Source organism: Prenolepis imparis, unplaced genomic scaffold, assembly GCF_030444845.1.
Source record: "Prenolepis imparis isolate NDT839.2.m4 unplaced genomic scaffold, iyPreImpa1.0 SCAF_6, whole genome shotgun sequence".
In the NCBI taxonomy this organism is placed as follows: Eukaryota; Metazoa; Arthropoda; class Insecta; order Hymenoptera; family Formicidae; genus Prenolepis; species Prenolepis imparis.
The window spans coordinates 15,019,597-15,091,685 of record NW_028141164.1 but is presented as its reverse complement, the minus strand read 5'-3'; the positions used below and the strand labels follow the sequence as shown (position 1 = coordinate 15,091,685).

Genomic DNA, 72,089 nt, shown 5'->3' with positions numbered 1-72,089 from the left:
AATAAAAGTTCTACTATTTTCTTTATATAAAATACAAATGTCTCATGTAACGTAGACAATTCTTGCCTCTGTAACAGACATATAATGTCAGAAATATCTATATATATTAAATTTGAAAATATAAAATAATAAATATATATACATATATATAATATATAAATAAATTTGTTAAATATATAATGTATTTGGAGAAAACAGAAATATGAAAATATAAATATAATTTCTTATATTTGTATATTTAAAAATATGATTTATCCGAGATACATTTATTCTATTTATTTAAATCTGAAATTTCCTTTGACTGGATTGTTAATATTAAATTGATTAAATAACATATTGAAAATTAGGCACAATAAAAAGCACTACGTTTTGCTAAATATATTTGCACTTTATTTTTAGAAATACTGCTTATTTTAAAAAATTGAAATATCATATTTTATATAAATATGCTACTTTTAATAATTTAAAATTGTTTATTGTGCACGTTTTACATAAAAAGGAGACATCATTTTATATAATTTATGTAAAAGACTCTAGAAAAAGCTAATATAAAATAATATAAAATTAATTTACGTATTATTTGTAAGCAATGATAATTTTAAAATAAAGAAAAGCCATTGCACTAATTTGCGCGAGAACTCGTAAAGTAATGTTTGAAATTTAATCACATTTGGTGCGTACATAATAAATAGTCTTTCCAATTAAGAAATCTTCAAATAATTTGAAAAAGAAATAAAAAAAATTCTTATATAACAAACCTTAAAACCGTACGTTAATATGAAATACTGTAATATATAAATACTTTTACTGTATAGGAAATGGAAAATAAAGAAACAAAGTAAAATATATAAAAATACTTCTTCTTCTACATTATTGGCTCGGGTTAATCCATTCTATGCGTCCATTGTGAATAATTTTTGCATTAATCGTAATATCGTGCTCTTTTTTGACGAATTTCTCCGCGCAAAAACTTGTTGACGCGCCCGGCCACTGTGGTGTCGGTCGCGTTCACGTTATCGTATTGTAATTCCTCTCGCGGGCGAGCGCAGGTGACATAAAATCCGGTTACGTTTGATCTGAAGTAATTACTGTTTAATTGTTATTCTTTATTCAATCGCTCGATAACGCCTCGCGCGCAATCATCATCGATCCGAGATTTTCGCGATCCGACAAGTCCACCCGGTAATTCGATACCCTTGCGCGATCGCGTGCGCTCAAGCGCTTCGCGCGTGTATAGCTGCTAACCGAACGCCGTTCGCAAAGAAAGAACACGATATTAATAATAATGCACATTAAATAAATGACGTTAGACTAAGATGTTAAAGAATAGCAGATAATAGAAGATAATGATATAAGATGCTAAGAAATTCTCTCAATGAGGAATGGGCTTAAAACAATGGATGTGACGCGTTTGGACACGTCCGAACTCGAGCAAAGCAACGAACTGTAAATATAAAAATAAAAGTTTTTACCTTTGGAACTGCTGTTGAAACTCAATCTCTGATCGTACGAATCGTACGAATTTCCAACAAATGGAATGACTGCAAACTCGTTCTTTGTCTTGAGAGCTTAAAATTTCTTCAATTCACGAATATTAATAAAAAATATCAGTATGGCAAAATACGACACAGGTAAACTTGTATAAGGTAAAATATAAAATCCGACAAGATTTTAGGCTGTAGGAACACTTCGATCCAGAGATTCTGAGCTCTAACTGTACAACGAAGCCGCCGCGCTAATGCCGTCGATGATATGGAAGAGAATAACGCACACAGCGAACCGCGCTATACGCCGCGTATGTGGCGCCTAGCGACAAACTGTTACGTGTACGCTGACCGGCAGGAATGGTGTACGGCGTCAGATGTGTATATACGTGTATGACAACCGAAAGTCACACGCATACATACGTAGCGCGAATATACGTATGCGCTGTCTTTTGGTTGTGTATATATACACGTATATACACACATATAACGCCGGACACCATTCCTGCCGAATACATTGGTCTCGTTGTATATATGCGTTATTATTTTCCTTATATACTTACTTGTGTGTTGCGCGTCTTGAATCTTGAATCTATCAGTCGTGATAGCAGCCAAAGAGTTCATTAAATTGAAATGCTTTTGTTCAAATAAAAGATAAATATCAACGGATCCTTGTTTCTATACTGACAATACTGAAGTCGTTTTAATAAAGTTTCTATTTTTCTTTTCTGAAAGGAACAAAAGATCACATTTTTTCAGGGTTGCATAGTAACTAATTAATTAGTTATAAAATCACAAACTATACATATTTATATATTATACCATATAGTTTTACTTACCGTTCATCATATATGTATTACATTTGCACCAAAATCACTTTTCTTTGATTTAATAACAATAAAATTGCACATCACATTAGTTTCAGAAGAATATTGATTATACCATTTGTACAATGGAATTTTCTAAACATTTATAAATAAAATTTTTTTCATAAATTACAAACGTTTTCAATAAACGTTTTTTCGATTACATAAATATACGATTTTAAGAAATAAAATAGACGTATATTCAGTCTGGAAATTAAATTTTTTTTCGTATACTCGTATACTGTTTTCAACGCATAAAATCCGTTTTGCATTATACAAACGTAATAAAAACCGATAATGGTATACAATTTATGTGTTTAAAACGTTAATTCATTGACGTTCTAAAGACATATAGGTTATACCATTTGTATAATGGTTTTTTTAAACGTTTATAAATAAAATTTTTTTAATAAATTATATACGTTTTCAATAAACGTTTTTTAGATTAAATATATACGATTTTAAGAAATAAAATAGACGTAGATTCAGTCTAGAAAATTAAGGGTTTTTTCGTATACTTGTATTCTGTTTCTCAACGTATAAAATCCGTTTTATATTATATAAACGTAATAAAAACAGATATCATTGTCGTATATTATATGATGGTATACAAACCATAAAAATTTAACCGTTTATCTAATATACCTATACCATTTTTATACTAACTTTACGTTTAATAAACGCTTAATATATCATCATGTGCTTATTGGGACGTCCGCAATTGTGACAACTGTCAATCACACAAGGCGGCACAGAAACCCCCCGCGGGTCTACTACATGCAACCGCAGTAGACCGTCCGTGGACGCAGGCGACAATCGACCTCGTTAGACCGCTACCACGATCGCATCAAGGGCACACCTGGCTTCTTGTAATGCAAGATCGTTTCTCAAAATGGGCGGAATTAGCTCCGCTATGTAAGGCCACCGCTCCTGCCGTCGCGAAAACGGTTACCGAACGCATAATATTACGTCATGGCCAGAATCGATACTCTCCGACAACGGGAGACAATTCACCTCACGTGAATTCAAGGAGCGCCTAACAGCCTTTGGCATACAACATATGCACCCCACTGCAACCCCGTCGAACGGACGAATCGGACCATAAAGATCATGGTCAGCCAGTATATAGACAAAGACCACCGTACTTGGGATGAAAAACTATCCGCAATACAGTTCGCCTACAACACAGCGGTCCACGACGCCACCGGATACACGCCGGCTTTCCTCAACCACGGGCGCGAACTATACGTTCCTCGTCACATGGGGCCCCAAGACGACCCCCCACCGGAACCCGATACGATCAGACGCGCTCTCGAAGAAGCTTACGAACTGACGAGACTTAATATGGCCCGGGCATTTCAACGCTAGGAGCGTTACTATAACCTACGCAGACGACCATGGAGACCCGCCATAGGCGAATGGGTATGGAAGCGTGACCATCCGCTGTCCAACCGCGCCGGAAATTTCAATGCGAAACTCGCGCCAAAATTCATCGGACCACTCGAAGTACGAAGGATAATCTCCTGTAATCGTAGACCTGCGCAGCCGACGCGGAAAATGGTATCGACACGTACACGTACAGGATTTGAAAGCTGCCCATAAAAACCGTCGACAGGCAAACAATAGCGAAAGCAGTGATCAAGAACAAAACACAACAGACGAAGACGAGGGGGACGACGACAACAATAACACCGAAGGTGACACTAATCGCGACCCAAACGCCGAAAGCGGCCTTAAAAGACCGAGCCTCGCACCGATCCGACACAACTCGTCAAAATGTCAAAGCAGACAGCAGACGAAATCCTCGCCGCGATAGACACGATACTTGCGGAGCCCGAGACGGCCATCCGGGTCACCCCGCCTACGGGACCACCGGCTAGGCAACCACCGCCACCACACCGGCCGCCTAGAGTCGGAACGATAATCCAGCGTTCCGACCACGTAAACCGGAAGAAGATGGAGGGGCTCATGGCGACGCCACCAGTGCCGCGGAAGAAGAAGAGCACGCCGGCCCTTACCAACACGGCTCCACCGGAGAGAGAACGACCAGCGTTATTGATGCTCTCAGGATCCCTACCTCCACCACCAATCAGGGTCCAGGTTGAGCCAGGGATCGAATTCGACGTTCCCCACTTCGCGGTACACGTAGGCCACAAATACAAGGTCCGTTCCCCTCAAGCCCGATGGGTCCTCCGGTTCTCGAAAACCGGCGAACTCACCTATCGCCGCCGCATAAGCTAGACCGAAAACGCCGACGACCAGACATGACGACTTCACCGTCCGTCACCTTATGTAGGCCTCAAAGTTCAGGCCTTCTCTAACCGGGGGTGATGTAACGATACCCCCGTTACCCGACCGAACACCGTGCGGAAGGCTGCGCCCGGCAAATACCGGCCGGGCGATGCAGCGGGCGCAATGCGCCATCATTTATTCAATACACACAAATCGGGCCAGTTATTCAAAATCCGTACGGCGTACCGTACCGAAAACCACGACGTCACGAAACGACCCGAGCGCTACCGAAGACGCGCGGAAATTCCCGAACGCGAAGCCGGGACGCTTAAAAAGAGCGATCCAAGGCGAGAAAGATCATTCCGGTCCCGATCCGCTCTCGAGCACACATCCAGAACCGATTCCAGAATAAAACACTAGTAAGCCGCAAATAACGGGGGTCGGGTGTACTCTGCCTCCGATGGGTGTTCTCATCTAGAAAACGCCCTAGTGTCTTCCGTTTTCTCTCTCTGTGAGCGTATGACCAAAGGGGTCGGGTGTGTCCGATCTCTACCGAGAGTTCTCGGTTAGCGGACAAACGCTGACGTCCTTCCGTACCCCGGTTCCGGCAATCACTCACAAGGTACGGAGTTCCCCGCCTTGGACGGGAATTCCCATCGCCGGTCACTATCCTCCGCGCAACTACATCCTTACACGCGGACGCGAATCGCGATCCGCTAAAGAGCCCGCGTATAATCCCGCGCGGCTTCGATATATATCGAACGCTCTCTCGGGTGCGAGAGAGTACGCATAGAAAAACGCGAATTCCGGAGCCACGCGCTCGGCCCCGCCGCGCCCCGCTTCATGCGCCGTCACCGTTCGCCACAATAACATAAACACGCTCGAGCCAGTGGCCCTTTAAAGTATCGCTACCCGAGCCTAGGGGCAATAACCTCGCGATCAAAACCATATGATCGCGAATTTCTGTATTATTATTATATCGCGGATTTGTAAAGTATTTAACCGAAGCATTTATCGCATTGTTTCTTTTAATTGTATTATTATTATATCGCGGATTTATAAAGTATTTAGCCGAAGCGTTTACCGCCTTGTTTCTTTGAAGTGTATTCTTATTATATCGCGGATGATTGTCAAGTATTTAGCCGAAGCGTTACCGCATTGTTTCTTTTAATGGTCTCTTATATGTATGCCAAACGGACAATACCTTAATTTCTTTTGTTTTTTTTGAATAAACGGTTTATTAAGTTGAATAGTAAATCACCGTCTTGTGTTTTCGCCTGAACCGTTTTCCCCGAACCTTGTGATCCCGACTGAGCGAAGTCCGGCCGTATCGGGAAAAAACGGTACGTTACATATGTACATATATACAAGATGTCCTACTTTTAATTTTGCAAACAGAGAAAATCCAATCTTTGGATCTCTTTAAAATAAATAAAATTTAACAAATTAAATATATATTAAGAAATATAAATACATTGGCTATGAGAGACGTACGCGGATGATAGGCACATTATAGCGAAAATTAATTTTTCACTAGAACTTTGATAATGTGCACGAGGCACGAAAATTTCACTTGGTACATTGCCAAGACTAATATTTGGAATTAATTCTCAATTCGAGAATTTCTAATTCCTACATTCCCCAATGGCCCCTCTAAAGAGATATATGCGAGAAAAATATCGGACTGAAGCCGCTAAATCGGGAATTAATTTTCGCTATAACGCCTAACATCCGCGTACGGCTCTCATAACCAATGTATTTATTTCTTAATATATATTTAATATACAAAGAGTCTTTAAATTCTTAGTGTTAACAAATTGCTTGATAAAAGCAATAATGTTGAAATATGTTATAACTGGACTTTATTTATATGCAAAATGTAATTTTATTTTTATTTAAATAATCACCTCTGATAGCAATTGTATTGTAAAAAATATATATGCTCTGTCCTTTTTTAAATCAAATTTAAAATAAGTTTACAATCACAATAAAATACCACAAAGTAATCAATATAATGTGTAATTAGTTATTGATCCGTGTATTTTAAATATATTCAATGTCTAGGATTTCATAATGGATATACGTGCAGATAAGTATATAGTGATTACTTTGGGGACTTTAGATGTATATTGATTACTTTAGGGACTTTAGATGTCTAAAGTCCTCAAAGTAATCGATATATATATCTAAAGTCCCCAAAGTAATCGATATATATATCTAAAGTCCCCAAAGTAATCACTATATACTTATCTGTACCAGAGAGAAGCCTGAGAGAGGCCATACCGGCGATTTTCGTGGGACGCTTTTACTAGGCCGTACAGCAGCGCCGTGCATCCACTTTTAGGAATTGGAACTACGTATCCACATCCACTTTTCGATACCATCGATTATTTGGTTCATGTCCGTGCTAAATACATCCACTTTCATTTCTAGAAGTAAAATCTAAAATCATTTTTTACGCATGTGTGTCCACACATCTTATATCCATAAATTATAGATAAGAAATACATTTCGCGTATATAAATAAATTTAAAAAAAGATATACAGGGTGTCCCAGAACTGGCGAAGAAGCTTTTAATGACAGATTCTTCATGAAATTCTAAGTCGAAAAGTTCTTTACAAAAATGTGATCCAATAAATAGAATTTGAATGGTGAGGCATTGAAGTTGACGTATGGGAGCGCATGAAATTCGCGCGGTCAGGAGCGTAACGGCCAAGCTCGGCACGGGTACAACTTATAACTCGTGTATAACGCGCCGATGCGTGTTTATCGTTACTCTATAATATTCTGTTATTAATAATATGAATTAATTATTCTCATTAATAATAATATTTATCTTTATCAATTAATAATTTTGTGTACTTGACCTACTGGTTGAATATCCTTAAACTATGGGATATGCGAGATATTAATTAGACTAACTTAACAAATGACAAATTTAAAATAAATTAATAAATAACAAATTAATCATAATTTTATCAATTAATTAATTAATTACTCAAATAACTGAAATTAATAAATAATGAGTAAATAATAAATATTGAAAAATAGAAAAAAATAAATAAATAGTTAATGAATAATTAAATAATAGTGTAAATTCAGAGAAGAATATAAAAAATTTCAAATAGTTTAAGGATATTCAACCAGTAGGTCAAGTACACAAAATTATTAATTGATAAAGTTAAATATTATTATTAATGAGAATAATTAATTCATATTATTAATAACAGAATATTATAGAGTAACGATAAACACGCATCGGCGCGATACACGAGTTATAAGTTGTACCCGTGCCGAGCTTGGCCGTTACGCTCCTGACCGCGCGAATTTCATGCGCTCCCATACGTCAACTTCAATGCCTCACCATTCAAATTCTATTCATTGGATCACATTTTTGTAAAGAACTTTTCGACTTAGAATTTCATGAAGAATCTGTCATTAAAAGCTTCTTCGCCAGTTCTGGGACACCCTGTATATATATATATATTTCATATGCGATATTTTACATTTTAACATATACATATATGTATACACTACGTACGCGCACGGATGAATATATATTATATATATGTGCGCATATATGCAATTAAAATAGTAAAAGTAAAATTATATCTTTATAATAAATTTATTTACTGAATTTTTGCAATTAAAAGACATCAAACAAGACTTAAATCGGATAATTTTTGATTATTCATATATATTTATTAATTAAAAATTATCCGATTCATGCGTCATCGTGTGTTTGATGTCGTTCTAATAACTGTAAAAATTTCATTAATCTATTATATATTTCACAAATTCAAAAGGAGGCTATATGGAGCCACGCGTAGGGCGTAGGGTGTAGGTACGCAAATATTAAAAACAAACTTGTTGGAAAAACAAATTTATTGAATCTAAACGTTTCGGTCCTTTCTTTGGACCTTCTTCAGTAAATTTAATACAATAAATAATAATGGGGAATCTACATACTACCGCACGTAGCGCAAAAGCCGTGAGCCCCCCCTATCGATATTTTAATGTCCCATACATACCCAAATGGTCCGAGCGGTTTAGCCATGTGGTCCGTGATCTAGATGTAAAAATGTCCTACACAGGTTTGAATAAGTTACGCTCGTTTATCCGCATGCATAAAGACACACTGCAGAAAGATTGGCATAATAACGTTGTATACAAAATTTCATGTCAAAATTGTAATGCCTCTTATGTCGGTCAGACCAGCAGGCAGTTGAGAACACGCATTAGGGAGCACAGAAATCACATAAAAAGAAACACCGCGCAAAAATCCGTGATCACGGATCACAGGCTGAATAACCACGAATTTGATTGGGATAACGTTGAGATCTTGGATGAGGAACCGTTTCTAAGGAAGAGACTTGTTTCAGAGATGCTGTTTATCAGGCGCCAGATAAATCGCCTAAACCGACAAGAAGACACAGAGTGTCTAAGTCAAGCATATATATCTGTTGTGACAAATATGCCTCAAATTTCTTGAAAGACGGTCTTCGTTTAGTTGTTATCGAATTCCTTTAGAAAGCCATAAATCATTTGTAACATTAATCTCCATACATCGTATGTTTGAGAGAGGGAGATAGAGAAAAGGGGGGGAAGCGAGAGGAAGGGGGGACAGTGATAGAGGGTGAGAGACGGAGGGGGGAAAGGGAGAGAGAGGGGGGAGAGAGAGGGAGAGAGAGAGAGTGGAGAGGGAGAGGGAGAGAGAGAGAGAAGGAGAAATAAATTCCACACATTGTTTGACATTGACTTCGATAACAGGCTATGAGCCGTGGTAGGGCGCCTTATAAATAGCATCAGAACGAATATCTTCTTCACTCGTGCGTCGGGCGCGTCCGCGTACGGTCGTGTGAACGTGCGATGGATGAGTGTGTGAGTAAGAGTGAGCCCCCTTTCGGAAATTCCTCACTATACTCGTCATTATAGTCCACTTTTGAGTACCTCATGACATATTATGTCACTTTGTCTATCTAATGGGATATCGATAGGGGGGGCTCACGGCTTTTGCGCTACGTGTGGTAGTATGTAGATTCCCCATTATTATTTATTGTATTAAATTTACTGAAGAAGGTCCAAAGAAAGGACCGAAACGTTTAGATTCAATAAATTTGTTTTTCCAACAAGTTTGTTTTTAATATTTGCGTACCTACACCCTACGCGTGGCTCCATATAGCCTCCTTTTGAATTTGTAATTTATCAATGCAGGGAGCCTACGTTGTTACTTATTATTATATATTTACTTTCAAAAAGGTAAAATAAAAAAATAAAGGTTTAAGTCCTTATATATTTCATAAGACATTTAAATTCGTAATTATATATTTGTTATTATATATATATATATATATATATATATATAATATCTTAAGAAGATAAAATCTTATACAAATAAATTGCAGAAAGATTTGCATTTCAAGTTTTACTATGAAATTATATACACAGAAAATTTTCTCTTAGAATTTACCCTGAAAATCATGGTAATCGTGAAACAATATAGTATGGCAAGAATTTTATAAGAATTTCTTTGATTAATATTTATCGCAATAAAAATAATAATATCTACATTATTGTACAATAAAATATATAAAATATGTTTGATCAAGAGACACGGTAATGTCTCGCGCCAAGTTTAATAAGCGTAGCTTGGCTTAGCGACCGCGAGGCATGGCGTGTGTATTATACGCGAGTAGGAATACAAGGAGAATTCTAACTCAGGTCCTACGAGGGGGGCGCGGGGCGGGGGGGTTCTACGGGGCGGGGGGATCTTGTCGGCGAGGGGGATGACGTCACGCGGGGCGGGGACGCTTATCGCTGTGCGGGAGACACTTATCGCGTATTGTTTTTCATAAACAAAACAGCGTATTGTATTACTTTGAATTATCTAACATGTTTTATTATAAACAAAACACCGCAAAGTGAGCGCCGATATTCGGCCGCCCTCGCGGTACTTCCCCTCCCTCCCCCATAAGGGACGCGCTTTGGTGGTACTTCCGCCCTTCCCCCCCCCTGCCCAAAGGCTGCCACGTTTCTTCCTCATTGTTTAGGAAGAATTCTTTTGCGATAATTTTGCCGACATTCGGCCACCCACGCGGTACCTCCCCCTCCCCCTCCTCCATCTGAGGGGATCTTGGGAGGTCGCGCTTATCGCAATGAACACGTCGGGACACGTGTTTTTTTCGCGGTAAAAGACCGTGTTGCATTACGCGCCGATATTCGGCAGCCTTTGCGGAACCTTTCCCCTCCCCCTAAGCGGAATTCTTTCTCATTGTTTAGGGAGCGCCGATGTCCGGCCGCTTGAATTTTTATAAACAAAAATGAGCGCCGATGTCCGGCCGCTCTGTGTCAAAAGCGGTAACGTGATGAAGGGAGATCACCTTTCTGATATGTAATTAAACAATCCGTTAATCATGAAGAGGGGAAGAAATGATTAGACGAAATAAGGACTGCTGCCACTTCAAACCATAGTACGTTGTCGCGAATTCATTCGCGAGAATTAGTCGGCGTGATAAATGAGAGAGTCGCGCGGCCCGTCCCGCGCGCCTGTCACTCTCTCCCGCGATTTCGCGCGTTTGTCGTTCTCTCTCTCGCGCTCCCGCGCGCCGGTCGCGCTCTCACTCGCGCTCCCGCGCTCTCGTTTCAGCGCGCTTCGATCAGCTGTGCGCGTTCACGTCACCGCGCTCGTTCAAACACTCGCTCGCCTGGGCAAACAGGCGCGGAAAACAATAAACAGCTTTGTCCCCCGACTTTCGAGACGATCCGTTAATGTATTGTTACAAGACCAAAAATCATTGGTCTCTTAACTGGAGAACCTTCTCGAAGGTCGAAGGGATATAGCCGCCTGCGTTGACTCCGCATTCCTGTTTGCCCACTCGTCTCGAGACCGTTCGCGCTCGCAGATCGCTGTCGATTAGTTTTCTTTTCGCGCCGTCGCCGAACTATTAGCTGCTCACGCGCACGTTGCACTTGCAATTGCCGAACCCGCCGAATTGTAGGCTGAGTTTAAATTGTTTAGAACACTTGTTTGTCATACTGGACACGAAAAATACACTGCAATACGGACACTTTGATTATTGAAGTTTCTCTCCTCTCTGCCTCCGACATTTTCCAATCTCGCTCGTGTACCGCTCTATCTACGCGAATCTCGCGCGCCAATACAACACAACGTAATTTGCAAGCGCACAAATACGTCGGTCGAAAAAAGTATAGCGGGTGTAAGTGCTCTATAGAACGTGATTTTAAAAAGTGTGGAAAAATTGTGCAGTAATGTGTCAAAAATGGAAAATAATAATTTCGAGGCAATATTAGATGAATCGTCTGATGAAGATGTGATTGTCATCGAAAATGGAGAAGAGGTCTTTGAGAATAATGAGGCCATTGAGGAAGATGAAGACATGTATATAGATCGAAGAAGTGGACAATGAAGAAGTTATGAACATAGAAGAATCATCCGATGATGATGATGATAATATAAGAATTTTAGAAGACTCCGATTATGATAGTGAGTGTAGTCCGGACCTTACTGAACAAAAACAAGTGCGAGTTCTAAAACGAGCTGATATCCACGATATTGACGAACTACAAAAAATGTGTTGCATTTCTTTTTATTATGAAGTTAATAATGACAAATTTTGCACAGCATGTTTTTTGCGAGTCAATGACTTATTTTCACGTGCTCGTGCTGTGCGGAAACACGATACTGAAAGATACATTTTACTTTTGGGAGATAGATGCTGCGAATGTCGATTATCAGTGTCTCAAATAGTATCGTGCAGTCTGTGCCCTATTTGCAGACAATAAACTGTTTAAAAAAATTAAAACACAAAGTGAGAACTCTGAAAGTGAAGATGGCGTCTCAGGAAAGATTGAAGAACATTCCAGTGACTTCGATGGTGCATTATTTAAGAAATCGTGAACTTGATGTGCAAAAACCTCAAGCAAGAGATGTGACCCATTTTCTGCAATTTCATGAAAGGAAATTAAAAGGGAACTACCGTATGTAACTGCGTCATATCATCTAAACACAACCGAATCGCGTGTTTTCAGCGTCGATATCAAAAAATATTCCATTTTTTAAGTGGAGAAATGAAAGTTTGTAGGAACCCAATGAATATACCATTGCCACCATGGCCACCATTGCTATTGCCATCCAATCAGATCAAATCAGATGTGTTGTCAGAACATAATATTCCGGATGCGGACCTAGAAAACGATGAGTTGGATGTGAGGGGACCGAGAGTGTGTTGTAAGTATTTCTTTTTAATTTAAAAATTATTAAAATAATTAATAAAAAATTTTTGTCTGTCATAGAAGGAGCATCTACGGCGCAGCCCCCACCATCGCCTGCCGCCCGACCGTCTCACCGCCTCGCAGCTACCGCCGCACCTCCGCTTGCCGCCCCACCGCCCGGCCACCCCACCGCCGTTATCACATCCACTGCCGGGGGTGTCTATTTCATATTATTAATTTTTATCATTTATAATATTAATTCATTTTATTATCTATTACCTTTTTATATATTTTTTAATATTTTAAATTCTATATTCTTTTTTAAATTTTATATTCTTATATTTTAAATTCTATACTCTTTAAATTTTTATATTCTTATATTATTCCTTTTATATTTAATATCAATTATTTGATATATTATTTTTATATATTCAATTTTTTCTTATATTCAGATACACCTGTATTACACGCATATATAATTAAAAATTATTAATATTAAAAGAAAAATATATTTATTCTAGAATAAGACGTCCTTCTCCCTCATCGCGACATTATTTAAATTATTAAAATTTATTATTAAAATATTAGTAGAATTAAATTCTCTCTGCTTCGCGTACGCTTCACGCTCTCCTAAAGCGTTTGCTCTCTGGCGGTCCCTAGCGTCGCGCTATCTTTCTCTTTCATGTACCTCGCCGAGCCATCTCTTTCTTCTCTCGCGCGTCATCTCTCGCGCTCTTCGCCGCTACATCTCTCTCTCGCGGGCTATCTCTAGTAAACGCTTCACGCTCTCCTAAAGCGTTTGCTCTCTCGCGGTCCCTAGCGTCGCGCTATCTTTCTCTTTCATGTACCTCGCCGAGCCATCTTTTTCTTCTCTCGCGCGTCATCTCTCGCGCTCTTCGCCGCTACATCTCTCTCTCTCGCGCTATCTCTAGTAAACGCTTCACGCTCTCTCTCTTCTAAGCGCTCTCGTGGTCCTTTTCGAGGGTATAAACAAAACAGTATGACAGTGAGCGCAGGCAGCTCGAATTTATAAACAGATATTTATCACTATGGTATTCCTTTGTGGAAAGTTTGAGATGGAGCTGAAGCTTATGGAGAGAGTCTGTCTCCACATCAAAAAGTCTCGAACAGTCGCCGAGCGAAGTGCCAGTATAAGTGCTAGAATAAAGTGTTGTGAATAAAAGTGAAAAATGCCGTTTGAATTAGGAGGCATATTGGACTCCAACTTTTTAGAGACCCTAATAACAGAATTAATTGGAAATATGCCCTTCTTAGGGCTGCAAAGAGTATTAGATTACAGGAAACCAAAATCATGGAAGGTCTCATTTATTGTCAGCATCATAAGGGCTCTGTTTTTAACGTGTGCGTTGTCGGTAAGTTTTTTATTATTTGATTATATTATTCAATTTTTATCTAATGAATCTAATAAATTTGTTAATTTTAGAACATGAGAGAGGAATTCCCAGGCGACGACGAGTCGATAAATGGATTCATCGAAATCCATGGCTTTATAAATGTGTCGAAAATGAAAAAAGTTCGAATGTTGCGGCGACGGAATCGCCAAAACTTGGATGAATTGTGGGGAGATAGGGAGGAGGACCGCGAATGGGCGTATCTAAATGAGGTGTGGTGGACGGATATTTTCCGACTTCGAGAATTTTTTGAGGAGATCGAGATTATATGTAAGTATCTATTTTATAATAAAAAAATGAAAAATATATATATTTGTCATGTATAATTAAGAAAATACTAATAAAAAATGATTTTTCTGTTATGCAGGAGTCCCGCCTCGCAGCAGTCCCACGGCCGTCGCCTTGCCACCCCCACCATCGTCGACACAGCCGCCCGGCCGCCTCACCGCCTTGCATCAATCCGCCGCCGCTCCACCATCGTCGGTTCCACCGTAGCCACCTCCACCACCGACAATTTTTATATATATATTATAATATTCATTTATATTCTTATCTTTATATTCTTATCATTATATTCTTATCTTTATATTCATTTATATTTTATATCCATTTTATATCCATTTTATATTCACATTTATATATTGACATTTATATTCACATTTATATACATTTATATACATTTATATCCATTTATATCCATTTATATTCTTTTAAACACACACACACAAACACACACACACAAATGTATAATACACATTTATTCATAATTAAAAATAATTGATATTAAATTAATATATTCATTTTAAAAATTCCTGTTCTTTTCCCTCACTGCGTCATCTCTCGCGTGCGCCTCTCGCTCTCTTTCTCTCGCGTTCACCTCGCGCTCTCTCTTTCTCTCGCGTTCACCTCGCGCTCTCTCTTTCTCTCCTAAGCGCTATCTCTCTAGCAGTCCCTAACCTCGCGCTATCTCTCTCTCTTTCATGTTTCTCGCTGCGACACCTCTCTTGCGGTCCCTAGTCTCCTCTAAGCGCTATCTCTCGCGATCCCTAGCCTCGCAGTCCCTAGCCTCTCGGTCCCTAGCCTCTCAGTCTCTAGCGTCACGTTCCCCCTTCCCCGCATGACGTCATCCCCGCAAGGACCAAACAACTATTGGGGAACTATACGTATAAGAGCTGGGACTGCTTACGGGTGGAAGAAAGATGGAGATTGGAAATGCGTGCAAAGAAATTACATCATAATTTAAACTTAAAAACTCTTTTATTCTTTTACATATTTTTTTCTTGCATATTTTTTTCCTACATATTATGAACTAAAAACTAAAGCTGCCAGCTCACAATCGATGAGCTGATGCTTGTTGAAGGCGTCGCTAGCGTGTATTACATTTAATACTTCTTTATTATCCTTTACAGTGGACGCGATATTTGAAAATTGCGTAAACTTGATATCGACTGTATTGGTAATTTTAACTAATCGGTCAAAAGTTATATCGATGCATGGATCGAGATCGAACATACAGTGTAACGTCGATTCGATCATCATCATGCATACATTTGAAGATTCAAGACTTATTAACTTGGCGTCGTTAATCGTACGAACTCGCACTGTTAGTGGTCCAAGGCTTATAAAACTGTAGGCATCTTTAGAGTCGTTTCGAAGCAGATTCTGAATATTGTAACGTTGCTCGTAGAGTCCCTTCCACGCTTCGAGAGATAGTATCAGTTCCTTTCCTCGATGATCTCCTATGGCGATTTCCACGTAACTCGGTGGATCCACTTTGATACCAATTTCGAGGAATTTGAATTCGGTAGCTGTCAATGCGTATCGTCTACCTAGTATACGAACCGCACGAGGCTTTAATGAAAAGCTGTAAAAATGAAATTAGTTTAAAAAAATAATATAATTTGTAAAAAAATATAAAGACATAAAAAATAGAAAAATAGAAAAAGTTAAACTTACTTGTCGCATTTGTTCTCAAACGATGGAGTTTTATCACAATTCGGTATGTAATTATTCACATGTCTGCCGGAGCCGATGTTTCTTTCGGTGGAGTACATTTTTTTCTACATTATTAAAGTGAAACCACCAGTACGAACGGTTAACGCGACACTGATCGTATAAAGAAATTAATCGAGTGCTATACATGACGCTTATTTTTAAAAGTAGTGGGGTAAATGTGGTGGAAGATTAATGCGCTATGAAATTTAGGAGAAGGGGAAACGGCGCTCGGATAAAAAGAATTCTTAGAAACGATTCGTAAGGAAAGGATTGGGGGAAGGTGAATAAGAGATAAAACATATTAATGTTTAAATATTTTATTTTTTCAAATCTTGCAATTCTTTCTGGCGTTGCGACCACCAGTTAAATATTTTGAATACATTTTGTAATGCGCAATTCTTAACATGTTTTCCACATCGCATAGTGTTTAACATCTAGATTATTTAGAGACTCGATATCGTCGTAATCAACATCCAAGGTCTCAATAATGAAACCGTTTCCCGCATCATCCAATATATCGGCTAACCATTCTCGCTTTTCAAGTCCTTTCACATATACAAGAAAGGATTCTTCTTCTTCTTGTTCTTCATGTAGCCCACCAACGATAGCTGTTGTAATCAAACGCTGAGCCATGCTATATGGAACGTTTCCATCTTCCCATTGTAATCCATGATGATTTTGAATCAACCATGAGGCTTGGCGTCTCTCAGATTTTATGAACACACCCCATGGTACAGGACATGCGAAAAAATAATGTGATAAAATAAATCCTCTTCTCAGGATTGCCGCTTCCTTTACAATGAATCGTTTATTGAGATAAATCCCTGTAGATCCACGTTAGTACGGACATGACGAGATCTCTCTCTCTTCGATATATCAGTTAAAAAAGAAGAATGATAACCATCTCATAACACTTTGATTTATATTCTGCTATGCTTCTCCCTTTCTAAATTGTTGGTGCATTTAGGTGATTTTGCGCACAACGTTGGTCAACGGGTTGTACTGGATCATGTATGATGAGACAGTACGCAGAGGTATTCATCGGCACGTTTTCCTTACACTCAAATTCCAATCTCACATCCACGGTTGCGCTCTTGATCGATTCGTTTTGTCGAGAAGAATCGATGATTACGAATGGGCCATTACGTAGAGACGGTGAGACTCGGCTCGAGATACTCGTATCCGTAATAGTTTTTGCAGAAACGCGCGTACGTGTCGTACAGAATCGACCATCTGTTTTTATCGAAGTCCAGATTCATGTCGTCGTACGGATAACATTCCGAGTTCAGATAGAGTTTCACGTTGGTCATCTTGCAATCGTCGAATCGACTCATATCCTCAGACATGACGTTCTTCCGGCCTGTCTGCAGAGCAAAGATAACGTATCATGGTTTCTCCAGCTGAGTCGCGGTTTTAATGTCCCACGAATGCGTGGTTGTACGCTGCAATAGCGGAAACTCGTACAGATCCCACGAGCGAAAACCCATGCTGAGGTAGTGTCCGCTTTCCAGAGCGCGCAGCATAGACAGCTTCTTAATCTCGCTCAACAACACATGTGGCATTCGCCATTGTATCTTGAATATGTTGATCACAGGCTCCAGTGTCGAATCTCCAACCAGACAGTTGTTGTTGTTGCGCGATCGTATTAAGATCAACTATTAAGAGTACCCGCAAAATAAACACAACACGCACATTGACCTACCGTTCTGTCCGACGCGCGACAAGCCGCCCGCAAGCGGGAAGATAAACTTCTCGCAACGCTATATGACAAGAAGCGTTACGTCATACACTACCGCAACCTGCAGCAGTGCACACGTCACGGTCTTCGTATCGTAAAGATACATCGCGTATTACAATTTACTCAATCCGCATGGCTCCGCGATTACATCGAACTCAATAATAAACAAAATTTAGAACACAAGCAAAAAATGATTTTGAGAAAAATTTATACAAATTGATGAACAACGCGGTATTCGGCAAAACTATGGAGAACGTTCGAAATCATGTGGATGTAAAATTATTGATAAAGTGGGATGGACGATACGGTGTGGAGGCGATGATCGCGAAATCAAATTTCCATAGTAGGAGCGTCTTTGCGGAAAACCAAATCGCCGTTGAATTACGTAAACTAGAAGTAAAATTTAACAAACCAATCTATGTTGGTATGTGTATACTCGATATATCGAAAGTGTATCTGTATGAATTTCACCACGAGTACGTGTCACCACTCTATCGTGAAAGATGTCGGATAATGTACACTGACACCGACAGTCTAATATATCACATCGAGTGCGACGATGTGTACGAGAACATGAAACGCGATATCGCTAGATTCGATACGAGCGATTATCCAATTGACAACGCGTACGGTATAGCGCATGCAAACAAAAAGGTGCCAGGCTTGAGGAAAGACGAGAATAACGGCGCGATAATGATCGAATTCGTCGGGCTTAGAGCAAAAATGTACGCGGTGAGGGTGGATGGCAAAAAAGACACTAAAAAAGCAAAAGGTGTCAAAAGTAACGTCGTAGCGCGTAGTATAACATTCGACGATTATACGCGGTGCCTGAATGACGAGATTGAAATAACACGTCAGCAATCATGTATTAGATCGAAATTGCATGAAGTGTATACCGTCCGCGAGACAAAAATTGCTCTAAGTCCGTACGACGATAAGCGGTATATTATACCTGATTCGACTGACACATTGTCATGGGGACATTACCAGATACCCTTATAAAATATAATAATATAATGTGTGTGTGTGTGTGTGTATGTGTGTGTATGTGTGATATAATGTTATGTATTTCATATATTGTAACGATTAAAGGAAAGGATGTATTAATAAAGATTTTGTATTTCATATATTTCATGTATATTTCATATATTTTATACGTTGTACACATTATATTTTTCTCAAAATAAATACAGTCTATATGAATTAAATCACATTGTCTTTATGTATCCAAGAATTGTGTGAATTGTCAAATCCCAGCCATTTCACGTAAACCTCGTCACCCCTCCTGCGCAGTACTTTCTCCACAAGATACACGTCCGAATAATTTGCGCGATGCAACTCATACTCGTAAAACGCTCCAGCGACAGATGTTTTGCGATAGTCCTCGAGTAGATAGCTTACGGGATTAGTACGCTGCACTTCAACAATCTTAAAATCCCCCGTCGTCCAATTTGGCGTGTAACCCTTCTCGAAAAGTTTCTTGTACTTGCTAACGCGTACCGAGTCACATACTTTGAATTTCGCCGGAGCGGCAATCTTTATGTTACTATATACCGTTTTTAAAAGTTTATCAGCGATCGCGGGGGTGACGTCGGCGGGTCGCATGCCAATTGTTCGGTGCTTGCGCGCGTTGTAATCCGATACGAGTCGCGGCAACGCGTCGATCCACTTGTAAGTTCCATTCAGCGTAAACATCTTCCACATGTCGTTCTTCAGCGTACGATTGAATCGCTCGACGACCGATGCCTTCATTACCGAATATGTAGAATAATGATTGATGTCATGTTTCCGTATAAGCCATTGCACGTCAGCGTTGTAAAATTCCTTCCCCATATCAGTTTGCATGTTTTTCGGGCATCTCTTGCTATCTCGAATTATTTCGGCGATAGCGTCAGCCGTCTCGCTTCCGCCTTTACTCTTGAGTGGTACGGCCCACGCGTACTTGCTCAACACATCGATGATGGTGAGTATGTAGTGATAACCTTTGTTGAAACGAGAGTACGGACGCATCTCAACGATGTCGGCTTGCCACAGATCATCATATCCTCGCACTATGACATGTCTTCGGAGAAAAATTTTTCTCGCCGGCGCGTGCAGTTCGTTCACCAACTGCCGTCTCTCCAAACTATATTGTTTCATCGCTTCGTCGGTTTTTCCCGATCGTCGTTTGCTGCTGTTTGTTTTATCGCTCATTTCCGTTCTTGAGCCGTTCGTAGCCGTTCTTGACCCGTTTTTGAGCCGTTCGTAGCCGTTCTTGACCTGTTCTTGCGTTGTTTACTTCCGTTCTTGACCCATTCGAAAATCGTTCTTGATTCGTTCACTGCCTTGTTCACAGTCGTTTCTAACCCGTTCGTAGCCGTTCCTGACCCGTTCGCAACCGTTCCTGACCCGTTCGCAACCATTCCTGACCCGTTCACAGCCGTTCCTGAGTTGATTGTAGCCTTGCATGTAGCCGTTAATGACTTGTTCATAGCCTCGTTCGCAGCCTTGCTTGAGTTGTTGGTAGCCTCGTTCGCAGCTGTTGTTAGACCGTTCACAACCGTTTCTGGACCGTTCACTATCACTGCCACTCATTGTAGTTAGATAGCAATTCGATAATCCTTCGTAGCTGTTCGATAGTTGTTCGTAGCCGTTCGATAACCCTTCGTAGATGTTTGATAACCGTTCGATAGCCGCTCCTAACCCGTTCACTGCTGCTCATTCAGGTTGATAGTCGTTTTTGAGTTAGCGTTAGCCGCGCGTTGAAGTTCGTTTATCGCAGTCTGTACTGCTCGCACGAAGTCAGCTTCTCATCTGATTCTTTCTGTTGATTCATCAATCTTTTAACGCAGGATTCCACATACAGTTTGTTGACAGCATCAGTGTCAGCTTCAGGTTGCGCTACACGACGAATCTTGCGCGATCTTGCATCATAGTCTGTAGCGACACGACACAGAGCGTTTCCGCACACGTAACTTCTCACCAATCTATCCCAATGATCGCTTGTGCCAGTTGCATCATTTCTCCGTTCGAATAATCCAAATTTGTTGATAGGCATTTTTCGATGCGAATGACGCCGATCGACTGATTAGTTTTGCCGAGACCCCGTTTAATTTATAATAATGCCTGCTCCGCGAAGTTTCTCGATGATCGACAGGATCTCGTTGTGAGAGTTGTGGCCAGCTCGGCGAGAAGCATCGAGCAATCGTACCCGATCCACTAGCTCGTTGGGGTCGTCCCAGCGCACGTAATCGATTTTATTGTCGGTTAGCGTCATCGCTTGAGGCATGAATACACCCTTTCCAGATTTTTTCTTTTTAATTGACATCAACGGTGCAATTATTTGTTTGTATTTGTATCCCCTGTTGCTCCGTAATTGACCTTGCGCATCATATTTGCGTTTATGCGCGTTCGTCGCCAATAATATGCTCTTGTATTTTTGCATATCGTCTTCCGTGTAAATAACGTCATCGGGAATCCTCTTGAAGACTAGCTCGTATAATCCAGATGTACAAATGTACTTTACCTTGTCTATAATTATAGAATCATATTTATCCATGTCGAATCGTTTGTTACCGACCAACATTTCATCCTTGTCGAAACGGACCCCGTACACGTAATCGATCTCGTTTTTTTTGTCGCCACCGAGGAGAGCGCCCATGTATTTTTGTCCTAGTGGCCCGAAGTGCTCTCGCAACATTTCTTGACTTTCCGACGTTTGTAACACGTTTCAAACGGATGTTTCGAGTGAATTACTTGTGGTTTCGAAAACATTTTCATTTGCGAGTGATTCGGGTATTGTAAATGGTATGATTCTCATTGTCGCGGACTGGGTGGAGATGGACGGTGTAGAGCTTATCGGTGGTTCATCCAGTAAAAATCCGTCCGATGTACGTGGCGTCGATGAGCGATTTGTGTTTGGTCGTTTTCTCTTTTTCGGTGTCGCATCTTCTTCCTTCTCCTCGTACCGCTTAACAGCGGGTAACGTTTTAATTTTCACGTCAGCTTTACTCTCAGGTTCGTTTTTTACTGCGATCAAGCTCGCGTTGTCGACAATCTTTTGTAGGGGTTCGATAATAGGTTTAAAGTGAGTCTTGACTGCGATATCGTCATCAATCTTACCAGTCTTTAAAGCACGATGTTTCTTACGGATCGATTCGCTCGTTTTCACAATTTCCTTCGCAATCTTTTCACGCTCGCGAATGTTATCGTTATCAGCCATGTCTGCAGAGTGCTCGCATTTCACTCTTCTCGACAGAATATCGGCAGCGACTAATCGTTTTGCAGTATCGCAAACTCGTTAAATCCTTTTCTGTATCGCCCGTTTGTAAGCGAGCTGTCCTTGTCTATCACTAGGAATCCATATTTTTGTTGCCAACAAATACGACATAATTTACTGAAATTTTCGTATGACATGTCGGTATTCACATGATCGTTGTACACGTGTTTCAAGTTGGTACCGTCCTGTTTAAACAAGATCAGTAAGTTCGCGTTGTCGCGTATAAGATGTTTTGGTATTCTCGCGTACGTCTGACAGAGATAAAAGCAATCAACGTTCGAGTGGCCTCCCATTGAAAAATACTCTCTTATCGTATTTTGCTTGTCACACGCCACGTCATCAAAGATGAAAATCGAATTTGGACATGCCTCGCTCGGTGGAATGACGTCACTGTTATTGGAGAATGTAAAGTAGCCGATTTCGTCGATCGACGTCAACAAATTCTCTAGATACCGATATTTCGGCTGTTGCAGTGACTTTGAGTACATGTACACGTTTTCGAAGCAAACACCGTGCGGGCTTTCTATCAAACTAATCAAAACGTTAGTTTTACCGCAATTCGAGGGGCCGCATACGATTGCGCGTATAGTAGTCGGCAACATCGTACCGTGTCTGCGCATCTCCGCGTTGTCTCCCACCGAGCGTAATCTGTCGTCGCAATTCGTCACGCGTATCGTCAAAGGTTGTCGCACGAATCTCATTTTCCCACTCCCCGATTGAATCGAACGCCTGCCTATTTATAGCTGCGCGGAATCACGAATCGCTCAGTAACGAAAAAATGTTTGTTCTGCTAACAAGTGCTCCCGATATTCACGGTTTAAGCGCCGAACAGCTGCAATAAAAACAATCTCTGAGCGTTTCATTCCTGTGGTCCGTGATTTACAGGTGAAACTTTCTTATACCGGCATCAATAAACTAAGAAAATTCATTCGAGTACACAAGGATGAAGTACCAACAGAACTACATAACAACGTCGTTTATAAAATTTCGTGCAAAAACTGTGATGCATCTTATGTGGGACAAACATCGAGACTTCTCAAAACACGAATGGCGGAACATAGAAATCACATCAATAGAAGAACCATACAACGCTCTGTTATTACGGACCACAGGTTAAATAATCATGAATTTGATTGGGATAATATACAGATCTTGGATGAAGAACACATATATAGTAGGCGTTTGGTGTCGGAGATGATCTTTATAAAAAGACAAATGTATGGTTTGAATCTTCAAACTGACACAGAAGGACTACATTATGCGTATCTCACGACGGTGGAGAGTCTATCCAAAATTTGAAATAGCTGCGTTCTCAACCTCGATCTAAAGCTTTAATTACTGCACTCACTGTTCATGTCTGTAATAATTTATTTTGAAATTACCGCGTTCTTTGTGCGTCATTGCTATGTAACATAGCGTTTTACTTTACTTTCTTTTGTTTATCAATGCGCAATGTCAAACTCCTAACGACATTCCATGTGTGTCAGTTGTGCTTTGCCCTTGTGTCTCTCGACTGTGATTTAGTTCTGATAAAGTGAGTCTTTCTTTTTATAATTCTGGTTCACTGCTCATTTATATCAAGTTACATCTTCTACATCCGCGTTGCTTAGGATTGTAAATTCGTCATGGATTTACCTCGCAATCCGAGGATACTCTTCCTTTTTGGCTGGAACCAGAGGGAGGCTTACTGCATGTGTCATTCTTTCTATTCTATCTCATGGTTGAGGGACAAACACTGACACACTATCGGATGAATTAATTTTATTATGTACGTAATCGCTTTATAGTCATCGCTTTACTTATTACTGTTACGCGTATATTTATATTCCATGTCATATATCTTTTTTCTTTTTTGTTTACTGTAACCTTTTATGTTACTAGATGCTGAAGATGGTCCAAATCCATGGACCGAAACGTACAAGTTCTAAATAAATCTACATTAATTAAGATATTTGCGCCTTTCTTACCGCGCTCGGCTCTTAATTTGCCTTCTTTACCTTACATATAGTTTAAAGACGGACATTACATTATTTAACTCATGTCAGTATTCGTTAAACAGTTTTGTCGATATGTCTATGACATTCACGCTGACTGGAAAGAGTAGCGTCCTCGTGGCAAACTATTTTCCCGCCATAGATTTGTATCTCGCTCCATACAAACACGGACGAGGAGTTTCAACGAGAAAAAAGGGGAAAAAAACGTCAAAGAGACGCTAAAAATGCCATAGGGCGTAATACCAACATACAATTGCTACAACTGGCAAAACGTATGCACATTCCGTATTTTAGAGGTTTTCATGCGTGATTCATTACCGATCGGTGGTATATATCGAAACGAGAGCGGCATCGTAAATTTGGATAACGCTAAAGGATCGGGTACTCATTAAGTAGCGTATGCAAAGAGGGAGGATCGCGCTATATATTTTGACAGTTTCGGCAACCTTCGACCGCCGAATGAATTGGTGCGATATTTAAATGTGACAAAGATACAATACAATTACACACCTGTTCAAACTTACTATCAAAGCATCTGTGGACAATTGTGCTTACAGTTTCTCCGAGCGGTCGATGCACGTGAATTTAAAGACTGACATTGCGCTATTTAACTTAGTATTCGTTTAACAGTTTAGTCAACATGTCTATGACATTCACACTGACCGGGAAGAGTAGTGTTCTCGCGGTAAACTACTTTCCCGCCGTAGATTTGAGCGACGATGAATACGAACTCGGTCTAGCGGATTTTGAGACTTATCACACGATATCGAACGTGAATTCCTCGAATAATAAATTTTACTTTGGCAAAGATGACGCGGAAATTACGATTCCCGAGGGATCGTACGAGCTGCAAGCGATACATGAGTTTTTGAAACATACAATTTCACGAAAATGTCCGCGACACGCTGTTCGTGATGACGATAAAAAACACATTGGCAATGGTGCCTTTGAAGATGAAGAATATCCGATAGTGCTCCGCGCTAATTACAATACGATGAGGAGCGAGATCAAATGCGCCTACAGAATGAATTTTGGCAAGCCTAATAACATTGGATCGCTGCTGGGATTCTCGAACCGTATACTGCATTCGCGAAAATGGTACCAGTCGGACATGCCGATTAATATTATCAACGTGAACATTATCCGCGTAGAATGTAATGTGACCGCGGGCGCGTACAGCAATGGCAAACTCGTTCATACGATACATGAATTTTTACCGAGGTACCACCAGGATATAAGATATCGGAAACACCGGCGCACATCATTTACTTGTCGATCATTGCGCGGAGCATTACGGATTTAACGTTACGCGTTGTCGACCAGGACAGACAATTGCTCGATTTTCGAGGAGAAGAGATCACCATTAGATTGCACGTACGACGGCGACAGCGATAACCTACGTGTGCTGCGTATGAGATGCTCGTGTTGAACGGATCAAAAGACGCGAGAGATAACACAATCTTTACGAGGCCAGCGACAACAACAACAACAACGTCAACATTCGCTAATATCCAATCATCAGGTTGCGCCAAGAAAGAGAAACTCAACACATCAAACGTTGCGTTTTTACAATCTTTGGAATTCGCGGTGCGAAATATCTGAACAATTACCGATTAACACTAATAAAAAGTTAGCCATTCATGAGTTTATAAAAGACATCGAAAGTAACTCTGCCAATAACAAAATTGTAACGATACGTAACACAGCAATCCCTCAATTTTCGCATTTTTTACATAACAAGTCCAAAAGAACCCAGACGCAGTTAAAATTAGATAATATGATAAAGGCAACAATCAATTTCAGTAAACGCCATCCTGACATCCTTTCACAAGAGCGGATAAAGATCACGGTGGCTTTAAATAAAGATTATTATATTAATAAGGTCGAAAACCTATGTAATGACAAAAACACCTATATATTAAAAAAGAATCCGGCGGGCAAAATTGAAAGGGATCTAAATAATATTCTGAAAAAATGGCACAAAAATGATTTCATCACGAAAAAGGATTATTATTATTTACATTCCAGTGACTCCCTCTTCCCTAAAGCCTACGGCTTACCTAAAATTCATAAGGAGGGGATCCCTTTTCGAATCATAGTATCATCAGTTAATACGGCTTTCCATCATTTAGGATTGTTTTTACACAAAATCTTAACAAAAACATTCCTAAGGCCAGGGGGCACGTAAATAATAGTTTTGAGTTGAGCAGCACTTTGTCTGGTAAAACCATAGAGAGCACAGACACATTAGCCTCATTGGACGTAGTGTCTTTATTTACTAATGTCCCAATAGATCTTGCATTGGACAGCATAATTAATAGATGGTGTCTCATAGAATCACAAACAAAAATTCCGAAAAACGAATTTCTACAAGCGGTCAAATTTGTATTAACATCCACAATATTTAGTTTCAATAACACAATCTACAAACAAATTCATGGAGCCCCGATGAGATCTCCCCTATCACCGATAATAGCTGATTTGGTAATGTAAGATTTGGAGACATCGGTTTTTGGCGCATTGGGAATAAATCCGTCATTCTATTTCCGGTATGTGGATGATATTTTATTAGCCACATCGGAAGAGAATGTCACGCGGATAACAAACGAATTTAACAAATACCACGATAGATTGAAGTTCACGATAGAGCGAGAGGACAACCGTTGCATAAGTTTCCTAGACATTACAATTAAAATAATAGATGACATGATTTACATTGATTGGTTTCATAAAAAAATATTTTCGGGTAGACTTTTATCATTTTTTTTCAATCACCCTATGTGTCACAAAGTAGGGGTTATTTACAACTTAATAGATAGAGCGATAAAATTATCACATCCGTTATTTCACGAGAAAAATATCGAATTGGTTATAAACATTTTATTGATTAATGGTTTCCCTCTCAACCTTATCTTTAAAGAAATAAACCGCAGAATAAAGAATTTGATTGTTAACAAATTAAATGTATCAGAAATTTGTGAGGCTAACGCCACAATAGATAATAAGGATACGAACAAATACTTTGTCATTCCATATATTGAAACAATCTCGGAATTGGTTTCCTCGGCGATTAAAAAATCTAATGTAACTGTAGGATATCGTGTGATAAAGAAATTAAACAGATTTGTTAAAGCACAAAAGGACAAAAACGAGGCCTCATAATTCCGGGGTTGTATACAAAATAAATTGTAAGGATTGCGATGCAGTATACGTAGGACAAATAAAAATACAATTGAATACGAGAGTTAAAGAACACACCAATAATATAAAACTAGACTCAACGAGACACTCAGTGTGATCACAGAATATATTAAATCATCAACATACAATTGATTAGAAAAAGGCTGAAATCTTGGACTATGAAATTAATTACCAAAAAAGACTTATATCAGAAATGATACATATCAAAGAGGAGAAAAATAGTATTAATTTAAACAAGGACACTGAGTGTCCTTGTTTAAATTAATACTATTTTTCTCCTCTTTGATAGCAATTATTTTGATATTCTTGACGAATTGTCGGAAGTATAGATTTCTAAAAAAAAACATTGAGTATTTAACCTTGTTTTATATTATTGACTTTGTTTACATATTAAAAATAAAATCAGTTATATTATGAACCTGACAAAAAACATGATATGACTTCACGTACACGCTAAAATTAATATCAGTTACAATGACAACGCGACACAACACACTTGACAACCAGGAAAAGATCCGATCCTGTTTCCCACACGTAAGTGACTGAGATGACAAACATTTATTACTAAGGGTGTTAAGTCTTGTATTTTTTAACCTCCACAGAACAAGGGCCAACGATTTGATGCAATGTTTTTGACTAAATCCTAAATAATAAAATTCGACAACACTCTGAATGTTTGACGAATGAAAATATGACCATCACTTTTTCGCTTTCCAGCGAAAAACGCGGTCTTGCCATGAGCATATGAAGTAAAGTTGCTGGATTAATTAATTGCTCTTTTTGCGTTGGAACCGACGGGTTCATAATAAATACAACATAAGTATATAGGAGTTATGTTCGCCAATGTTGTATTATTAGGGTGTAAATGACAGTGCGTTTTGTCAGAATGTTAATAGCACTAGTATATGTTTTAATACATTTCAATATTGTTTCATTATAGATATAGAATTTCGCGGGTATTGAGAAAGACTGTTGTACAGTCGAAACGTCTACGTTTAATCGTTTAATTTGCGATCGTATAAAATAAAAACAATTTAACAACCATAAAACAATTATGCTCGTTTTAGTTGGCCTTACTTACGCATAGTCACCTTGGTGATTATTTATTATTATACACGAGCCTATTTATTTGTCTCATATTGTTATCTGAACAATGACCGACATCCTCAACATCGGGAAGAGCCAATCTTCGACGATCGCATCGTCAAAATCGAGACTCACACGTACAATCCGTTCGCCAACACCACGTTCGGATACAGTGATGAGATAAGAATACCCATGCAACAACAGGATCTGTATATGTTGCCTTTTGACAGTTTTCTATACATCGAAGGAGAATAAAAGATAAATAGACCAGCTGAAGGATCTAATGTGATATTGGGAAATAATTGCGTCGCATTCATGTTTGATGAGATTCGATACGAACTCGATGGCGTGGAGATTGATCGCAACAGAAACGTGAGAATAACAACTGCGCTAAAAAATTATGTAACGATATCATCCGATAGAAGCATGATTATGAGAAACGCCGGCTGGAGTGATCCGACTACTGTGAATGGAAACTTCAATTTTTGCCGCTCTACATGCTATTGAGATTTTGCGAGGATTACAGACGAGTGATGATTAACGCTATGACCGTCTTTGTAAATACGGTACTATTGACAGTCTTTGTAAATAAAATGTATTTTTCTTTTGTTATTGGAAGCGCATCTACGCGATATGATAAAATGTGCGTCGTAACCGGATAGATTGTGGAAAACTACAGGAATGACATAAGAGTCTTTGTAATTTAGATTGCAGTTTGAGTGTGCGGGACCCCTGTATCGCCCAGTTAGATGACAATGATCGCGTACTCGATTATCGTCCGGCGCAAACGGTTTTTCGCAAATGTGACATTGCGTGGCGCTATGAAAATTTTCCCATTCATCTTGCGTTAATTTTGTCATGGGGACATTATCAGACAAAATACCCTTTACGCGATGCGCTAATTCCTCGAGTTTGTTGGTGAACCACGCGACACAATCGGCGCCGCGATAAGATCGGTATGTGGATAATGTTTCATCGTACGAGCATTGCACGTAGTACCCGACGCTAAATACCTCGTGATGTTGATAATATGACGTGTGTTTTGGTTGTGTTTTCTTCAGCACACACTCCAAGTCGGCGTACACTACAAACGGAAGTCGCTCCTTTCTGTTGTAGTTGTTGAAGCCGAGCCACTTGTCTTTATCGCTTGGTAATCTGATTGCGCAGTCGTTCATTTCTCGACAGTCCACAATGTGAGCCTCCAACTTTTCGCTCAAATTAAAGTAGTGCAAGCATCTGTGAAAGAAAAAATTTACAATTTTATTTACAATTTTATTTACAATTATTTTATATAATTTACAATAAATATACATACCAATCGCAGATATATTTCTTGTGACCATGTTTGCTCAGTTGCGAGCTTACGAGGCGAGACAGATTTTTTATATACGCGAAATGCCCAACGTTGTCGTCCTCCTCCTCCACGTACAGCAAATTCACATGTTTTTCTCTTTTCTGATCGGCGAGTTGTATCGGAAGAATTGATAGTTCCTTCTTCCTCTCGATACCGTAGACGTTGATTGAGATATTGTTTATATGTTCAAACTTTTTTATTTGATTCAACGTCATCGAAAACTCAATGATTTGTAAATTTAGCACCATCGTATAGTGCGGATATGAAAATTCTCGTTCCACATTTCTTTCTGCGGGGTACAGAGCGGCCACCACTGACCACGCGAAACATGCATTGTCTTTAGATTGCACGTTCACCACTGCTCTCTTCGTCATAATTTATCGCGGTAATTTAATATGGCATCCCGCGCGCATAAGATTGCACTTGTTGATGTTGACCGTAAGATCGAAGACAATGCCCATCCGCTATCACGTTCCTGAAACTCTTCGAGAGACGTCAATGTGGTTTCGATGACGTGCCGCTCATACCACTCGCGTAAATCGGATGTACTAAAGAGTTCATAATTTTTCGTGTTAATACTTTTGTTGGCGCGCTTATCAGGTGTCACAAACTCACTGTTGAACACAGTATTTACTTTTACACAGTTGTGTATTTTTATAACGTCTTGCACTTGCTCAAGTACTACACTATTAGCATCTTCGAAAAATTGTCGCGGTTCGATGTAATTACTGTTTATTACAGCACCAGTCAGTATACGATTTTCGAACGCGGTATCGATCTTTCGCCAAACGAGTCTTTCCGCGTTATTTTCACCACTGTAATTACCACCACTGGATATAAATTGTCTCCTCAATCGAGTTTTTGCACCCTCGAGTCGCGCGATTCTAGCAACCAAAGATTGTCTATATACAATCGAGAGTCGCGGACGCTTGACGGCTGTTTTCTTCGAGCAGTTTGATAAATTCCTCGCAGCGCAGCGCCCATTCAAAATACTCGCCCAAGGTGGCGACTTGATGGGACCGCTCCAACAGGTCGCGTTCAGTCTGCTCAATGTTTTCCATTTTTTTTTTCACACTTTTTAAATCACGTTGCAGTCTTCTACGGAGCACTTGCAACAAGTAATCGCTTTTCGACCGACCTATCTGTGCGCTTTCAAATCACGTACTATGGTTTGACGCGACAGCAGTCCTCATTATATTTCATCTAATCCTTTCTTCCTCTCTTCATGTTTAACGTATGATCAATTGTTTAATTACATCTTGGAAAGGTGATCTTCCCTTTTATCGCGTTTGATACAAAGCGGCCGGACATCGGCGCTCATTTTTGTTTATAAAAATTCAAGCGGCCGGACATCGGCGCTTCCTAAACAATGAGAAAATCCCGCTTAGGGGAAGGGGGAAGGTATCGCAAAGGCTGCCGAATATCGGCGCATAATGCAATACGGTCTTTTTATCGCGGAAACACGTGTCCTGACGTGTTCGTTGCGATAAGCGCGGCACCCAAGATCCCCATCCCCTCAGATAAAATCATAATATCTGTTTATGAGCTGCCGGACATCGGCGCGTAATACAATACGCTGTTTTGTTTATACCGCGCGAAAAACAAAACGCGATAAGCGTCTCCCACACAGCGATAAGCGCCCGCCCCGCGTGAAGTCATCCCCCTCGCCAACGAGATCCCCCCTGCCCCGCGTGACGTCAGACCCCCACGCCCCGGAGAACCCCCCGCCCCGCACCCCCCTCGGAGGACCTGAGTTAGAACCGGCTTTATATCACTACTCCTATTATTAAATATTATTACATATTATTATATATATATATATATATATATACTTATTAGCTTTTCGGCCCGCGCGAAGCGCTTCGCGAGGGCCGAAAAGCCTGTATATAATCTTCTTTTTTTATTTATATCTCTTATTCTTTTTTTCTTTTGATTTTTTAAATCATTTTTCATCATCTTTCACCGATTTACTTCCACATTTATGAACAGATTTTCGTAAAACCGGTACAAAATTTTCCTAATTTTTCGGAGAATGTTCTTACGTAGTTTTTTTTTATCTTAATAAGCACCCAATTCTGTCTGTTTAGAATTAAATTAAAAAAAAAATAAGAAAAGAAACGAAAACAAAACCACATAACATTCATCCCCGTAACATTAGAAACAATTTGGTACCGATTTCACAAAAATCGGCCAATAAATGTAAGAGTAGTTCGCGATCAAACAGAGAAAATTTGGTGTTCTGTCTGTTTGACCGTGAACTACTTCTACATTTGTGGATGGATTTTTATGAAGCAGGTACCAAAATGTTTCTAATGTTACGGGGATGGATGTTATGTGGTTTTGTTTTTGTTTCTTTTCATATTTCTTTTTTAATTTAATTCCAAACAGACAGAATTGGATGCTTATTGACATTTGTTGTATGTTAGCACGATTAAGAAAGTAGATCAGATAATGATTGAGAGAACACTGAAGTAACAGAGTTTTATTCGGAGTAAATGACTTGCTATAATGAACAAATTGGATTGAAATTACAGCGATTAATTACGAGAGAACAGCGAGAGCGAAAGGCGATCGATGTATTCAGTGACAAGCGAACGTTGACTCTGACTCCCTTTTTTCGGGAAAATATATAGGTGAAGGTCTCACTTGTTATGATCGTCGACCAGCTTATTTGACAGCAGCGTGTTGCGGCGAGGCGCGCGGTGAGGCGCGAGAGTGTCGCGGCGAGACGCTCGAGACGCTGAAAATGCGTAAATACGTCTCGGCAGTACATCGATCAGCTACGATACGAAAATAGACATATAGACGCGATATATAATTAAATTGCAATGAAAGTATCTTAACATTACCGCTCACCTCAGGGGCGTGACGGACGCCGCTGAAAGAGATAACAATTGAACATATGATACCTGAATGGAACCTCGAGAATGAATGTGAATGAGCGTAACAAGAAGGCGAAATACATTTGATATACGAAAACTTAATAGATAATGATGCGAGTTACAATTGATTTAAAGGCGGTTTTTACAAACAAATCGTTATGTCGATGTGATGCACAATTCACGTTTCGATCGGCAGCGGACACAATTTGACGATAGGCCTTTTAAATTCCGACGTCGCAGTGCGTACAGTCACGACATGTGTTCGACCGTCAGATCCCGGACGAATTGCGGTTATTTGCGCGAGCGGCTACTTGGAAGGCGGATATCGTTCATCAAGAATTAGCACAAGAGAGCCGATCGAGATTGCATTTGACGATTGCTGCCACTTATTTCTGGTCTGCAGACGCTGGAGGTATTCGGTTGACCAGCGATGCCAGAATCGTTCTACCGTGTGGCGAAGAAGTTGCCACCGTGACAACCGCGAGATCGGCGTTTCGGCTAACGACGGCTCAGGAAGTACAATAAGAGATTCGCCGACTAGAAAGTGCGCAGGTGTTAGCGCGGTGACATCGGCGGGATCGTCCAAGAGCGCGGAGATTGGTCGCGAATTTAGAACGGCCTCGATTTGATAAGAAGCGTATTGAACTCCTCATACGTTAGGACGGATTTGCCAAGAACACGTCGAAGGTGAAACTTTGACGATTTCACCGCAGCTTCCCATTTTCCACCGAAGTGTGGAGCGGAAGGAGGATTGAACTGCCATTTCGTCCCGTCGGCAGCGAGAAGGTGCGAAAGTTCGGCGACTTCTTTCGACGCAGAATCAAAGAGGCGACGGAGTTCCGCGTCGGCGCCGACAAGGTTGGTGCCGCAATCGCTCGTTAGCGAATTGCATCAACCGCGTCTACTGATAAAGCGGCAATACGCGGCGATGAAGCCTTGAGTCCGTGGCAAGCTCGAGGTGGACCGCTGATGTGTTGAAACAGACGACGACCACTAGATAGCCCTTATAAGTGCGAGCAGCGCGTCCAGGTGCGAATGTTGAATGGGCCTGCATAGTCCACACCTGAGTTGAAGAATGGGCGCGTTGGTGTGACGCGGGACTTCGATAGAGAACCCATCATTTCGTTGGCGGTGACAGCGCGATGTCGAATGCATTTGACGCATCGACGAACGAAGGCGTCTGTTGGTGAATATCTGAAATGACAAGGCGTGAGAACGAAGAGTCGTGGGGCAATATTGCTGGATGTTTACTGTCTGCGTCAAGTAATAAGTTTTTCAGGCGGCCGCCGTCCCGAAGAATACCGTCGGAGTCCACGAAAGGCGAGAGCTTAAAAAGTGGATGAGAGCGAGGAAGAGCCGCTCGTCGATAGCAGATGTCCAGTTCGTAGGAGAAGTAATTTTGCTGCGTCTCTTTAAGCCAGAATAAGCGAGCTCGTTGAATCTCTTCGGCTGTTAGTCCCAAGGAGTCCGAACACTTGAGTCCTCGAAATCGAGATGTGGCACGCATGATCCAAGCCGTGATCCAAAGAAGCCGAGAAAGCTGCGAAAAGCGATCTATTAGTTCCCATGAGTCAGGTGGTTTTCGTGCCATAGAAACTAGTGCAAGCTTCTGCTGACGCTCTTCGAGATCGATTGCGTGGTCGATCGGAGGAACTCCTGAAGGCCATCCAACAGAAGGGCCTTAAAGCCATCCTGGTCCTTGCCACCAAAGGTGATGATGATGGAGTTGATGCGGAGAGAGGCCACGCGACAGGCAGTCAGCCGGATTCTCCACTTCAGCAACGTGACGCCAGTGTGCATTGGGAACCAGCTCTTGAATAACGGCTACTCGGTTTGAGACGAATTCCTTCCATCGTGAAGGATGCCCTCTGATCCAAGTGAGGCTGACGCTGGAGTCCACAGGCAGGCCGGAACATGATGAAAATCGAGCAGACTTCGAACTCGGCAGGTTAGGCGAGCTAACAAGACAGCAGCGAGCTCCAAACGAGGAATTGTCTGTCGCTTAACAGGAGCGACCTTGCTTTTCGATACGAGAAGAGAGACCTTGGCGTCGGCGTAATCGTTTAGAATCCTGATGTAGATTACTGCTCCGAAGGCGTCTTGAGAAGCATCCGAGAATCCGTGAATTTCGACGCCTCGAGCAGATGACAAAGTGCCGATCTAACGAGGAATTGCAATTTGTGGCACGTCCTTGAGACTTGATTCGAAGTTGACCCAATCGTTGGCGAGAGTTGGAGGCAGTGGCTCATCCCAGTCAAGTCGAGATCTCCAGAGTCGTTGAACGAAGACCTTGCCGATTATGGTGACTGGAGAGAGCCATCCGAGCGGGTCAAAGATCTGAGCGATTCGAGACAACGCTGATCGCTTCGTAAACGTGGGAGAATGGTCGAATCGACTGATTCGAAAATGAAAGGTGTCGGTCATCGGATGCCACGTGAGACCGAGAGTTCGAGCTTCGCTTGAAAGATCTCGAGAAGATAATTGCTCGTGCAATGTGAGGACGCTGTCTTCGTTCGATGCCCACTTTTGAAGCCGGAAGCCGCCCGCCATGAGAAGCTGATTTAATTGAGCTGCTTTGCTTCGAGCATCCTGTGGTGTGTCAGCGCCGGAAAGAATATCGTCGACGTAAGTTTCCTTCCGTAAAATAATTTCAGCTTGCGGGAATCGATGTTCTTCGTCGGAAGCGAGCTGTTTGATGACGCGAAGCGCAAGATACGGAGCACATGTGAGGCCGTAAGTCACCGTACAGAGTTGAAAGTCTTGCGGAGTGTCAAAGTTCGTTAAATTCAAAGTTTTTGTATTCGGTTTATTCTATAAGAATCGTATATGTTTTGTTATCTCTTATTTGCTTCTGTTAATATAAGAAGAGACTCTAAACACTCGACTATAGAAAGCTATATTCGTATTTGTTCTTCTTTTTCTGTTCTGTTTTATAAAGCGTCACCGTTCGACCGATACACTCGAAAACAGGAGGCTCGCGCAAACTCGAGTCATCTTCTTCTCGATTCTCAGAACGTTCGAGATCTTTTCGAGAATAATATAAAAAATCAGACTCGGAAGCGCGATGCTCTCTCTTGTTTCCCGTATTAAACGAAGAACAAAATCACGAAAATCTGTGGAGCTAAAGAAAGTCAGTTTATTGTAATACGCGAACTTGTGCGTCGATTGATTTCGATTAAACCGCTATATCGCGATTACATGTCAAAGCGCATAGCACGCTTGTCGGACTCGATCAAATAAAGTTGTTTTATCTAAAGTGCAACCAAGACTCGAAACCAATACAGCATTTTCTCTGTTTCGATATCTCACGCTCTCTCTCCTTTAATTCATCTCTCTCTTTTCTCGCCTTCAATCAGCTGACGCTCCACAACACTACACTCGCTATCCTCCCCCCCCCTCTCTCTCTCTCTCTCTCGATCTACCCGACCCTGTAGGCTCTCCCGCTCTCGACACCTCTCGCTCTCTCTGAGCGATATCAGCGACTCTCATTCGCACGTGGCTATTACTAACACGAACGCGAACACGGAGATTCTGCTTCATCCCAGAGAATGCGCTGATAATCTCGATCGTCAGGATGTATCACAATCTGCCGATACATCTTCTCAATGTCAGCAGCGAAGACGAACGCGTGAGTTCGTCAACGAAGAAGAACGGCATCAAGATCCTGCTGCAACTTGGGTCCTACATGAAAACATTCGTTGAGTGAGACTCCGGTTGATGTACGAGATGAGCCATTGAACACGACTCTTAGCTTTGTCGTGGAGCTTGATTCACGAAGAACGCCATGATGCTGAGGATAAACTAGAATCATATGATCTTGAGGAGTCGATATTCGCTGCATATGTCCTAAACCTTCGTACTCCTTCATAAAATTGACATAAAGCTTGCCGAAAGCTGAATCGCGTTGGATGCGATGACGTACCCTTTCAAGCAGATGAACAGCTGATGATCGAGATTCTTCCAAGGATCTTTTGGTTGATGGAAAAGGCAGGTGAACGATGTATCGCCCAGTTAGGTCTCGAGAATGTGTTTCGAGAAAATGCTGTTCGCACTCAAGCTTGTCTGGATTGAGACGACTAGATGGTGAGGAGGCGACTTCCTCTTGAGTCCAGAATCGTTGCAGTTCTTCATGGAGATCGATATCCTTGGACGAGTGGATGGAGAACGAGGTCGCGTGTGGAGTTCCCGAAGAGGAGGTTGCAGATCCAGAGACAATCCATCCGAAAGTTGTTTTCTGGGCGACAGGAGAGTTCGCAGGTCTTCGTTTGATAAAGCCGCACAGAAGAACGCCATAAACATCTGCGTCCAAAATGAGATCGATTGCACCGAGGACTGCGAATTTTGGATCAGCTAATGGCAACCCGGCGAGATGCGTCCAGGTTGACGTCACTACGGCTTGCGCTGGAACACGACCAGTGACTCGCGGTAGAATAAATGCGGCGACATTGATTTTGATCGTAGGATCGATACATGAGCGAAGTCTCAGCGAGACGACGCCGCGAGTGGAGCCAACATTTTGAGCACCGACACTGATAATGGGCACTGAAGCACGACAACGAGACAGTCAAAGTGACTGAACCAAAGATTCCTGGATGAGTGAGACTTCAGAGCCTTGATCCAGCAACGCTCGAATGTTGATAGTCTCGCCGTGTGCAGCCACACAGCCGTGTGAGAGTCATGCAAGCGGTGGCTAGTAAGACCTGCGGACGCTCGAATGACACGGCAGCGTGGTGCGATTGAACAGTATTGACGGCGGATATTCCCGATGGTTTCGCGTTGGACGTCGTCGTTGAATTCGCTAAGGTGGTTGCGACGGTTGACGATCCGACGTCGCGATGAAGCAGCGTGTGATGCTGACCTTTGCAGTGTCGACACCTCTTCAACGTTTGACATTCATTGAGACGATGAGCTCCGAGACAGTTGAAACAGAGATTCTTATGAGTAACGAATTCTTGTCGCTCACCGAGAGATTTCGCAGCGAAGTCTGAGCACGACGCGATATAGTGAGGTGCGCTGCAATACGAACACTTTGTTGAGCTTGCGACTGCGGTGTGCGTATGAGCGGCTGGCTTGTTCTTCGACGTCGGGTTTGATCCGGTGGATGATAATTTGGAAGACTGAGACTGCACTGTTTCCAACGCCCGTATGCGTCCTTCGAGGAAGAGTTCGAGTTGCTCGAAAGTCGCGAGTTCCTTGGAATTTCCGCGTTCAAGTTCACAAGCTTCCAACGTATGCGCGTCGAGACGCCGCGAGACGATGTACACGATGATGATGTCCTAATACTCGGTGGGCGCACCGAGAGACTGCAAGGCGCCAAGCGATTCTTTCACCGTTGACAAGAACTTGAGATCGGAGCTGGATTTTTGCGTTAGCGGCTTCAACTCGAAGATCCTATCCAAATACGTCGACACAAGGATACGCCGATTCTCATAATGTGAAGTAAGCGCTTGCCAGGCGCGCAAAAAGTTTTCTGCTGTTACCAGTATGTTGGCGAGATATCGAGCTGCTTCTCCGGTAGTCTGAGATTTTAGATAGTGCAGCTTTTCGACGCATGAGATATCTCGGTTCGATCCGACCATCGAATGAAAGAAATCGCGGGATGATGGCCAGTCATGGTAATTGCCAGAGAATTTTGGCAAACCTATTTTTGGCAGCGAGCGACTTGCACTTGAATGTGAGACTTTGAGACTGCATAGAGTCATTCGCATCTTTATGGTCGAGAAATTGTTCACGAGCTTGCATTAAACATGACTATGAGTCCAAGTAACCTTCCTAACATTTTGAGTAAAGATCGTCTGTGAAATATGAATGCTTACGCATTTCTTGGGTGAGGCTGCCGATGATTTTATCGTGATTGAGCTGGAATTTATCCCAATTCGCCTCAAGAGTTTGCAGTCGAGTTTCAATAGCAAATTTGTTGAATTTGTCCGCGCCTAGTTTCCTGGTGTTTTTAAAGGCACGAACAATAACGCCGAAAAGATGATGTTGTTTTTCTACAACTCCTGCGAATGTTGATATGATGAAGAAGAACGTTCCGGAAGGTCACAAGCACTATGTTTAAACTTAAATGTTTAACGGTTGCACTGATATAATGGTTTAGAGAGCTGCGAATGCAGTTGAGAGCGAGAGGTTACTTCACGGTGACACTGCGAGGGAGCACTGGCAATGATATAGAGCGCGAGAGAGAATGTCTGCGAACGCGAGACGTCAGAGAGAGAATTGCCGTGCGTTGAGAAAAGTCTCTGGATCCGTTGATCCGGCTCGAAGGACCAAAAATGTTGTATGTTAGCGCGATTAAGAAAGTAGATCAGATAATGATTGAAAGAACACTGAAGTTAAAGTAACAGAGTTTTGATAATAATGTAATGGGGCAACTAAACGAGCAAGTTAATAGTTATTAAAAAGTTATGTTTATTGAAATTCTTACAACAAATTGGGGGTATACGTTACGACTGTACGCAGTCTTCCTCAGTACTTATCATTAAAATTAAAATTAACATTAATAACGGTGGTAACAATTAAAATCTTGAGCGTTGATGAACTATGAATATTGACGTTTGCCATATAGTTAATTCATTGTTGTGTTACGTCCAGACTCAAGTAGGGAAGAGTCAGATGGAGGGCGTAACTACTTATCTCTCGAACAAACGCATGCGGCACGTCTGTTCAAGTCGAACGAACGTCTGGGCTCAAATAGGCCAACGACCGCAAGGGTTGCTCTTACTCTATTTAAAGGGCCGTTCGCTCGGTGGTCCCTTTTCGGCAAGAGAATTTAATCTCTTTTGCGCAGGATGGGACCTTGTGCGATCTCAGTTTACGGGAATGAGTGGGAACGGGCTTGCTAATAAATAAAAATCATTTATGTTGAAATTTATAAGTTTATTCCTAATATAGTGACGAAAGAAATTATATACATAATAATATAATAGACGAACTTAGTTGCTAATGAAAGTGTGAGTGTATGTGTATGGGTCGCGGGTGATACATTAGTACGGAGGTCATCAATCGGGGCAGAGAGGGAGAAAAGTTGTTTAAATTTTAAGGTCCCGATTGGTAATTACAATAATTTTTCTATAAGTAAATAATAGATATATATATATATATATATATAGTGTTTATGTATGTGAGGGTCATGGAACTTTCTGAATATGGACGGTGGAGGGGGAATATGTTCGTAAGAGGAGGTGTGCAGGGACGGCTAAAGGATATCTGCGACCGGAAACATACCAGAGAACGATGTTATTTCTCTCTGTGGTCTCTAAAAATTCTCGTAATGCCTCATGGTCTACAGGGCCTGGACCAATGGTAAAAGCTCCCTCAGGAACTTCTCGTATCCCAGGGAGCTGATTTATTAACCAAGCTCGAAATTGCTCGTATGTGAGCTTGGTGGGCGATTCCGATTCGTCAGAATCATCGTCGCCGATATCTATTGTTTCAAACTCTGGATGTTCCAATTTTCAGAGGGCGTTGGAGAGGAGGGAGGAGAATCTTCAAGGTTGATGATTGAGGGAGCTGGAGACGGAGATCTAGGTGGATCGGGGCGTTCGGGAGTAGCAGTGGGGGGTAGAGGAGAAGGGCTCCGCGGAGAATCGGCGTCTCCTGTGGAAACAGTTGGGTGAGGAGAAGAGGCCCGCTGAAGTATAGCGGGTTCGGGGGAAAAACAGACGACACATAAGTAAGTGACATTATTCATTATTAAGTTGAAAAAATTTTATAGTTGGTTTTCTCACACAGTGGTCTTAACACGCTGCGTAATCTACAAGAACAATTTCTCGCATTCTACCGACGAATTTGTCTTAAAAAAACGCGCTCCTCTCCTTTCATCTTATGATATATCATGGCGATATCCTGTTATCGTTTCAACCAACAATGAATTAACTATATGGCAAATGTCAATATTCATAGTTCATCAACGCTCAAGATTTTAATTGTTACCACCGTTATTAATGTTAATTTTAATTTTAATTATAAGTACTGAGGAAGACTACGTACAGTCGTAACGTATACCCCCAATTTGTTGTAAGAATTTCAATAAACATAACATTTTAATAACTATTAACTTGCTCGTTTAGTTGGCCCATTACATTATTATCAATTGTTATATCAATATACGAGCGTACTATCCAATCCCTTCTTTTTTGTTAATATATTTTAACAGAGTTTTATTTGGAGTAAATGACTTGCTATAATGAACAAATTGGATTGAAATTACAGCGACTAATTACGAGAGAACAGTAAGAGCGAAAGGCGATCGATGTATTCAGTGACAAGCGAACGTTGACTCTGACTCCCTTTTTTCGGGAAAATATATAGGTGAAGGTCTCACTTGTTATGATCGTCAACCAGCTTATTTGACAGCAGCGTAGTGCGGCGAGGCGCGCGGTGAGACGCAAGAGTGTCGCGGCGAGACGCTCGAGACGCTGAAAAAGCGTAAATACGTCTCGGCAGTACATCGATCAGCTGCGATACAAAAATAGACATATAGACATATAGCGATATATAATTAAATTGCAATAAAAGTATCTTAACAACATTAAATAAAAAAAACGAAACAAAAAAACTACGTAAGATCACTCCCCGAAAAATTAGGAAAATTTTGATACCGGTTTCACGAAAATCGGTTCATAAAGGTGAAAGTAAATCGCGGTCAGACAGACAGACAGAGGAAAGAAATTATATATATATATATATATAGATTTCTAAAAGGAAGTAGACTGCTTCTCCTTAAAAAAAAAGGGTCGTCCTATAAAATGGTATGTGAGAACTAAAGAAATCGATAACGCTATAATGCGATAAAATTAAGATGAAACTGAAACAAAGAAATACGATAAAATAACTCAAGTAAACTCTTAGTAAAACAAGGAAAACTTACTCTTTATTACATTATAATTGTTTGTTAAGTACTATAACAATAATTTCATTTTTCGCTGATAGCGTTCATCTTGAGATCCATTCCAATATTCCACTTTCCCGCAGACCCTCATGTTGTATTCTCACCCCAACTCCTCAACTCTCTGGGCTCCCCAGAGAGACATGCTAGACAAATTCCTCCTTGACAGATTGAGGAGGATATGGTTCCCCCCCCCCCCCCCCCGAATAATTTGTGGAGGCCAAAAGCGTCATCCAACCACGATTCATATAAGTATGCCCGTTCCCGGGCTTCCTTCGTTGCCCTTTATCTAATTCCTGGCGATCACCGCCGAAAATTTCGCACTTCTTGTATTTGTCGAAGATTCAGGAATCCATCGATTTTGATGGATTCCTTAGTCGTCTTCTGAAAATTAACAAATTTATTAGATATGATAATAATAATAATAAAATAATAATACGTAATAAAACTTATCGGCAATGTAAAGATTAAAAAAAGATTTCTTAAGATACTTTCTAGTCGAATACCTCAAAACGATTCGTCCATATTTCTCGCAGTCCTAAGAGGAACATTCTTGAAAAAAGATTTGTAATTAGGGCGGCTAGAAACCCAATATATCACCACTTTTGAATTTCATTTTTTTTACCGACCACTTCGCTCGGCGACTGTTAGAGACTTTTTGACGAAAATCGCGGAGACCCGCTTTCGGTAGAAAAAAGTAGGAAACAACATATAACATTTTAAACAAAACACATGTCTCGACGCATTCGTCTCTGTGTTGCGTCAGCCCCAAGATCCCCATCCCTTCAAAATTTCCACAAAAAAATATGGTAGTGAAACGTCTCTTTCTAAAACAATGAGAAAGATGATCGCTCTGCGTGGCATTAGTCTCCAAGATCCCTCCACCCTTTCCCCCTTAAAATTTCTACAAAGAAATATCATAGATGATTCAACCGTCGGTTCTGAAACGCTTTCTGTTTATATTGTTTATAAATTCGAGCAGCCGGACATCGGCGCTCACTTCTTAGTGCTATTTGTTTATACTCGCGTAAAACATGTCCCGTTCGTCGAACCAGCGATAAGCATTCCCCGTGCCCGCTCCCCGCTTGGAGTTCCATGAGTTAGAACCGGCCTTTTATCACTACTGGTCGATACCGCTGCTACCTGACGTCTGTCGAACATTGCGTCGGCGAGCTCAGCCATCTTGTCCAGTCCCGCTTCTTTCAACACGAGGATAGCTTGTATCGATGTCGGAAGTCATCCGACCTAAATCGTCCTTAGCAGATCGTCCGGAATGGCCGCGGAGATAGCGGAGGAACTGCGGCTTCCTGCCCCCCATAATATTATTAAAAATCGATTTGCTCACCCACTAATATATGTGTAATATTATAGGGTTCCCGTAATTATCAATATTTTCTCCACTTATTTCTACTGAAGTTAAAAATTGTAAGTGTAGCTTGATTACAAAGATTGCATTCATGCAGAGTTCTTAAAGTTAAAATAGAATTAGAGCAAATATTACACAAAACTATTGGTTGTTGTAATCCATCTGAAGTGAAATGATAGTAAAGGAAGATATAATTTATAATCGTTATCGGGTAATCCGTTGTAACAGTTTGTTAGGTTTAATAATTTGTGTTCGCATTGATCTTATCTAAGAATAACTAATAGAATATCTTTATTATTATATTTTTTAAAGAGCAAATTATTTTTAATTATATAGCCATCAATTTTATTTTCCTCAACTGAATCGAACATTTTTTAAATATCATTATCCTCTTATTGCGCACGCTTAAATTTGCTAGATTATCGCTTATCTATCGTCATACATATCGGAAGAGGATTGCGACTTAACGCGTTAATCTACATGTATCATGTTTCTACCAGGTCGATGTTCAATAGTGTAATCAAACTTTTCTAAAAGCAAGGCCCATCTTGCTACACGCTACACGTATGCACAAATCCTTTTTATGCATAGTTCAAGTGAACATGCTACAATCTGTCACTATTTTAAACGCTATTCCTAATAACTAAACACGGAACTTAACTAATGCTTTAACTATGGCAAGTACTTTTAACTCATAACTTGTATAACGCTGTTCTGCGGAAGTAGTTTTGCCGCTTGAATAATACACTGGATGAAATTTATCATCTTCATCGCTTTTTTGCATTAGAATCACGCCATATCCGTCGGCTAACGCGTTGGTATGCAACTTTATTTGTGCGCCTAACTTATACAAATGTAATACAGGTTTATCAAACAATATTTCTTTTAGATGGATAAACGCTTCTTTTTCTTTTTCTGCAAATCGGAATTTCGTGTTAGATTTCAACAAATTACTCAATGGACGTGCTATAATCGAAAAATTTGGTATAAATTTTCTGAAATATCCACTTAATCTTTGAAAGCTTTGCACTTGTTTTACATTTGTTAATTCTGGAAATTTACGCACTGCTTTAATTTTACGAATAGAAGGATATACTTGACCGTTTTCTACTATATGACCAAGAAATTCTACTCTGTAAAAAACAACATTTTTTCCAATTTATTATTAATCCTGCTTCGTTCGCAGTTTTTGAGACCATTAAGTAAGTCAGCACTATTCTATTGTATATTTCAACTCGAAAAATTGCATTAATAAATCGTTGAAAAACTAATGGTGAATTACAAAGACCGAAGGGTACTTTTAAAAATTCAAAATAACCATTAGAAACGATAAATGCTGTATACTTTTGGCTGTTTTCAGCTATTAAAACATGAAAGAATCCGTTTTTCAGATCTAAGGTACTAAAGAATTTTGCGTTTTGTAAAAATTCAAGTTGGTCCTCTATAAGTGAAAGCGGATATCTATCTCGTACAATTTTTTTGTTTAATTGTCGATAATCGACACATAATTTAATACTTCCATCCTTTTTTTGCAACTAATACTACAGGACTCGCGTAATCGGAGAAGGAAGGTTGCGCGATACCGTCTCGAATCCACTCGCTTACATGCTCATTAACTTTTTCTCTCTTTTATGGTGACAAACGCTGAGCTGTTTAATATACCGGCACTTCATCTTTTAAAATAATGGTCATTTTAACGTCTATTTCTTGCATGGACGATAATTATTAACAATGTTTTCAAGAGTTAATCGGTGTTTTTTTCTGGAATGTGCGTCACATCTATTTTGTTAGTTTTCTCGTGCTCTAGATCTATTTGAAATGTTTCAAATTCAGACAATTCGTCATTATTTGTCGTATTTCTTTAACTGGATTAATTGATATATCTCTGCTCTTTATACACAACTCGACCGTATTTAAAAATTCGGTTCCAATAAGAAATTTAGTATAGTATACGAATGTCCGTCTACTGTTAATTTCGCGAAAAACTTTCCGAGTATTACATTATCATTCGACCCTATACCGCGAAAGCGAGTTTCTTTATAGTTTAACGAAGAAAACCCTAATTTAACGCATTGATCCGCGCGCATCAAACATAAATCACTCCCTGTATCAATTAACGCAACGATTTTATGTCTGTTAACAACTTCTTTAACACATTTCGTCGTAATTACCTGTGTCGCCGTGCAGCTGTCTTTTGCTTCTTGTTTTTTTTTTTTGACATTTCGTCACATTGATTTGTTCTTTTTAGCTGCACCGGTGCACTAGTGCACACTGGTGCAATAAGTTAAAGTGAGACAAATATATTTTGTTTCACTCTAACTTATTGCACTAGTTCATCAGTGCAGCTAAAAAGAACAAACCTAATGTGTCCACGCTCGCCGCACTGGAAACACTTAGGTCCATTATTTTTAGTCGGACAGTCCTTGCTATAATGATCGGGTAGACCGCAGTAAAAACAATTTTTTTTATACTATTAAATTAAATATTGAGTTTGAAGACAATTTAAAATGAACGACCTCGAATAAACTATTATTACGTCCAGACTCACGGAAGGAAGAGTCGAAAGGAAGGACGCAACTTGTTTCGAACGACGACAGGCTAACCGTCTGTTCGACCCGAACGAACGTGCTTAGGCCCAAATAGGTCAACGACCGGGAAGGTCGCTCTTACTCTATTTGAAGGGCCGTTCGGTCGGTAGCCTCTTTTCGGTAAAAAAAACTTCATCTTTGTTACGCGGGACGAGACCTAGTGCGATTTCGGGAAGCGAAAAGAGAGCGGGGAAGTTAAAGAATAAAATAAATAGTTGCATAATAAATTTTTTAATTCATTCTGTTCGAATTAATAAATGGAAACATAACGTTTAATACATAAAATATACATTGGTAGGATTTGTATGCTACTATCGCCAGTGTAAAAGTGTGTGTGTGTGTATCGCGGCTGATACATGAATGCGGAGGTTATCAACCGGGACAGAGAGGGGGAGAGGTTATTGTTTTAAAAACTAGTGTGCCGGTTGGTTATTACAAAAATTTGTTCAATAAATAACTAAATGATACATAAAAGGTTTGTGCGTGTGTGTGAGTGTGTGTGAATGCGGGAGAGGGTCATGGAAGTTCGGTAATTACGGCGGTGGAGGGGGGAAGGAAGGCGCGGAGGATGTCTGCGGGAAATCCGATATGGTTTGGATGGATCGGGGTGAACATGGGGATAAGAGCCCCTGGGAGACTTCCTGCCACGATCCGGAAAAACTCCTCTTCGTCTGAATCCTCAGGACCGCAGGAGTAAGTCCTTCGTTGGAGAGGGAGGTCTAGGATGGGGAAATTCGAAAGTAGCCATTGATAAAATTCATTTTGGGGGGTAAGGAATTCGCCCGCGGTGTTCCTTTATGAAAGCGTAAGCGTCAGCGTAATAAGGAGGGATTTCTTCCGCCTCTTGACATATGCAGCCTTCGCCAAACTCTATATTAGGCGGGGAGGGGGAAGGAGAGCGATTGAGACGGGGAGAGGGAGGGAGAGAGAGAGAGAGAGAGAGAGAAAGCTTCATTTATTCGGCGCTCTGGGACAGATCCCCTCAAGCGCAAATCGATACAAAAAAAAGTCCATTATAAATAGTATACAGCACTGCATTACCAAGTGCGTGTGTGTAAGTGTGCATGTGCGTGTCCGTGTGCGTGTATGCACGTGTCACGTGTTCATGTGTGTGGATGTGTATGACAATGTAAGAAATTAAATTAATTATAAACCAAAAATAATGCAACATAAAAATAATAGCATAACAACAAGACACTCCAATGCAGAGCGGTATATACAGGCACGTCAGAGAAAGCTAGCAATACTGCGTTAACAGGTTGCCACGAGTAAATGCGCATAGAGCTGTTGTTTGAACACAGTCCCCGCACCACGTAACTTAGATGGAAGACTGTTCCAGAGCCTACTTGAGCTATTCTAAAGGAACGCTTGAAGCACTCTGTCCGGCACTGCGGTACCGCAAGCATATCACTCGGTGTTCGCGTGGTTCTACACGAGAATTCCACCCTGAAATTGAGATTCTCAGCCAAAATAGCGGGCTGCCTTGTTTGTAAAAGATTGAAAAGCTGGCATCCGACGAAGTATTCGCGTCTCGTATCAACCTTAAGCATACGTAGCCTATTGTAGTAGGGAGTAATATGCGCATCAGAACGAATGCCGAAAATGAACCTCACACATCCATTCACGGCCCTGCAAAGCCTAAGGCTGCACTTAGCCGTCATGTCCGTAAAGGCTGCGCAGCAGTAGTCGACATACGGTAAGATCAAACAAGTAACTAATCTTAGTCTCAAATTGACCAGAAAGAGATGTTTGCAGAGTTTTAGTCTGTATAAAACTGATCGTATTTTGCCAGTTGTGCTGGTCACATGTTTCTCCCAAGAGAGATTATTGGTTACCGTAACTCCCAGATACCTAACCGATGTAGAAAATTGTAAAGGGTTCCCACCGACTGTGATGTTAGGCAGCGAGTGAAAATCCAGCATGTTGATATATCGTGAAGTCCCGAAAATAATGGCCTGCGTTTTGTCAGCATTGAGAATCAGTTTATTCACCGTTGCCCAGCGGATGACAGATTCAATGTCTTCGTTGACACACTGTATAGTTCTAGTAAGCTCCTTTGGCTTGCCATGACAATATATTTGCAGATCATCTGCATAAAAATTATAATTGCAGCGTGTTAGCACATGTCTGAAGTCGGACAAGTAAAGTGTGAAGAGCAGCGGCCCGAGCACCGAGCCCTGAGGGACACCCGTCCAGACCGGAGTCGAAGATGATATCGTACCAGTCCCACCATCTCTAACACGCTGTGTTCTGCCTGTCAAGTACGAATATAACCAACGCAGAACGGAGTCTGAGAAGGTCAAAGCCCTGAGCTTGCTCAATAATGCAAAGTAGTCCACTCTGTCAAACGCCTTCGAGAAGTCGAAGAAGACCGATACCGTTACCATTCTTACAAGTAACACTACCCAACTGATACTCACCGATTTGAATGAAACTTAACATACTTATTAAACACCGAAAAATATTAAATACGTGTTTTTTTGTTTCGGCTAAACACGCTTTTTAGGGGTAGAAAGCACCCCTCAACCCCTGGAGGTGGAAACAGTTATGGCTAATTATTTCTGAAACGATACATTTTCTGAAAAAAGTGCTTAGGACCAAAGTTGTAGAGTTCAAAGTGATGCACTTGATGGCGACCTTGAAGTCGACCTTGAGGTCGATTTTCAAGGTCATTTGAAAATCATTTCATGTTTTTCAAAGGGAGTAGTTTACTTTTCATCCCGAGAATCGATAGAGCGTCAAATTTTTTTTTTTTTTTATGTCGGTGGGGAATCCTGCGTAGGACACCCTCCACCTCGGGGGAGGCTTCGGGTAGTGCCGGACTTTTACCGACTAAACCCCACCGGTGGCAACCTAACGCTCATAGGGGGACCCCCGGGAACCGCTAACGCATAACTTCCAGGGGTCCCCCGAGCTCCGCGATGCGCACATCGCGCTACGTTGAAAAACTAACCGAAAATACAGGAGTGAAGTCGGCGCCACCTGCAATGCCGACCCATCCCGCCCACCGTGGTAAGTCACATACAATGGTACGAAGAGACGCACCCGTCCCTTCCACCTGTAACGTTACCAATGTGGGTTACGTAATGAAAATTAATTCCCGCAATGAAATAAGGAGAGGCTCCCATCCATGACTCTAATTGTCATGGGCAGAGGCCAAGCTTTGAAGACTACCTTGAGAGGGGGGGAGAGGAGGCTTTCCCGCCTCCTCGCCTCCTCCTCCTTGCCTCGCATTACATGGCTGGCAAAAACCGTGAAAGCATTCCACTTATCTTCCGAATCTAGTATCACACTTACAATGTTTACAAGCGTCAACGCATTCCTTATATTAAGTTCTCTTTTGAGAGACGCACTGAATGTCCCATTCCGGGCATACCTCCAACACATGTTCTACGGTGTCATCCTCTTCACCGCAATGCTGGCACCACGCCACCAACCGCTTCTGCATCCTCCGCAAATAGTGACCCAGGCATCCGTGTCCTGTTAATAACTGCGTAAGGTGGAAATGCATACCTCCGTGCCTCCTGTTTAGCCACTCCCGAAGGTGAGGCAGAATCGCTGTTTTTGTCACTTGACCCCATCCAGGTTTATTTAAGAGGACATCCCACTGTCGTATCAGTAGGATCCCCTCCTCCTCTCGGACTTGTGCCACCGCTGCAACCGACCACTCACCGCTGCTCCGCAAATACTTCAACCGCGAATACGTTCGCGCTCTAAGCGACGCCTCCAAGAACCACGGTGGCATCCTTGCCAATAAACATGCCACGTCATAAGAAATGGTTCTGTAACCAGATATCACGCGTATTGCAATGGTCCTTTGCAGACATCGCAGAGGTCTTTGAATCCTATACGGCGAACCAGCAAAAACATCCGCCCATACCGGAGCGGCGTACAGAACCACTGATGAGAGAACTTGAGCGTAGAGTGATCTCCTTCTCTCACCCGGTCCCCTCAAATTGGGCATTATTCTACACAATGCACGAGTAACCTTGGCAGCTTTGACCTCAACGTATTTAAAATGCTCCCGGTAGGTCCAGCAGCTATCAACCATCACGCCCAAGTATTTCATAAAGCCTTTGGCTCTTATGTTACTTTTACCAATTGTAATTTCAGGCCAGACACTCGGCGATTTCTTTACGTTATGGAAAAGAACCACTTCTGTCTTTTCCTCCGCAATATTAAGCCCCAGAGACCTAATACCTCTACAAATCCTTGCTAGCTGAAGGTTAGCTTTAAGCACCGCATCATAGATACCACTCGATGCAGCTATTATAAGCGTGTCGTCTGCGTAGCATAACAAACGACACCCTTTCTCTACCTCGAGGTTTAAAACATAGTCATAAGTAATATTCCACAGCAGGGGGCCGAGGACAGATCCCTGTGGAACCCCTGCTGTAACGCTCCGATCACAGGTGACGCCATCTTTATCTCTGTAAGAGACGCTTCTGTCATTCAAATAATCACTTACTATTCTAATTAAATAATAAGGAAAACCCTTTTCATGCAACGCCCTTATAATTATGCCCCACGGCAAAGAGTTGAACGCATTGCTAATATCAAGTGCAACCGCTATGGCATAGCCTTTACGCTCAGTCACGGTTGATGTTATCTTTCTCAGTTTTTTAAGCGCATCCACGATCGAAAGGTATTGACGGAAACCAAATTGAACGCTTGAGAGATTAGATCTCGGATTACACTCCATCCAAGTTACAAGTCTACCAGCAATAACACGCTCAAAGGTTTTACCTACTTCGTTAAGAAGGCAGATAGGCCTTGCCTTAGTTGGTTCGTCCGTTGTCCTCGCCCCTTTCGGTATTAATACAAGAGTCGATCTTTTCCAGATCTTCGGAAATATCCCCTCCTTCAGACACCTCGTGTAACAATAAGCGAGCAGGCCGATCATCGATGACGGAACTTTCTTCCAAATGGTTGACTTTATGTTGTCCGGTCCGGGAGCAACATTTTTCGCCGTCCTCTTTTTAACAAACTCCATTACTTCGTGATATGATACATCTAGTTCCTCGTTCCAAGGTTCGTCCCGTTGCTGCAGTATGTAATTCCGTCTGTTGTCGGGGAATAACTTATCAAGAAGAGTATCCAGCTCCGCCACTGAAACTGTCTCTACAAAGGATGAATTACTTCTCCTTATTTTGTTGAGAACCAACTTATACGGCAGGTCCCAAGGATCACGATCGAGCGTCTCGAGAAGCTCCCTCCAGGCTTGGCGTTTGGACCTCCGAATTTCTAGTTTGAGCCTCCTCTTAGCCTCTCTATATGCTCCGACTGAATCAAAGATCTCCTTCGGATGTCCTTTTCTTTTTGCACGTGTGACCATGCGTCGAGCGCGTATCGCGTACTTACGTAATCCATCTATGGTGTCACTCCACCAGTACATTGCTTTCCTCGGCCGCGAACCATAAACCCGAGGAGCTGATATATCGCACGCTGTTTTCATCACGCTGTCTATTATTTTTGCCACTTCGTCAGCAGTTTCCGGCGCATTATCCTCGGTCCTGCCATTCAAGGACCACTCTATTACCTCAATAAATAGCGGAATATCTAACTTTTTAAAGTTCCATCTCCATCGACCATTTCTGCCAACATTAGCGGTAGCATGACCACGCACGCTCATACCTATATATCGGTGATCGGAGAGTGTCCAACTTCTTGCAACACTCTCCAATCACGCACAAGGTTAATCGCACTAGGGGACGCCCAGGTGAGATCCACTATGGAGCTACCCTGTGGTCTAACACAGGTAGCCTGATTCCCGGTATTTACCAGCCTCAATTCATTAGCCGAGGCCCAGTCACTGAGGATTTCTCCTCTTCTATCCGTAAATAAACACCCCCAAAATACCGATTTTGAATTAAAGTCGCCGCAAATCAAAATCCTCTCACCTGAGAATCCCCTAATAATGCACTCGATTTCATCAAATGCATCTTCAAATTCCAAGATACGCAAACTCGGCGAAATGTAACAAGATATTACATAGAAACTACCATATTCAACCGCTACCGTACTAGACGACCTGGCCTTAAAATTACACGGATGTCGCGCTGCGTCAGGCATATAAAGAACCGCCGCACTACCATTAGAACTAACAAACAAGCTAGGTTAACCTTGTATCTTCGGGGGAGGTTCCGCAATCACGCAGATCCCTATGTTCAGTTCCAACAGTTGTTGACGTAACAAATCATACACTACCCAAGAGTGATTAATATTACACTGTAAAATATTAGTCTTCACGACCATATGTGCTAGTAGAGTTGAGAGGCCTCCTTCCTCTTGCTCCTGTTGCATTTCCACGTTCAAAACCAGACGCAAATCCGTTGTTATTTAGGCATTGTGCTGAGCCCATCCTGTGGTTATGCGCTTTTTTTAAACCAGCACATACAACACAATGTGGTGGTGCGCTGCATGATCCAGCCTGGTGTCCGGCGTTTCCACATCTAAAGCAGGACCCCGTCCGGTCCACTTGAGCCTTGCAGTTTTGTCGCATATGACCAAAGGACCAACATCTATAACATTGTATTGGTCTATTCCTCAGCAAATCAACCTTAACGCGTGTCCAGCCTACGTTGACCTTACCAATTTCAGCTATTCTGACTGCCGCATTTACTGGACATTGCACCCATATGATACCCATGCCATCTTTCCTCGTCATGATATTGCTAAGTCGTAAGTCATTAGGCGAACAATTTCCAATCCTGGCTAATGAGCATCTTACCTCTTCTGATGAGGTGGATGGATCGATGGGCCCGACAGTCTTAAATCACCTTTGGCAACAGGTCTATCTACCCTGGCCACTTCCTTTAAAACCTCAGTAAGTTTTCCTTGAAGGCGACTGGCGAGTTCATTACCTTCCGGTCCAGGGACCTCTATTACTAATCCGCCATTGAAAGCTCGGCGGATCTTGGTATTCTCTATACCTATCTCCTGAAGCGAAACCTTTTCTCTCGCTTCCTTCAAAATATCCGCATATGAAACACCCTGATTACCAACGATCGTGACTACCGCCGTCTTACGCCTTTTACTAATACTTTTACTTAAATTTTTAGACCATTGACTCTGCCCAGTCAGTCCATCAGAAACAGCTGACCTCGTAGGAGCTCCTCTCGTTCCAGTCAACCTTTCATCTGCAGGAGCCCTAGAAAGAGGAGCGCGACCAGACGACCCCGGAGAGGAATAAGGTACGTATGATGTTGCCGCAGTTGCCGCTGCTGCTGATGTCGCTGCAACATTCGTCTTCATCGTAGCCCTCTTTTTCGCTGCTACTGCTCCTGTTCCCAGGACTGCTGTTGACGCCGTAGCCCTGTATCTCCTTCTGTTCGCTACCTCTTTCCAATCTTGTGGAGGAACAAGCTGTATATTTTTCACCACTTTTATACCCTTGTTCTCCCTAGGTACTGGCGATACAGACGGTAGGGAGTCTACCCTGCGCCTGTCAATCAAACCATCGTCCTCCATTCTCGCCAGCACACTCCTAACTTTGTCATCATTAGGATCATAATCTTCCTCCATATAATTATCCTCCCATGGGGTACCTCCCTGATCAGGATAATTATGATCTTCATTATCTTTATCCTTAGGAAAACTCTTTTTCGGTTTTTTAAGAGCTTCCTGGCTTCTACCCGGATTACTGCTACCAGCTTTAGACGTCCTCTCTGCTTCCAAGCATAGGCCTCCATTATCCTTAAAAGCTTGAAATTCTTTCCTAGTTTGATACACTATAATCCTAAGTTCGTCCACTTCTTTATTAAGGGTTACTTCACGCTGTTTGGAAGTTGCCAGCTCCTGTTCAAGTTCATGGACTCTAAAACGTAGGAAGGTCACATCGCCTGACGCTGTTATTTTTTCCATCATTGCCTTCATTACGTTGTTTGCTTTTTCATTATGCTCGTTCATCATACCTCTAAAAGGTCCCTTGATATTTTTACATCTGTCGCGATATTCTCTTAACTTCTTAAGATGTCCTAATCCTTTCTCAGCCAATTCTACTACATTCATTTCTATCAGTTGCTGTTTAGAAAATCTTGTCATCAACTGCTCCTCATTCAATGACAGAGGTATCTCTTGGTTGGAGGATTGTGGCTCAGATGTATCATCCCGGATAGTTAATCGCTCCTTTTTCTTCGTCTTCTTCTTTTCCTTCTTAGAAGCGGACTTCTTGTTAGTTTCCTCTTCTTCACTTGAGAGTTTAATTGTGTCTCCCAAAATCCTAGTGCTTCTTCTAGTAGATCTAGTGGACATCCTACTAGCGCTAACGCAACTATCAAGATAAGTCTCTCGATCATCTCGAATCATTGTTACTTATTATTTCCATTTCAGACTCATCGCTGTCCTCAGACGACTCTATGTATTTAGTTTTACGATGACATCTAGTTTTAGTATGACGCAGTTCCTCCACACGTTCCACAGCATTTTCAGGTGATGCAGATGCTTTCCTTTTGAGTCTAGGTGCATCAACCTCCATATCTTGTTCATGAGAAACAACAACTCCTGGCTCAAACATTGATGGCGACAAATCCTGTGAGACATTCGTTACTGGAGATTCATTTAAAGGGTCAGGTGAATTACTATACCCCACCGCCTGTTCGTCGTCCACGCATTGATCATCAATGAAAACCGAAGCGATAGCAAATTCAGCCTGTGCGCTCGCCGGTGACGCGCAGATTTTCCCCTTACTTGATGACGACAGGACAACACCGGGTACCGTGTCACCGTGCCGGTCGCTGGGGGTTCCGAAGTCCCCCTGCGGCGATACGTTTATACTCTGTTCAGTTGTGCTTTCCATGTTCGTTTTAAGATTGGTTTGTTCAAGAGGTGTCCTTCCCCCTATGTCCAGTGACATGCCAGATTGCGTAAGAGAGCAGCAGTCATCCGAGCCACAGGTCTGCTCTACCCGTGGCAAGTCATAAACTTCATGCAGAGCTGTTATGTTGGCATCCTCTTGCAGAGTAGCTCGAACAGAGTCGAGTGCTCGCTCCATTTCAACGTCCAATACAAACATGACTTCTTTTTTGTCAGTCAGCTGCCTTGAGACGTCAAGCAGAATTCTTTGTGATCGATTCAAATCCTCCTCAATATTACTGGTATTCAAATCTGTAGATGAGTCATCAATAGTGATGATTTCAGAAGAAGCAGTAGTTCCCTTCATCTCCTCCCAAGTTTTTTTTTCGGGAGATGAGCTGTCACCGCGCAAGATACTCAGTTCCGCAATCATGTCCCTAATTCGCACCTCACGCAGAGTAATCTTATGTAAAAGGACCTTACGAGCAAGGTCCATCTGCTGTCCATAGTCATACAGGATCTTCACATAACCTGTAAGTTCCCTGACGAGGTTACGTTTATTCAGGAGGTAACCTGCTAGGAATTGATTCTCTATGTAGTAGAGAATGTTACATGTTCTGCCAATAATTTCTTCTACTGAAATATTTTCCTCTTTAAGTTTATCCAACATTTCCTCAGTGTTCAAAATTCCTGTCATGGTGAAGCTAGTCTAATTTTAGTTGCAATATTTAACGTCTGATTTTAACTATGCGACCGGAGTGGACCAAAAATGGACTCTAACAACTCTATTTTTCAATAGATCGAGGTCCAACACTAATCAAGTCCGAACGCAAAGCAGTGCCAAAAAATTAGCCAATCAATAACCGCAAAACAATAATTCCAGCCTGACCATGAATAGCTACAGTGTCACTTATAGTTAAGGGACAGGAGCAACCCTTTAATGTCAAGCAGGATGTCAAGTATTGCCTGCTAAATAGCCCTCGTGTAAGAATTTAGTTTTAAGGCAAATATCTAAATTTATGCAACCCCAGCAAGAATAAATAGACAAGAACAGATAACACCAACCGGTTTTCTGTATTTATCGATCAACTAGTATATATCGTATATCAATACCGGATATCACCAAAAATACGCAAGAGAGAAAGATTACCCGCGCAAAGTATACCAACAATGATGTCAGCCAAAAATTACTCTAAAGTTATCGACGTTGGTCGGTAATGACTGATGGTATTACCGTCTCTAGAGTACCCCAACAAAAGTTACCGACACTGGTCGGTAAGTTACCGACCGAAGTTTGTCCTAATAAAAGTTACCGACAGTAGTTTCCTAGGTTACCGACTGATGGTAATGTCGAAGTTTGCCCTAATAAGAGATACCGCCAGTAGTTTTCTATGTTACCGACTGATGGTAATGTCGAAGTTTGTCCTAATAAAAAAGTTGCCGACAGTAGTTTTCTTTTTACCGACGGATGAAAGTTGTTCTACACCAATATTCAGTTACCGACTGATGTTAGAGCCTACTCAAAGATTATACAGTTGGTATATTATCAGTTCTGAGTTTTTTCCTAACGATAAACCCAGAGAATCGTTCAAACAGAGGTTACCGACGGAGATTACCCCCCAAATATAGCTGCGGTTTCGACAAAATAATAACAATAGCTACTGCAATAAGTTACTGCGCAATACAGATGATTATCCAATAAATCCAAATTGCTAAATTATAATACGCTATAGTCATGCACCAACCTGCATACCGTGTACAGCCTGTACACAGACCTGCGTGTAAGGCTGTGTTGATTAAGCTATTGGCACAAAAGTAATAATAAAATAAGAAAAAGAAAAATAATAAGAAAGATAATAATAAAGAAATTAAGGTTAAGTTAACTCGACCACTCAACACAGCCTCTTCTCCTTAAGATTCGGATGTCCGACCTAGGAAGGATAGGTGCATAAAAATAATAATAACAACACAAATAATATCGTAACAACGCAACGCAGATACAGAACAATACGAGGAGAGTGCAATGTCCTCTCTTCTTAAAGCATTTTCACTTGACTAATTCACTTCATAGATATTACAATATAGTATAAGGCCAATAATAGGTGAAGTGTGATAAATACAACTTACAACTATTGATACTATCACTCTCTCTCTTATAATTCTAGTCCATATATAGGTTCCGTCAACTATTCGCCACGTCGATCCAATGCCACGTCACCAAAGGCAGACTGCGACTCGGTTCAACGCAATACACAGCTCAGAGCTTGGTCCTCTTTATCGCTGAACACCGTTATTCCACTTCGTCCCAGGCTAGACGACCTCAAGGAAACGCAAGACTATTAATTAGACAATATCAAGAACAATTCCGACAGTAGAAATAAAAGTTTCACCAATGACGCCGGTCAGCAATATATTACGCGTCTTGCCAGCGCACACATTCCTACGTTAATGATTTTACGTGGATTCCAGGTGGCGCATGTACAATCATCAGCGCCACCCTGCCTCCAGCGCCACCCCAACACCAGCGCCACCACGAGCAGTGCAGAATCCCACACAACCCGTGACTCGGAAGTACTGATTACGCTATATCCCGAATCATGTATAATTACGCAGCCGATCGCATTAAATCTAATCTAGACACCGAGTGGACAACTGTTTCGCTCAGCAACCCCAGCGCCAAAGATTCCGAGGATCACCGTTTAACATAACGCGTGTCTTAAAATAATAATACAAGAGTAGAGAATTGTAATATTAATATCGTAGAGTAAGTTAACAATTATGCTAGATATATTATAGTAACCGCAATAACAATTAAAGCTCTTAAGGTTTAGACTAAATCGTCTGGAGTCACTTCAAGAGTAACTTCGATATATATCGAACACAGAAAAGTTTACTGGCAGCATATATGGTTACTAACCACTCCAGAACAACAAAATCCACACTGCAGTTCACTTGTCGTTATCACCGGAGAGTACTAAGACCTCCCCCGGTTAACAACATTAGCAACAATATATATTAATTCGCTAAACATATAGGCACGTGTCTATCCTGCTCCCGACTCACACAGTGCAGAAGACAAGTGCAGAGAGCGTAGTACAACGCCACACGCCGCTAGCGCCAAAGTTTCACACGCCACCGCTGTACAAAAGTACAGACGTAGGCAAAAGTCTTATAGTTATAGGATTTTCAGCTTTAAGACTCTAAACCAGGCAATAGGCCTTTCCGCATGATAAATGTTCAATCCAGTAGTAAACATACTACTATATAACTATTACACACAGTACAAATTTAGATTAAAAACCAAACTTAATTGAGATATAAATGTGTCTCAAATAGTTACTATAGAAATCAAAACAACTCAAATAGCATTTAGCTAATCCAGTACCCAATTGCCATTAGGCGACTTGTAATTAACGCACTCAATATAAGTTATCATATAATGCCTTTCGTCAGCATATATTAACTTATCACAATAATTGTACTTAATAGTTTGTTAGAGACACCCGTCATGTGACAAGTGTAACAAGACAGGCCAACGATACGTGGCGCCACTGTAGAAATTAGCGACGCGAGCGCCGCTGTTTCACAGCTCACCACAAAGTCACTTATAGGATGTCGCATAAATATCGACAAACCATAAATAATAATTAAATACTAAGAACATTCAAATAAGATTTATATGATCAATATTATCAGAATACTAATGTCAAGCAAAGTATTTAACATCTATCATGACACTTTTATGTCAAGTATCAATTTGAACTAATATTGCTAATTTTAGGTAGCACAAGTAGATGTAACTTCACTTGCAATATTTCACTTATGATTATTCTTAATAGATAAGTCTCAAAATATTAACCAAGTTTCAGCAATCAAAATATTAGAAATTCCGTAAGAATTCAATAAAATTAAATTAAATTCAATTCATTAGAGACACCCGAATACAGATACCACACAACCGTTCGCGGCGCTGCTGTAGAGTTAGCGACGTAAGCGCTACAGTTTTAAAAGCAGCCACGAAACCACATACCAGGTGTCTCACAAGTAAGACAGATAAGTTACAGCAAAGTTAACGTCTCTATAATGTCGCGAATAATTATGCTATTATTGTTATCTACGTAAATAGCTGTAGCATATATGATTCCCTAGACCCCTTATCATAATATTCTTACAGATGTTAAGTAACCTCCTCTTTACTTTACGCTTATTAAATCCAACAGACATCCCCGGTATGCAACAGTCTGCAACCAAGTGGCGCTGTAGTATCTACACGACTTCAGAACCAAAGTTCAGCAATCTATCATTCAGCTACACTTCATAAAGTACTTTAATTTCTTTTAACATTAATTTAATGTAATAATAATAACTCCCGCTATATTAAACTGTCAATAATTCTTATTGTCAGATAAACCATCAGTATAGATAATAAAAGTACGTGTAACCACTACACTAAGTGCACAGATAGAGCAAGTAAATGTACTAAATTGTTTCCGCACTCAGTAATTTTGATAGTCAATTCAATTCAATAGACTAAGAAGAAAATATAATATAACATTAACTTTGAAGTTAATGAAAACTTCAGATAATAATACTACTTGTATATCTAACAGTAATATTGACTGAATTATACTGTCACCCGATTTCAAGATGCTGCACTCCAGAATCAGATCACGTGGGTAGAGTCTAGTTCCTCTTCGTCATCCTTCGTCCAATAAGCGCGTTCCAGCAATACCGCCAGCTCAACCCAGAGTTGCCATCCCAGAGTTGAGCACGCGAGCACACTTTCAGCAGACGACAGCAGTCAAGATCTGCGCAGAAACCCACTCAAAGCAAAGAAACGCGTTCACTAGTCATGTGGTACAGTAATTTCGGAATTACCAACCCACTTTTGAACACGCCAGCGCAATCAACGTCACGACATGTGCGCACAAAAGTGCGCAACAGACACCACACAGAATTTATGTTAATGCTAATTAAAGTTTAATTAGCATACATACGACTCTGACACTTTGACACGATGTTTAGCACACCTTAATAATTAATGGAAAAATGATAAATCATTGATTATCACTCCCGAAAACAATGGTTCTCATAGATTAATAAAACTATATGAGTGCGACAAGGACAGAGACAGTTATACTAAAAGCTATCAAACAACTAAGTATAGAGTATTTAAACAATCCTTCGAGCACTAAAAACCATAGCCAATAATAGCTTAAATCGCAAAGAAGTTATAGAAAGTCTCAGAACACAAAATGTCACATATAAATTGACTCAACTATGTCAACGTATGCCATGTATGAAAGTCACTAGCATAGCCGAAGACCAGATTGCCAAAATCGTTAATTATAAGATAATTAACGCACCAAACCACACAAAAAGTATATCTAACGACAGATAATCACTTCATTAAGCCGTGTAACACCATTTAAGCAGTCAAAACCACAAAACTTCAGTTAATATCACTCCACGTATGCGGAGCTCATCGAGACACGTCCGCACGGCTCGGCGCACACGAGAGACTCCTAGAGCGTCAAATTTTACATTCAGAACGTTGGTGATTTGTAAATAAAACAAGCCTCTGCAATTTAAAATTGTTCATTGATCCAACCAATTAAGGCAAGATCAGTCAATAATTCGATCAATAAAGGAATTGAAAGTTAATTATTCATTCAAATAAGGCAAGATGTGATCGAGATCCAGCCAGTGAAGGCAAGATGTGAGCGAAATCCAGCCAGTAAAGGCAAGATATGGTCGAGATCCAGCCAGTGAAGGCAAGATGTGAGCGAAATCCAGCCAGTAAAGGCAAGATATAGTCGAGATCCAGCCAGTGAAGGCAAGATGTGAGCGAAATCCAGCCAGTAAAAGCAAGATATGGTCGAGATCCAGCCAGTGAAGGCAAGATGTGAGCGAAATCCAGCCAGTAAAGGCAAGATATGGTCGAGATCCAGCCACTGAAGGCAAGATGTGAGCGAAATCCAGCCAGTAAAGGCAAGATATGGTCGAGATCCAGCCAGTGAAGGCAAGATTTCATAATTTCTTTTCATAGTCTATGAGTATAAATTCCATGATAATTGGCATTATTCTTTATATTCATGGCAATAATGAGGAATAGCTTTATCTTCTATCGCAAAAAAATGCTCCATACTCAGAGAGTTAGTACACCACGCACATTTTATTACTGCAATGTTATTGCAGATTTTGCAGACTGTACCGCAATTCTTCAAACAGAAATCAACAGGCGTTTCACATCTATCTAGTTTTTCTTCAATATATCCACTTTTCCACCAGGCATATTTAATCATGTTTTGGAATCGGGGTGATGAGGATGAATTGATTGTGGATTAATGATTGAATTTTGAGAATGTTATTCCTCAAATGTAGGTTAATATCATAGTTGTATAAGAGAATTAAGTCCGAAAATTGTTTCAGGAAGTTTTTCCACGGTCTGAATACGTAGACATCCAATGGTTGAGTGAAGCCAGTTGTTCCCGCAGGAATTGTAAGGATTTTTACTTCTTTATTACCCTTGTCTATATTTTCAAATTTCTTTTCTGTTTGTCCTGACCAAGAATCCAAACACAAAATAGACTTCTTGCCAGCATTAGGCAAGAAGACATCTTCAAACCATTTAATAACAATGTCGGATGTCAATTTTCCAGATTTTGTGGCAAAAACGAGGATATTATCTGCTTTGTACATTGACTTCTGTATTATCGGTCCGAAACGGCCACTTGTTTCTTGCAGAACTATTAATAAGGGGGATTCAAGATACCATCGGCAGATATTAAAGATTGTATTGTGTAACTGTGAGTGAAGGAATTCAAAGATTGAGCAAGACACTCCACTTTCAAAGAACCCTTTGAGGCTAATGTACGACCAGCATGTGTTTCCAAATTGAACCCTGATTGATCTGAATTGTAAACGTTTGCTGTTCCTAGCAAGCCTATCTCTAGTTTAACTTGACTCACATAATTGGAAGATTGTTCCAATAGTTCTGCTTTATTTAAAATATGCGCTTGTGTCACGAATTTATTTATTTTTCTTGAAACAATACCATGTTGTATTTTAAAGTTGTGTATCCATTTTGATAAAGCCGTAAATAATTGAGAAGGCAAATGAACTACCTCTCTTGCTTTCAAGGCCCATCTCTTTAGATCTAAATCGTGAATGGGTAGATTTCGATCAGATGCACTGTTAAATTGTTCTAGAACGTATTGAGAGATATATAACAATTTATCAGTCCTTGACCCACCCTCAGCAACTTGTGCTTCCCATCGGTACAATTGTGTTACATTTATAACTTTCTTAAATCGGTTTTTAACTGATTCTATATTCCTTCTTTTCTTTTGTCCAGATCGCCAAAATTCAATTACTCTCTTCTTATAATCAATGTCTACAATTTCTCTGAATTTTGTATCGTCTTGCATAACTTCCGAAACATCTTCTGGATTGTCTTCAACTAAAACAGCATCAGGAATCACACTAGCATCAGTACAGTTCAAAGTATCATAAGTCTCTTTAAATATATCAAAATTGATAGCGTCTTTTATCAAATCTACAAGTTGAGAAGCGAATCTTTCTTCATCTGTTATTCTAGATTCTATATTGTACACTGGGTCCTCGAAAGTGAGGCATAATAACTTTAAAATATTTTTTGAGTTTAATGACATTATGAAATTTTACAGATTAACAATCCTTTAATAATATTATAACAAAGATTCAAAGTAAATTCATAGAAAGCAGAGTTTATGATTGTAAGCTTAAATGAAATTAACACAAAAAATAGTCGTGGGAACAAATGATGGAAAAGTACTTGCAGTAAATACTTTCCGAAAGAATTTTGAAAACATTCACGAGAAACAGCAGTCGTAAGAACAATTGACGTAAAACTATAAACAATGAACACTCGCCCAAGTACAGATGTGAAAATGATAATTGAAGGTATATTCGAACGAAATTCACGAGCAAGATAGCTCATAGCAAATAAGTGATCAAGAAGTAATTTTGGAAAATGCTTGCTCAACGACAGTCGGGAAAATAATAATTGATCATATGTCCGAATGAAATCCTAATACAAAATAAAGAGTAAAAGATATTGTGGATAACTCCAGAGTAGCAATAAAAATTTAAAAAAATTTGAAAATTTCTAATATAGCATGAAGGTAATGTTTAACTTATAATTAGAGTGACATTTTATGTTTTTATCTTTACTTCTATTCTGAAGTTACTTACAAAACTTTTTTCTCCTTCTTATTTTTTCTATAAATTTGCACCTATTTTCCCATTACGTCAGGATATTTTTCTTTTTTTAGGAAAATAACGCAACAAATCAATTCTGAAGACAGATTTAGAGTCAACGCATAAAATTACTGATTATAGATACAGGATGTGGTCAAAGTCCGGCAACGGCTAATTATTTCCAAATTTAATTGACCTTGAAAATCGACCTCAAGGTCGATTTCAAGGTCGCCATCAAGTGCATCACTTTGAACTCTACAACTTTGGTCCTAAGCACTTTTTTCAGAAAATGTATCGTTTCAGAAATAATTAGCCATAACTGTTTCCACCTCCAGGGGTTGAGGGGTGCTTTCTACCCCTAAAAAGCGTGTTTAGCCGAAACAAAAAAACACGTATTTAATATTTTTCGGTGTTTAATAAGTATGTTAAGTTTCATTCAAATCGGTGAGTATCAGTTGGGTAGTGTTACTTGTTAGATCCGCTGCCTGCCTCACCTCATCGAGCATTCTTATTAGGCATGTTTGGGTGGAGTGATTGCCACGGTAGGCAAACTGACAAGGATCCAGGAGAGCAGCATCCTTTAGATAGTCCCGAATCTGTTCACAGACCACACACTCCAGAGCCTTAGACAGAACCGGAAGAATGAAGATGGGTCGATAATGCTGAGCCAATGTTGGGTTTTTCGTCTTCGGCAAGGGACAGATAAGCGATGATTTCCATCCAGCTGGAAAGACTCCGTTCGACAGAGAGTAATTGAAAAGATGCTCAATAATCGGCAAGATGGAGTGAAGTATAATCCTCAAGTACCTCTGCGGGATGCCATCCGCACCAACTGCATTGGATGTCGTCCTAGTAATTGCTCTTCTTATTGTCAGCGGTGGAACATATTTCCAATAAAAATTCGCATCCTCATACCGCCCGCTTAACAGCCCCATGAAGGAGAGCCGTAGACTCTCAATGTCACACTCTCCTCCTCCGCCCGCAAAGAACATATTGAGCTCTTCCACTGTGTGTGACAATCGCGCTCCAGTGTCTTTGACCCTGATTAAACCAAGGTGACGCAGCCCATTCCAAACTCCGCTTGCACTATCCGCCTTGCTGAAGTGTTCAAGGTAATAGCTACTTTTCGCAGAGCGTATCATGCTTTGAGTCCTGTTACGCAGTACCTTGTACCTCTCATAATGTCTTAGGTCTCTTCTTCTACGCCAGATTCTCCTGGCTTGATTCCTCTCCTGCATGGCCCGTCGAATATCATTCGTCAGCCAGGGAGCAGGGCAATTCCTGAAATGTCTTCTCCTGAGAGGTGCGTGTGTATTCAAGATTTCCATCAGTCTGGAGGTGAAAATCTCAATTTTGTCGTCGATGTTGTCAGCTGCCAGCAAGTCCGACCAATCAACCTCACAGACGCCAGAAGAGAGCTCACTCTCGTCCAACTTGCCCCAGTCCCTGCAGACCACCATCCTCACACAGCCTCGCTCGACCTTTACTCCATACTTAATAAATATAAGGTCATGTGCTGATAGAAATGCAACATCCCGTTGTACGTACTCCATGACCTTGTCAGCATCATCGACAATACATAGATCCAGTAGCGTGCTGGAATTCTTGAGATGATGCGTGGCCTCGAAAGGAATCATGTATAAACTAGATGCCGTGATAAAAGCATGCACCATTTGGCTATCGTATGTACACTGTAACATATCCGCATTGAAGTCTCCGAGCACAGCTGAATGCCTATAGTTGACCTGAAGGTCAATAAATAATTGAAAGAAATAGTTGAGGTAATCAGTGTTTGGTGGACGATAAACGACAGCAAGCAGGAACGTGGAAGTGTCCTTGAACAAAATTTCCGCAATAATGTATTCAGGTCTGTGGGTGGGGACTCCAGCAGAACTGCTGAGAATCGTCGCACGGAGAGTGTCCGATAGGTAAAAGCCTACACCACCTCCCACTCTTCCCTCTCTATCGCATCTATGAAAAGTGTATCCAGGTAATGCGATCATGGCATCAGTGATTCCAGGCTTTAGCCAAGTCTCTAACATGTTTATGACATGGTAGTCTTCACTCGTGAAATAAAGTTGAAATTCTTCAAGATGCGCCATCAGAGACTGACAATTCACGTGGCAGATCCTCAGTCCTTCAGAAACGGTATTCGGATTAGGGGAGGATAGTTCGGAGGAGTAGGAGAGGAAACGCGTGGTGGTTTCGGCGCGGAAAATGGAGAGAAACGGGGAGTGTCCGGGGTGGGTGTGCCAGGGTTAAGATCGACGGTATATTGACTAATTATCTTAATATGATCGGTAATTAGTCGCTCTAATAAGTCTTGTGATTAGCTATTCGTGAGTCGACCGTAGCCCGAGCCACTCGCCTCAGACGTCGATTCCGCCGATTTCGCGAGTGTTTTAGAACCCTTTTTAAATGCTGCTAGGTTTTCACTAAATAATGACAATGATAAGAAGCGAGTCTTCGAGGGAGTTCTTGGATATAATATTTACTTAATATGTTTTTTATAAATTCAATATTTATTTAATATATATATATATTATTGAAAAGTTTGCACCTCTATAATTCTGTTTGTGAGTATGGTGAGGAAAGTCAGGGGAGGCTCTCTCTGCAGTTACGCAGGGAACTCGCGGGATAAGGAGAGGTCGTGGGACTCACTCTGCAGTTACGCAGGGAACCCGCGAAATAAGGAGAGGTCGTGGGGCTCACTCTGCCGTTACGCAGGGAACCCGCGAGATAAGGAGAGGTCGTGGGGCTCACTCTGCAGTTACGCAGGGAACCCGTGTAATCAGGGGGCTCTCACTGCAATTATGCAGGGAACCCGACGGTGATAAGGAGAACTTGAGGAAGAGGGGGTTTAATGCAAACTTCTCTGGACATTAAATAATATTATTTGTCCAAGAACTCCTTTTAGTAGGGTGAGCTGAAAAATAGACTTACTACTTGTAGTGAGCGTTGTATATTTCTTTTCGTCTGTTTCTGGCTCTGGCTCTGGCTGGTCTTGTATGTGGTCAATCGCACTTATTACCACTCGCGAATTACGATTTTCGAGTTGTACGTGAATAGAACCTGTCGGTGCTTGCACAACACAATAAGTGTCGCTCCGCTGTGAAATTCGCGTTTATATCCCGTTTTTTTGTTCACGCCCTCTGTTCCGACCTCTTAACAAAATCCCGCAAATAGAATATTTTTATTAAAGAAACCTGCAAAAGGAAAATTCGCCGATCAATATACCGGACCTCATGAAATTATAGAAGTTCTACCGCAGTAACGTCAAATTATTAATCAAAAATGAACCCAGAATTGTTCACGTTAATAAGTTGAAAATTGTACATGTCAAACCAGGATAAAATAACATGTATCATCTTTGATTACAGATGTTGGCAGCGCAACGAAACATTATTCCAGGGCCTAAAACAGTTATCTTCTTTAACAGCTCTCCATCATCTGTGATTACGAACTGCCCTTAAGATTCCGGATTAACTTCAGATGGAAACAGTTCTCCTTCTTATCAACACTGTTTTACTGATCACCTGACATCTTTCATTAATTAACTGCTTATCAAAATTTCCATTTCTAATAAACCATCCTAATTTCTGCTTAAATGCAGCAACCGCATTAAACAATTCCACCTTATACGCATAGAAAAGGAACTCTAACAACGATAAAAACTAACGCTATACTTACTAATTGCAAAATGTGCATCGGGAAGAATTTTAAATACAACCCACATCCCTTGTTAAAGCATTTTCCAGAACTATATGAAATAAAATACCTACGAATATCTGGTTACCAAGCTGAAGAGGGCGGTGATAGACTTTGTATTAACTGCTATAATCGCACAACCCCAAAGGGTTACAGACTTATAATTGGTCACGGGGTTATAGACGGAGATATGAGCTCTGCCGACTGTCGAATCTGCAGCAGCGAAATAGCCATAGGAAAACGCTCTGTTTTACAATGTGACGATTGCTTTATCGCTTATGTAGAATTCATTAACGCCTTTAAAAGATACTATTCTAACAAAATCGCACTTTTAGTTCTGGACACTGCTACCCTGGATGTTGTTTACCTCTCGGTGTACGATGACGAAACTGGCTCTGAAATTGAACTGAGAACCCCAACCTAATAACTCTATAACCTATTTATTAACATCTACATACTCCAATGTAATCTATATTATAACCTTTGATGAGTTATCTAGTCATAACAATTCTATAAACAGTCTCTATCTTAACATTTATTAACCAAATTGACCACTAACCTATAACAAGGTATAGAATAAATTATATCTTTATAAATTATAACCTTATAAATACTTAAGTCCAAGGCAAATACAACTCCGCGTAATTAACTAAAATTAAGAGATACAAATAAACTAGTTATACTACATTTCGTTAAACGTACAGTCTAAAACGTAATAATGATAATAATATGAAAAATTATACGCATTTAATCATTATGAGTGTTCAATTTTATAGAGATAATATATGTATACAATAAATGATAATGTATCGTTAAAACTATATAAAAATATATATTCTATATTACTACACTTAACTCTTAAGCATTTTAATACTTAACGAAGACATTGAATGAAAACATTTTGGGAAAATATACTATACTTTAAGTAACCTTAACATATATGCATAAACGATAAAGTGTCCTATCTATTTAATCCTAATACGATAAAGTGTCTCTTTATAGCTTCCTTCGATCTTACTATTATTATTCTGGCGAAACAATTACATTATGACGAATAATTAATCTTAAGCAAATATGGTTGACAAATATCTGATTTATTTAATCCTAATTGTAAACTATAAAGTGCTCGTCCTATTTAATCTTAGAAAATACGACAATTGATACGATAAATAATACGATAAAGTGCATCTTTAGCTTCTTCTAATCTTACTAATATAATTACCCTGGCGAAACAATTACATTACGACAAATAATTAGTCTTAGACAAATATGGCTTGACGAACACTAACCATAAGAATATATATATTTTCTAATTAATGAATCTTAATCGTAAACAATAAAATGCTTCTACGGTGTTTCTTCTAATCTTACGAGTATATAAGTATTTATGAAGGTAGTATGAAATAAAAGTAACAAATTTTTCTAGATTAAATGTATCTTTAATCTTTTAGTAGCTACGTAGATATACATACAAAATTATTACGAAATAGAATAACACAGTTTCTCGATTAAGCTTAACTTTAATAGTTAAGCTTAATCGAGTTAAGCTTAATCGAATAGTTACTTAAAAATACATTCAATGATAATAATTATTATAAATGATTAAAAGTATATATATGTTTTGTGATTGCGCGCGCGCTCTTCGGAATTAACTGAATCGATGACGCTGTCAAGGCAGTTCTGAAACAATGCATAAAAATAATATGATGTCAAAGCAATGAAATAAATCCAAGGCAAAACAAAGTAAAAGAAACTTACCCTCATCATAATTATCTACTTCATGGAGGACCGGGTCCCCAAAATCCTCTTCGGTCCCGTACCCCGCGTCCTCGCACCCCCTCACTGGCGCCGCGAAATCTAGGATCCTCTGCACCCTTCTTTCAACGCGTAGCCTATCCATCGCCCTTATGTTTCTCCAGAAGCACACCCTCCACCGTGGTCCACAATCCCAGTCGTCTCCTAGCAAACAAAATAAAGGTTACATACATCGAACCATCAATTGCATATTAACACACCGCGTCATAAAATTTAAAAGAACTTACTCCCGAGTATCTCATCAGAGATCAGAAACCTCTCTCTGAATAATCTCTCCTCCTCGCTCCACTCCTCGAATAATTTATTTAGGGAGAAAATGTCATCCCCTTTCTCCTCCAGGAAAGCCTCCCAGCGCTGCCTCTCTTCCACTCTTTCTCGCCGATCCTCCCTCTTTACCTTCGTGTATCTATGCACCATAGGACTGACGCTGGGCTAGAAAGAAAACCTTTAATTATTATATTTGCCTATCTCGATCACCTCGTTCCAATTTACTAAGCAAATATCAAATATCACTAATATCAGATATAATGATATTAATAATAAATCAGATTCATACACATTCACGAACAACTACTTACGTCCTCCTTATCAAAATCAATCACCAGAATCATCGTAGCCGCTTGATGACCATCCTTGTTTTCGAGCACGGGACTTCAACTTCCATTGCAACTTTTATCGCGACACTCTTGCCACTGCAAAAACTAAAATGCGACTGTGCGATTCTTTTTCGTTGATCCGCATGTGGAAAACCATTTATTTTTCCCTCCCATTCCCTCTCTACTCACATACACTTTCACCTATGACATGTTTACGACTTTCCACGCCCTTTCTAACTCTTACCCAGAGACGTTAAAACACAACCTTTCCCAGCAAAAGTTACACATATGGATGCAATATCAGACCTACATAGGTTAACGGCCCCGATCCCAAGAAATTAACAAACTACTAAAGCGTCCTCGCAAAAAAAAACAAAAAAAAGGAAGAGAATTTTTTAATTTTATCATTAAGCGTCTATGTAAGCTAATATAATACACCTTCATCGATTAACATCTACGCATTGGTTCTAACTGATCTTATTTAAGTAATTTTAAATTTAATGAAATATATATATATATATCTTAATTATTGAACGTACACATATACCCAAGTACAATTCTTATATCCTATTCAGTTGCAAAATAAAGTTATAAAACATGTAGCATATATATTACTAGCGTTTCGGACCGCGCGAAGCGCGGTCCTCAAAGCTTCTATATATAACCCTTTTTTTAAATTTTTATAATTCTTTTTAAATTTTATTTTTTTATCCTTCATTTACTGATTTTCTCGAAAATGTTATCAAAGTGTTGTTTTTTTTTCTGGGATGAACATAATTTGTTTTTCCACTAATTTAAATATTACAAATATTATAAATATTTTATTTAGCATATATTTTATATATTTTTTATTATTTATAAAGATTTTTTTTACGGTTTAATTATTCACCGTTGACCCGCTATATTATTAGCTCTCATTTTCAAATTATTTAATTTATAAAATCTCTCTGTAAACGACATTTTTCGTAAAAGATTTTGTATTTTCCTCAATGAGATGTCCTTGATTGCTTAATTCATCTTAATTTTCACATTTTGCCTTTTTGCTATTCTCGAGAATGCTACATAGAATTGACCATGAGCAAATACAGGATGTTGAAAAAGTTCCAAATCATTTGTATTGAAATCGATCTTTGGAATGAATACAATCTGACCTCGGGCAGGACCAGTCAGAACCTCCGCATAAATAAGATTAGGTTTCAATTCAGTAACAATGAATTTTGTGCCATTGCATAGTCCTTTACGAATCTTGTGCCATTGCATAATCCTTTCTTATTATTTAACGATAGTCTATTCATGTAAAAAAATTTATCCGGATATCTTAAAATTTACGAAAGTTAGAACCACAACAAATATTTCTCAAAAAATTTAAAATTTTATAAAAAATGAAACATTGTATGAATTTTTATAAAAATAACATTAAATAAAAGTGTTGTACTACTTTACTTGTATGCCAAATTGGAGCGCTGCAAGTCAAACAGTTCTTGAGATATTTAAATTTAAAAAAATGTCGGTGGACACATACACACACACAAACACACATAGAAACATTTAAAAAAATGTTATTTTTCCATGTTTTTGAACATTCTGAACGCATTAGCATAGAAATCTGGAAAACAATTTTTTTCACGAAAACTAAGCTTCCTCTATAATTAAAAAAAAAAGAAAAAAATTTTTTTTTAAACCCACATCGTGTTTATCCCCGAAAAATTTGCAAAATTTTAGTTTGATCAATAAATGCGCCCGCTCGTGGGTGGATGATTGGGGGTGTAAAATTAAAAAAAAACACATCGTCGCCATCCCCGAAAAATTTACAAAATTTTGGTACCAATTTCGAGAAAATCGGTCCATAAATGCACGCGCGCGTGGGTGGGTGCGTGAATGAGTGGGAGGGAGTGTAAAACTTTTAAAAAACCAAATAGTATTCATCCCCGAAAAATTTGCCAAATTTTAGTACCAATTTTGATAAAATCGGTCAATAAATGTGTGAGTGCGTGGGTGGGTGCGTAAATGGGTGAGTGGGAGTGTAAAACTTTTAAAAAACCAAATATTATCCATCCCCGAAAAATTTGCACAATTTTTATACCAATTTTGAGAAAATCGGTTAATAAATATGAGTGCGTGGGTGGATGCGTGGGTGGGTAGGTGGGGGTGTAAAACTTAAATAAACCACATATTAGCCATCCCCGAAAAATTTGCAAAATTTTGGTACCAATTTTGATAAAATCGTTCAATAAATTTGTGAGCGCGTGGGTGGGTGCGTGGGTGGGAGTGTAAAACTTTTAAAAAACCAAATAGTATCCATCCCCGAAAAATTTGCACAATTTTGATACCAATTTCGAGAAAATCGGTCCATAAATGCGCATGCGCGTGGGTGGATGCGTGGGTGTATAAAAATTTTAAAAAAAACCCACACAGCAGCCACCGCCGAAAAATTTGCGAAATTTTGGTACCAATTTCGAGAAGATCGATCCACAAATGTGAAAGTAGTTCGCGGTCATACAGACAGACAGACAGACAGACAGACGGCACTTATATATATAGATATAAAAAGAAAAAAAATCCATTTACATATTCATAATTTTAATTAGAATAAAAACGTGCATATATTCAAGTATAATCCCATATCTTACCCTGTGCAAAAGGATACCTAACATAAGAAGTTATATATATATATATATATATATATATATATATATACAAAAAAAACAAAAAGCACACAACAAAAAAAAACAATATATACCTATATATACGTATAATTAGAATAAGAATACATATATTCAATTATAATCATATATATATCCTACTTCATTGCAAAGCTATACGAATACAAATATACACATATAATCATAATCTTAAGGCAATATTATATACACAAATAATTAGATTATTCTTAATATATATACTTCACTATGCATTATTACAGACATGTCGTCGTACTTCGCGATTCTCGTTCTCGTTAATCCGATTCACGCTCTTATTGGATTCGATTGTGGCGGACAACACTTGAATATTACTTCGGTATTGTTGCTCGATGTTGGTGAATGCAATCTTGATATACGGAAACCCAATTCAACCGACGTCTACGTGCAACTCCTACAACTCTCGGACTACAATCATGCAGAAGTTATCCAGTGCAAGGTGGAAATATCACGGACAATCTATCACTGCGAAATGCACTCGCATGTCTCCGTAGTCCATAACGCAAAGGCAGATTATATCCACGAAACCGGATATACAGTGTGCCGAAAGGCATTTCAAGATGGAACATTCTCCCTCGGGGATGGCAACATCATTCATGGACTAAGGGCTAATCAGACCACTTATCATAGTCTCACCTTAGCCGGACGCACTAATAAC

The 72,089-nt window shown here is 40.4% G+C and overlaps 4 protein-coding genes and 1 long non-coding RNA gene across 5 annotated transcripts in view; 2 read left to right on the top strand and 3 right to left on the bottom strand.

The window, feature by feature from the left end:
• LOC145937104 (uncharacterized) overlaps window positions 1-1,825 on the bottom strand; it is a 7,400-nt gene extending 5,575 nt beyond the window's left edge. The window contains exon 1 of the mRNA XM_083039959.1: window positions 1,473-1,825. The gene's annotated coding sequence lies outside the window, so the exon portion shown is untranslated. The remainder of the gene's footprint in view (window positions 1-1,472) is intronic.
• A 16,561-nt stretch (window positions 1,826-18,386) lies between these two features.
• Window positions 18,387-18,962, top strand: LOC145937479 (uncharacterized). Its single transcript, XM_083040498.1, has one exon. It carries the CDS (start codon window positions 18,387-18,389, stop codon window positions 18,960-18,962), a length of 576 nt encoding a protein of 191 aa, XP_082896624.1.
• A 4,926-nt stretch (window positions 18,963-23,888) lies between these two features.
• LOC145937144 (uncharacterized) lies at window positions 23,889-24,165 on the top strand. Its single transcript, XR_014425503.1, has 2 exons — window positions 23,889-23,986; window positions 24,100-24,165. It is a non-coding gene; the product is annotated as an uncharacterized LOC145937144 (long non-coding RNA).
• Window positions 24,166-63,038: 38,873 nt separating this feature from the next.
• LOC145937478 (uncharacterized) lies at window positions 63,039-64,715 on the bottom strand. The gene has a single exon (XM_083040497.1). The coding sequence runs from the start codon at window positions 64,713-64,715 to the stop codon at window positions 63,039-63,041; it is 1,677 nt and encodes a 558-aa protein (XP_082896623.1).
• A 3,148-nt stretch (window positions 64,716-67,863) lies between these two features.
• On the bottom strand, window positions 67,864-69,198 carry LOC145937734 (uncharacterized). Its single transcript, XM_083041031.1, has 4 exons — window positions 68,715-69,198; window positions 68,364-68,568; window positions 68,080-68,280; window positions 67,864-68,001 (listed from the first exon to the last, which is right to left on the bottom strand). The coding sequence occupies exons 1-4, from the start codon at window positions 68,745-68,747 to the stop codon at window positions 67,991-67,993; spliced, it is 450 nt and encodes a 149-aa protein (XP_082897157.1). The 5' UTR covers window positions 68,748-69,198; the 3' UTR covers window positions 67,864-67,990.
• Window positions 69,199-72,089: the final 2,891 nt, after the last annotated feature.

Bases quoted from the DNA above. Each gene is read 5' to 3' on its own strand.
- LOC145937479 (XM_083040498.1), top strand. From the start codon at position 18,387: ATGTGTATACTCGATATATCGAAAGTGTATCTGTATGAATTTCACCAC.
- LOC145937478 (XM_083040497.1), bottom strand. From the start codon at position 64,715: ATGGCGCATCTTGAAGAATTTCAACTTTATTTCACGAGTGAAGACTAC.
- LOC145937734 (XM_083041031.1), bottom strand. From the start codon at position 68,747: ATGATTCTGGTGATTGATTTTGATAAGGAGGAC. The intron at 68,569-68,714 runs GTAAGTAGTTGT...TTTTCTTTCTAG, and splicing joins TTGATTTTGATAAGGAGGAC to CCCAGCGTCAGTCCTATGGT. The intron at 68,281-68,363 runs GTAAGTTCTTTT...TTTGTTTGCTAG, and splicing joins CTCTGATGAGATACTCGGGA to GAGACGACTGGGATTGTGGA.